This window comes from Lolium perenne, chromosome 4 (assembly GCF_019359855.2).
Source record: "Lolium perenne isolate Kyuss_39 chromosome 4, Kyuss_2.0, whole genome shotgun sequence".
Classification (NCBI taxonomy): Eukaryota; Viridiplantae; Streptophyta; class Magnoliopsida; order Poales; family Poaceae; genus Lolium; species Lolium perenne.
The window spans coordinates 141,392,276-141,464,364 of NC_067247.2; the positions used below are offsets into that span (position 1 = coordinate 141,392,276).

General features: G+C 41.5%; 3 protein-coding genes across 3 annotated transcripts; all 3 read right to left on the minus strand.

The window, feature by feature from the left end:
* Positions 1-34,463: 34,463 nt before the first annotated feature.
* LOC127347247 (putative auxin-responsive protein IAA28) lies at positions 34,464-36,176 on the minus strand. The gene is made up of 4 exons (XM_051373457.2): positions 35,989-36,176; positions 35,092-35,218; positions 34,938-34,993; positions 34,464-34,684 (listed from the first exon to the last, which is right to left on the minus strand). Exons 1-4 carry the CDS (start codon positions 36,161-36,163, stop codon positions 34,464-34,466), a joined length of 579 nt encoding a protein of 192 aa, XP_051229417.2. The 5' UTR covers positions 36,164-36,176.
* A 2,589-nt stretch (positions 36,177-38,765) lies between these two features.
* LOC127294065 (auxin-responsive protein IAA27) lies at positions 38,766-43,511 on the minus strand. Its single transcript, XM_051323813.2, has 5 exons — positions 42,781-43,511; positions 40,438-40,790; positions 39,634-39,751; positions 39,256-39,320; positions 38,766-39,178 (listed from the first exon to the last, which is right to left on the minus strand). The coding sequence occupies exons 1-5, from the start codon at positions 43,242-43,244 to the stop codon at positions 39,135-39,137; spliced, it is 1,044 nt and encodes a 347-aa protein (XP_051179773.1). The 5' UTR covers positions 43,245-43,511; the 3' UTR covers positions 38,766-39,134.
* Positions 43,512-53,264: 9,753 nt separating this feature from the next.
* LOC127348664 (large ribosomal subunit protein uL16z) lies at positions 53,265-56,721 on the minus strand. The gene is made up of 4 exons (XM_051374612.2): positions 56,586-56,721; positions 54,353-54,854; positions 54,161-54,242; positions 53,265-53,673 (listed from the first exon to the last, which is right to left on the minus strand). The coding sequence occupies exons 1-4, from the start codon at positions 56,593-56,595 to the stop codon at positions 53,611-53,613; spliced, it is 657 nt and encodes a 218-aa protein (XP_051230572.1). The 5' UTR covers positions 56,596-56,721; the 3' UTR covers positions 53,265-53,610.
* Positions 56,722-72,089: the final 15,368 nt, after the last annotated feature.

Below are 72,089 nucleotides of genomic sequence, written 5' to 3' on the forward strand. Positions count from 1 at the left end.
CCCATAAGAATTACCATAGCCGTTGCCATTATTATAAGGATATGGCCTATAGTTGTTACTAGAATTGTTCCGATAAGCATTGTTGTTGAAATTATTATTTTTAATGAAGTTTACATCAACATGTTCTTCTTGGGAAACCAATGAAGCTAACGGAACATTATTAGGATCAACATTTGTCCTACCATTCACAAGCATAGACATAATAGCATCAATCTTATCACTCAAGGAGGAGGTTTCTTCGACAGAATTTACCTTCTTACCTTGTGGAGCTCTTTCCGTGTGCCATTCAGAGTAATTAATCATCATATTATCAAGAAACTTTGTTGCGTCGCCTAGAGTGATGGACATAAAGGTACCTCCAGCAGCTGAATCCAATAGGTTCCGTGAAGAGAAATTCAGTCCTGCATAAAAGGCTTGGATGATCATCCAAGTAGTCAGTCCATGGGTTGGGCAATTTTTAACCAAAGATTTCATTCTTTCCCATGCTTGGGCAACATGCTCATTATCCAATTGTTTAAAATTCATTATGCTACTTCTCAAAGATATAATTTTAGCAGGAGGATAATATCTACCAATGAAAGCATCCTTGCATTTAGTTCATGAATCAATACTATTCTTAGGCAGAGATAGCAACCAATCTTTAGCTCTTCTTCTTAATGAGAAAGGAAACAATTTTAATTTTATAATGTCACCATCTACATCCTTATACTTTTGCATTTCACATAATTCAACTAAATTATTGAGATGGGCAGCAACATCATCAGAACTAACACCAGAAAATTGCTCTCTCATAACAAGATTCAGTAAAGCAGGTTTAATTTCAAAGAATTGCGCTGTAGTAGCAGGTGGGGCAATAGGTGTGCATAAGAAATCATTATTATTTGTGGTTGTGAAGTCACACAACTTAGTATTTTCAGGAGTACCCATTTTAGCAACAGTAAATAAAACAAACTAGATAAAGTAAATGCAAGTAACAAATTTTTTTGTGTTTTTAATATGGAGAACAAGATAGTAAATAAAGTAAAACTAGCCACTAATTTTTTTGTGTTTTGTTTTAGAGCAGCAAACAAAGAAGTAAATAAAAGTAAAGCAAGACAAAAACAAAGTAAAGAGATTGGAGGTGGAGACTCCCCTTGCAGCGTGTCTTGATCTCCCCGGCAACGGTGCCAGAAAAAAGTCTTGATACGCGTACAACACGCGACCGTTGGGAACCCCAAGAGGAAGGTGTGATGCGTACAACGGTAAGTTTTCCCTCAGTAAGAAACCAAGGTTTATCAAACCAGTAGGAGCCAAGAAGCACGTTGAAGGTTGATGGCGGCGGAGTGTAGTGCGGCGCAACACCAGGGATTCCGGCGCCAACGTGGAACCTGCACAACACAACCAAAGTACTTTGTCCCAACGTAACAATGAGGTTGTCAATCTCACCGGCTTGCTGTAACAAAGGATTAGATGTATAGTGTGGATGATGATTGTTTGCAGAGAACAATAGAACGAGTATTGCAGTAGATTGTATTCGATGTAAAAGAATGGACCGGGGTCCACAGTTCACTAGAGGTGTCTCTCCGATAAGAATAAGCATGTTGGGTGAACAAATTACAGTTGGTCAATTGATAAATAAAGAGGGCATGACCATGCACATACATGTTATGATGAGTATTGTGAGATTTAATTGGGCATTACGACAAAGTACATAGACCGCTATCCAGCATGCATCTATGCCTAAAAAGTCCACCTTCAGGTTATCATCCGAACCCCCTCCAGTATTAAGTTGCAAACAACAGACAATTGCATTAAGTATGGTGCGTAATGTAATCAATAAATATATCCTTAGACATAGCATTGATGTTTTATCCCTAGTGGCAACAGCACATCCACAACCTTAGAGGTTTCTGTCACTCCCCCAGATTTAATGGAGACATGAACCCACTATCGAGCATAAATACTCCCTATTGGAGTTACAAGCAAAAACTTGGCCAGAGCCTCTACTAGTAACGGAGAGCATGCAAGATCATAAACAACACATAGATGATATTGATAATCAGCATAACATAGCATTCATTATTCATCGGATCCCAACAAACACAACATGTAGCATTACAGATAGATGATCTTGATCATATTAGGCAGCTCACAAGATCCAACAATGATAGCATAATTAGGAGAAGACGACCATCTAGCTACTGCTATGGACCCATAGTCCAGGGGTGAACTACTCACACATCACTCCGGAGGCGACCATGGCGGTGAAGAGTCCTCCGGGAGATGATTCCCCTCTCCGGCAGGGTGCCGGAGGCGATCTCCTGAATCCCCCGAGATGGGATTGGCGGCGGCGGTGTCTCTGTAAGGTTTTCCGTATCGTGGCTCTCGGTACTGGAGTTATTCTCGACGAAGGCTTATGTAGGCGGAAGGGTAGGTCAGGGGGCGCCACGAGGGGCCCACACCATAGGCCGGCGCGGCCAGGGCTTGGGCCGCGCCGCCCTGGTGTGTGGCGGCCTCATCGCCCCACTTCGTTTCCTCTCCGGACTTCTGGAAGCTTCGTGGAAAAATAAGATCCTGGGCGTTGATTTCGTCCAATTTCGAGAATATTTCCTTACTAGGATTTCAGAAACCAAAAACAGCAGAAAACAGCAACTGGCTCTTCGGCATCTCGTTAATAGGTTAGTGCCGGAAAATGCATAAATATGACATAAAGTATGTATAAAACATGTAGGTATCATCAATAAAGTGGCATGGAACATAAGAAATTATCGATACGTTGGAGACGTATCATTGGCCATCTGGGCCGTTGATACGTTTCAAAAGTATCTATAATTTCTTATATTCACTAGTAGGAAAACCCTTATAGGCGGAGCTTATTTCTGTGGCGCACCACTAAAAATGCGCCACAGAATATTATTTTGTGGCGCACCATTCTGGGTGCGCCACAGAAATAGCTTAATTTTGTGGCGCACGCTTGGGTAGTGCGCCACAGAAACTATGTGGGGCCCACATCCTGCCACCACCATTTATTATCAGAGGTATTTCTGTGGCGCACATGTCGTGCTGCGCCACAGAAATAACTCTTTCTGTGGCGCACTGGCTTCAGTGCGCCACAGAAGTAGTTGATTCTGTGGCGCACCTTCTCCGGTGCGCCACAGAATTAAGGGACTTATATCATCTCGCCCGTGCCCTCCCCCGCCTGTTCACCTCTCCCCTCCCGAGCCCCTCCCCTCTCCCCTCTCCCCTCTCCTCCGTGGTCGCCTGGAGGATTCCTCCCCTCTCCCCTCTCCCCTCTCCTCCATGGTCGCCTGGATCCACCGCCGCCGCCTTCCTCCGTGGTCGCCTAGATCCTCCATGGTCGTCGCCGCCGCCGTCGCCGCCGCCTTCCTCCGCGAGGGGCGCATGCCGCCGCGGTCCTCCCATCCCCGCCACCTGCAGCACAAGCTGCCCCTACGGCGAGGAGGGGCCGCCGCGAGGAGGGTCCACCGTCGCGGCAAGGTGGAGGAGCCGCCGCCTCCTCCTCCTCCTCCACCCCTGCCGTCATCTTCAAGCTCGTCCTCCACCCCTGTCATCGGTGCTCTCTCTCCCCTCCCCTCCTCTCCCTCTTAATTCCTCCTCCGCTGCCCCTATGGCTTGTGTTTGCAAGCTCTGGTGATCATTTGATCATCAATTGGTTGATAATTACTTACTGCTTTCTCTATCTATGCATGTTGCTTGATATACTGTGTTGTTGCTTGATTTGTATAGCTTCTCACCATGTACTGGTGGTTGCTTATGCTTTGAAAAGCATATGAATGGATGCATGATGCTTGCCAAGCATCCCTGTTGCCTAGCAGTTGACTAATTCATTTATCTGTGAAACTTTATCTTGTTAATGTAGATAATTGAGATGAACTACTTTGCAGTAATGATTCTATTACTGTATTTACTTAAGCTAGATGGATGCCAACTATTGTTGGGGACCCTAGCTTCATTTTGAATCCTGTTGGGTAATGATAAGTGTATAGGCTTGGTGGTTTGGATGGTTTGGTGGTTGAATTGGCCTTTGCAGTCATGAACTGCTGGCTTGGTAAATCATCTGGGATGGTTTCCTTCCTAGTTCCATTTGGAAGATGCTACTATTCAATTGGTTGGCATAACCATGGTGACTTGAGTTGGTCAAATTCCTGGTCCTTGCCATTTGTACCAGGCTTCACTTGGTCTATGATTAAATGATGACCAAACATTGTTATTCCACCCTATGTGCTTGTGTTTGACATGGCTGTTGCTATGTCTCTGTACATATTTACTTGATGGATTCTTGTGAGCTTATGGTATGCTACTATGCTACTGGTGGGCTTGTATACATACATATTTGTAGTTGCTCTTGGTTGGCCTAAGAATGCTCCCTGGCCAGATGCTTGATGTCTTGGCTCAGCCAATGATGCAAAGGCTGAGCAAAAACTGTAAATGAATGTATACTAAAATAGAGATATCCACAGTAGGGGATCATGTAAATGAATGCCACTGTGGTATCCTTTGAAGAAAATGGGAAGTTTCTGATGGTTTAAAAGACTAGGTGATGCTAGGTTATTAAGTTGGCTGTCAAGGTTGGTTTTATCTGGTTAACTTGGATAGGCTATGTGTTCTTGCTTACTTATGCATATCCATCTCTACTGGATTGACTAGCTCAGCCTTGGCCTCTCTCTTGCCAGCATCACTTGGTTACTACCAAGTGATGAATAATCCCTTATGGTACCCCAGCTTTGTTTTGAACTCAACTGAGTAATGATAAATTTCTATTTCTTGTTGGCTTTGATGAAAATAGAGATATCCACAGTAGGGGATCATGTAAATGAATGCCACTGTGGTATCCTTTGAAGAAAAAGGACTGTTTCTGATGGTTTTAAAAGGCTAGGTGGTGCTAGGTGATTCAGTTGGCTACCAAGACTTGTCTCATCTGGTTAGCTGGGATATGCTATGTGTTGTTGCTTGTTTAGGCATATCTATCACTTACTGGATTTACTGGTTCTTGATTGGCCTCTCTTTTGCCAGCATCACTTGGTCTATATACCAAGTGATGAATAATCCCTTTGGAGCATCTGCTCCATGCATGCTATGTGTGTTTGAGCATCTTGACTTATGTCACCATGGTTGCTGGTTTGTTGGTGTTTTTGTACTTGCCGATGATTAGATGGTTGGTCGATCACTCGTACACTCGGGGGTGGAGCAAGTGAGGCTTGGTGTGATGGCACAAATATCAACTTGTGCATCCTACCTGGCCTCACTTACTCCATCCCTGGATGTTAATATTTGTTTCGACCAACAAAGTATGAGGCATATGATATCTAGTTGAGATACCACTTGGCTCTTTCTTCCATTTTAGTGCCGATGATTAGAATGTTTGGTCACCTATACGCCGCAATATACTTTGTAGACGAGCCCCCTTTCCCTGGCCACCGTTCCGTGAACGAGTCCTTGACGAGACAACAACGCCGACATGCCTCCTCCGGCGCAGCACCACTTTTTCTCTCGCCGTCGATGCGTGAACGAGTCCTTAATGCCAAGACGGTGCCAGCCTCCCTAGCATCATGCCGACCTCGTTGTCGCGCTTTCAGGCCGTGTCGATCACGCGCCGCACTCTTCGCCTTTTTGCCGGTGAACGAATAGACTAATCGTTGGAATAAGGAAGCCGATGACGGCCGATCGCAATTTAATCTTGCGACCGGCTGTCATCGGTTTCCTTATTCCAACGATCAGCCTATTGGTTCACCGGGCAAGAAGGCGAACAGTGCAGGGCGCGGGACACATGGCTTGAAGCGCGGCAACACGGCCCGGCATAATGCTGAGCAGGCCGGCACGGTCTTTGCATCAAGGACTCGTTCACTGGACAGCGAGGGACTGGCGTGGTTCTGCGCCGGAGATGCAGATCGGCGTTGTTGTGTCGTCAAGCACCCGTTGACGGAACGCCGACCGGGGAAAGGGGGCCCTTCTGCAAAGTATACGGCGGTGTATACTGCAACTATGGTTTCTGACCATAGTATTTGTGTTGACCAACAATGTATGAGGCACATATTCTATTTTGTCATTCCATTTGCTTTGAGATTTTCAAAATGCCGATGATTAAAATGTTTGGTCACCGTACACTCGGGGGTGGCGTAAGTGAGCCTGGTAAGATAGCACAAATATCAATCTCTTGTGCATCCTACCTGGCCTCGCTTACACCATCCCTGAATGTTAATATTTGTGTTGACCAACAATGTATGAGGCACTTATTCCATTTTGTCATTCCATTTGCTTTGAGATTTTCAAAATGCCGATGATTAAAATGTTTGGTCACCGTACACTTGGGGGTGGCGTAAGTGAGCCTGGTAAGATAGCACAAATATCAATCTCTTGTGCATCGGACTTGGTCTCACTTACGCCATCCCTGAATGTTAATATTTGTGTTGACCAACAATGTATGAGGCACTTATTCCATTTTGTCATTCCATTTGCTTTGAGATTTTCAAAATGCCGATGATTAAAATGTTTGGTCACCGTACACTCGGGAGCGGCGTAAGTGAGCCTGGTAAGATAGCACAAATATCAATCTCTTGTGCATCGGACTGGTCTCACTTACACCGTCCCTGAATGTTAATATTTGTGTTGACCAACAATGTATGAGGCATTTATTCCATTTCTCTTGTGCATCGGACTTGTTGGTCTCACTTACGCCGCTCCCGATGAAGGACCCCGATGCAAGCGAGCCTGGTGGGTAGAGATGAGGGAGCAAATGAGGAACCGGATGAAGACTACTTTGTAGGATGAAGACTACTTTGTATCTCGAAATTGTGAATTTTGTATGAATTAAGAGTTATATGCAAAACATTTGACACTTGCCACTATATATGTATCTCGATCGGGATCTAAGTAATGTGATGATGATGTCTATGTTATATCTGTGCAATGTACATGATATTTATATTATATCTGAATGTTGCTGTATATAACCTGTATATCTGTATATTGCTGTCTATAAACTGCATATGTACAGGAGGCAGCACAAAATCGTGTATAATACAAGCAAATTCTGTGGCGCACTGCAAACCAATTCTGTGGCGCAGTCTTTTCTGTGGCGCACCTAAGAGCACGTGCGCCACAGATACGTTAACTCTGTGGCGCATGGGCTGGTGCGCCATAGAAAGCTTATTTTTGTGGCGACGTTTCTGTGGCGCACCTCCCATGCGCCATAGAATCCATTTTTGGTGCGCCACTGATGAGGCTTTTCCTACTAGTGATTCCATGCTAGTTTTATGACAATACTCACATGTTTTATATACACTGGTACGTCTCAAACGTATCTATAATTTCTTATGTTCCATGCTACTTTATTGATCATACTCACATGTTTTATACACACTTTATGTCATATTTATGCATTTTCCGGCACTAACCTATTGACAAGATGCCGAAGAGCCAGTTGCTGTTTTCTGCTGTTTTTGGTTTCAGAAATCCTACAAAGGAAATATTCTCGGAATTGGACGAAATCAACGCCCAGGGTCTTATTTTTCCACGAAGCTTCCAGAAGACCGAGGGAGATACGAAGTGGGGCGACGAGGCGCCGCCACACTAGGGCCGCGCGGCCTAGGGGGGCCCGCGCCGCCCTAGTGTGTGGCCCCCTCGTCAGCCCTCCTGACCTACCCTTCCGCCTATAAGAAGCCTTCATCGAGAAAACCCCAGTACCGAGAGCCACGATACGGAAAACCTTCCAGAGACGCCGACGCCGCCAATCCCATCTCGGGGGATTCAGGAGATCGCCTCCGGCACCCTGCCGGAGAGGGGAATCATCTCCCGGAGGACTCTTCATCGCCATGATCGCCTCCGAAGTGATGTGTGAGTAGTTCACCCCTGGACTATGGGTCCATAGCAGTAGCTAGATGGCTATCTTCTCCTCATGTGCTATCATTGTTCGATCTTGTGAGCTGCCTATCATGATCAAGATCATCTATTTGTAATGCTACATGTTGCGTTTGTTGGGATCCGATGAATATGGAATACTATGTTATGTTGATTATCAATCTATCACCTATGTGTTGTTTATGATCTTGCATGCTCTCTGTTGCTAGTAGAGGCTCTGGCGAAGTTGATACTTGTAACTCCAAGAGGGAGTATTTATGCTCGATAGTGGGTTCATGCCTCCATTTAATCTGGGACAGTGACAGAAAGTTCTAAGGTTGTGGATGTGCTGTTGTCACTAGGGATAAAACATCAATGCTATGTCTAAGGATATTTGTGTTGATTACATTACGCACCATACTTAATGCAATTATCTGTCGTTTGCAACTTAATACTGGAAGGGGTGCGGATGCTAACCCGAAGGTGGACTTTTTAGGCATAGATGCATGCTGGATAGCGGTCTATGTACTTTGTCGTAATGCCCAATTGAATTTCACACTACTCATCATAATATGTATGTGCATTGTCATGCCCTCTTTATTTGTCAATTGCCCAACTGTAATTTGTTCACCCAACATGCTATTTCTTATCGGAGAGACACCACTAGTGAACTGTGGACCCCGGTCCATTCTTTTACATCGAATACAATCTACTGCAAACATTGTTCTTACTGTTCTTTGCAAACATCATCTTCCACACTATACATCTAATCCTTTGTTACAGCAAGCCGGTGAGATTGACAACCTCATTGTTAAGTTGGGGCAAAGTATTTTGGTTGTGTTATGCAGGTTCCACGTTGGCGCCGGAATCCCTGGTGTTGCGCCGCACTACACTCCGCCACCATCAACCTTCAACGTGCTTCTTGACTCCTACTGGTTCGATAACCTTGGTTTCTTACTGAGAGAAAACTCGCTGCTGCACGTATCACACCTTCCTCTTGGGGTTCCCAACAGACGAGTGCTTTACCTTCACAAGCATACACTATATATCATTTTTATGCATTTTCCGGCACTAACCTATTAACAAGATGCCGAAGCGCCAGTTCCTGTTTTCTGTTGTTTTTGGTTTCAGAAATCCTACACAGGAAATATTCTCGGAATTGGACAAAACAAAAGCCCACGGTCTTATTTTCCACGGAGCCTTCCAGAATTCCGAAGAGGAGACGAAGAGGGGCGTCGAGGCGGCCCCAGCCCTGGCCGCGCCGCCCTATGGGGTGGTCCCCTCGAGCGTGCCCCGACTCTGCCCCTTCGCCTATATATTCTCTCCGTCGCGGAAACCCTATTACCGAGAGCCACAATACGAGAAAAGTTCCAGAGACGCCGCCGCCGCCAATCCCATCTCGGGGGATTCAGGAGATCGCCTCCGGCACCCTGCCGGAGAGGGGAATCATCACCGAAGGGCTCTACATCACCATGCTCGCCTCCGGACTGATGCGTGAGTAGTTCATCCTTGGACTATGGGTCCACAGCAGTAGCTAGATGGTTGTCTTCTCCTCTTGTGCTATCATGTTTAGATCTTGTGAGCTGCCTATCATGATCAAGATCATCTATTTCTAATGCTACATGTTGTGTTTGTTGGGATCCGATGAATATGGAATACTATGTCAAGTTGATTATTGATCTATCATATATGTGTTGTTTATGATCTTGCATGCTCTCCGTTGCTAGTAGAGGCTCTGGCCAAGTTGATACTTGTGACTCCAAGAGGGAGTATTTATGCTCGATAGTGGGTTCATGCCTCCATTGAATCTGGGACAGTGACAGAAAGTTCTAAGGGTATGGATGTGCTGTTGCCACTAGGGATAAAACAACAATGCTTTGTCTAAGGATATTTGTATTGTTTACATGACGCACAGTACTTAATGCAATTGTCTGTTGTTTGCAACTTAATACTGGAAGGGGTGCGGATGCTAACCCGAAGGTGGACTTTTTAGGCATAGATGCATGCTGGATAGCGGTCTATGTTCTTTGTCGTAATGCCCTAAGTAAATCTCATATTAGTCATCATGATATGTATGTGCATTGCTATGCTCTCTCTATTTGTCAATTCCCAACTGTAATTTGTTCACCCAACATGCTATTTATCTTATTGGAGAGACACCACTAGTGAACTGTGGACCCTGGTCCATTCTTTTACATCTGAAATACAATCTACTGCGATCATTGTTCTCTGCTGTTTTTTGCAAACAAACATCATTCTCCACACCATACGTTTAATCCTTTGTTTACAGCAAGCCGGTGAGATTGACAACCTCACTGTTAAGTTGGGGCAAAGCATTTTGATTGTGTTGTGCAGGTTCCACGTTGGCGCCGGAATCCCTGGTGTTGCGCCGCACTACACTCCTTCACCAACAACCTTCATGTGGCCTTCATCTCCTACTGGTTCAATAACCTTGGTTTCTTACTGTGGGAAAACTTGCTGCTGTACGCATCACACCTTCCTCTTGGGGTTCACAACGGACGTGTGCTTCACACGTTATCAAGATCTTTTTCTGGCGCCGTTGCCGGGGATGTGAAGGAAAATTACACCACAGAGATTTCTAACTCCCACGTCAACTGCACGCCAGCAACTCTTTTTCTGGCGCTGTTGCCGGGGAGATCAAGACGCGCTGCAAGGAGGGTCTCTCACATCCAATCTCTTTACTTTGTTTATTGTCTTGCTTTATTTTATTTTCTGTCTTGTTTGCTTTCTTTATATCAAAAACACAAAAAAATTAGTTACTAGTTTTACTTTACTTAATTTGGTTTTGTTTAGTTTATTTTTATTGCTAAAAATGAGTAATCCTGAAGTTGAAGTTCGTTCATTTAAGCAACAAGGGGGAGAAAGTTTTAAAGATGCTTGGTATAGAATTAGTGATGCTCATCATAGGTGCACTAAGAAACACTCCACTATTATCCTCCTTAGGAACTTTTATGTTGGTATCTCTAGCTGGAATAGGTATGTTCTTGATACTCTTGCGGGAGGTAATTTCCTAGGCACTTCTGCTTTAGAAGCTAGTTGCATTATTGAGAGTCTAGTTGGAATACCACCTGTTAATGAAGCTAAAATTGAAATCTCTCTTGAAGATGTCATGAAAAAGTTGGAGGCCATAGAGAAAAATCTTCCAAGTGTTGAGACTAATTTGGGAATATTACTTGATAACACTGATAAACTTGATAAATCTCTAGGAGGAATTAATGAAAGAATTGTTGTCTTAGAAACTTGTGCTATCCATGATAACCAAACCCATAGGATTGGTGAACTTGAAGAAGCTATGGGAACCTTGGGTTCAACTTTTTCTTCTTTTAAGTTTAAGGAGAAAGCTTATGTGGGTAAGGAGCAAAAGTTCATGTATGTCTCTAAGGTACCTAAGCCAAAGAACTATTATAAGCCTAAAATTGATAAAGCCCTTAGTACCACTATGGGAAATTTAGATAATGGAGCATCTAAGATACCTATTGTGATAAGTTGTGTTTTTAAGGAAAATCATGATGTTAATGCTTCCTCTTTTGATAATACTTGATTTACACTTTCTGCGCCTAGGTGAAAGGCGTTAAAGAAAAGCGCTTATGGGAGACAACCCATTATTTTACTTCTGCAATTTTTGTTTTATATTTGTTTCTTGGAAGTTGTTACTACTGTAGCAACCTCTCCTTATGTTTACTTTATTGCATTGTTGTGCCAAGTAAAGTCTTTGATAGTAAGGTTGATACTAGATTTGGATTTCTGCGCAGAAACAAATTTCTAGCTGTCACGAATTTGAGTAGATCTCTCTGTAGGAAACTCAGAAAAATCATGAGTAATCCTCATATATGTACGCAACTTTCATTCAATTTGAGCTTCTTCATCTGAGCATGTTAAGTGCCTCGAAAAAATTCGTCTTTACGGACTGTTCTGTTTTGACAGATTCTGCCTTTTATTTCACATTGCCTCTTTTACTGTGTTTGAATGGATTTCTTTGCTCCATTAACTTTTAGTAGCTTTGGGTAATGTCCAGAAGTGTTAGGAATGATTGTGTCCTCTCTGAACATGTGAATTCTTGATTATGCACTAACCCTCTAATGAGATTATTTTGAGTTTGGTGTGGAGGAAGTTTTCAAGGGTCAAGAGAGGAGGATGATATAATATGATCAAGAAGAGTGAAAAGTAAGAGAGGAGGATGATATAATATGATCAAGAAGAGTGAAAAGTCTAAGCTTGGGGATGCCCCCGTGGTTCATCCCTGCATATTTCAAGAAGACTCAAGCATCTAAGCTTGGGGATGCCCAAGGCATCCCCTTCTTCATCGACAACTTATCAGGTCACCTCTAGTGAAACTATATTTTTATTCCGTCACATCTTATGTGCTTTACTTGGAGCGTCTGTATGCTTTTATTTTTGTTTGTGTTTGAATAAAATCGTATCCTAGCATTCCTTGTGTGGGAGAGAGACACGCTCTGCTTGTTCATATGAACACTGGTGTTCTTAGCTTTACTTTTAATGTTCATGGCTGATACGTCTCCAACGTATCGATAATTTCTTATGTTCCATGCTACTTTTATGATGATACTCACATGTTTTATACATACTTTATGTCATATTTATGCATTTTCCGGCACTAACCTATTAACGAGATGCCGAAGAGCCATTTGTTGTTTTCTGCTGTTTTTGGTTTCAGAAATCCTAGTAAGGAAATATTCTCGAAATTGGACGAAATCAACGCCCAGGGGCCTATTTTTCCACGAAGCTTCCAGAACACTGAAAGGGAACCGAAGTGGGGCGACGAGGCGCCACCACACTAGGGCGGCGCAGCCCAGGAGGGGCCCGCGCGGCCCTAGCGTGTGGGGCCCCCGTCAGCCCTCCGACTCCGCCCTTCCGCCTACTTAAAGTCTTCGTGGCGAATACCCCAGTACCGAGAGCCACGATACGGAAAACATTCCAGAGACGCCGCCGCCGCCAATCCCATCTCGGGGGATTCAGGAGATCGCCTCCGGCACCCTGCCGGAGAGGGGAATCATCTCCCGGAGGACTCTTCACCGCCATGGTCGCCTCCGGAGTGATGTGTGAGTAGTTCACCCCTGGACTATGGGTCCATAGCAGTAGCTAGATGGTCGTCTTCTCCTAATTGTGCTATCATTGTTGGATCTTGTGAGCTGCCTAACATGATCAAGATCATCTATTTGTAATGCTACATGTTGCGTTTGTTGGGATCCGGTGAATATGGAATACTATGCTATGTTGATTATCAATCTATCTATGTGCTGTTTATGATCTTGCATGCTCTCCGTTGCTAGTAGAGGCTCTGGCCAAGTTGATACTTGTAACTCCAAGAGGGAGTATTTATGCTCTATAGTGGGTTCATGTCTCCATTAAATCTGGGGGAGTGACAGCAACCCCTAAGGTTGTGGATGTGATGTTGCCACTAGGATAAAATATCAATGCTATGTCTAAGGATGTATTTGTTGATTACATTACGCACCATACTTAATGCAATTGTCTGTTGTTTGCAACTTAATACTGGAGGGGGTTCGGATGATAACCTGAAGGTGGACTTTTTAGGCATAGATGCATGCTAGATAGCGGTCTATGTACTTTGTCGTAATGCCCAATTGAATTTCACAATAGTCATCATAACATGTATGTGCATGGTCATGCCCTCTTTATTTGTCAATTGCCCAACTGTAATTTGTTCACCCAACATGCTATTTATCTTATGGGAGAGACACCACTAGTGAACTGTGGACTCCGGTCCATTCTTTTACATCGAATACAATCTACTGCAATACTCGTTCTACTGTTCTCTGCAAACATCATCATCCACACTATACATCTAATCCTTTGTTACAGCAAGCCGGTGAGATTGACAACCTCACTGCAACGTTGGGGCAAAGTAATTTGGTTGTGTTGTGCAGGTTCCACGTTGGTTCCGGAATCCCTGGTGTTGCGCCGCACTACACTCCGCCGCCATCAACCTTCGACGTGCTTCTTGGCTCCTACTGGTTCGATAAACCTTGGTTTCTTACTGAGGGAAACTTACTGTTGTACGCATCACACCTTCCTCTTGGGGTTCCCAACGGACGCGTGTTGAACGGAAAGACATACGTCAACTACGCGCAGCAAGTAAATTTCTGGCGCCGTTGCCGGGGAGATCAAGACACGCTGCAAGGGGAGTCTCCACTTCCAATCTCTTTATTTTGTTTTTGTCTTGCTTTACTTTTATTTACTTCTTTGTTTGCTGCACTAAAACAAAACACACAAAAATTAGTTGCTAGTTTTACTTTATTTACTATCTTGTTTGCCATATTAAAAACACAAAAAAATTAGTTACTTGCATTTACTTTATCTAGTTTGCTTTATTTACTATTGCTAAAATGACTAATCCTGAAGTTGAAGTTCGTTCATTTAAGCAACAAGGGGGAGAATGTTTAAAAGATGCTTGGTATAGAATTAGTGATGCTCATAATAGGTGCACTAAGAAACACTCCACCACTATCCTACTCAGGAATTTTTATGTTGGTATCTCTTGCTGGAATAGGTATGTTCTTGATTGTCTTGCGGGGGGTAATTTCCTAGGCACTCCTACTTTAGAAGCTAGTTGCATTATTGAGAGTCTATTTGTAATACCACCTATTAATAAAGTTAAAATTGAAATCTCTCTTGAAGATGTCATGAAAAAGTTGGAAACCATAGAGCAAAATCTTCCAAGTATTGAGACTAATTTGGGAGCATTACTTGATAGCACTGACAAACTTGATAAATCTCTAGGTGGAATTAATGAGAGAATTGCCATCTTAGAAGCTTGTGCTATTCATGATAATCAAACCCAAAGGATTAGTGAACTTGAAGAGGCTATGGGAACATTGGGTTCAACTTTTTCTTCTATTAAATTTAAGGAGAAAGCTTATGTGGGTAAGGAGCAAAAGTTCATGTATGTCTCTAAGGTGCCTAAACCAAAAAACCATTATAGGCCTAAAATTTACAAAGCTCTTAATACCACTATAGATAATGGAGCATCCAATGCTTCGTCTCTTGATAATACTTGATACACACTTTCTGCGCCTAGCTGAAAGGCGTTAAAGAAAAGCGCTTATGGGAGACAACCCATGATTTTACTACAGCACTTTTATTTTATATTTGAGTCCTGGAAGTTGTTACTACTTTAGCAACCTCTCCTTATCTTAATTTTGTTTCATTGTTGTGCCAAGTAAAGTCTTTGATAGTAAGGTTCATACTAGATTTGGATTGCTGCACAGAAACAGATTTCTTGCTGTCACGAATTTGAGCAATAGTTTCTGTAGGTAACTCAGAAAATTCTTCCAATTTACGTGAGTGATCCTCAGATATGTACGCAACTTTCATTCAATTTGAGCATTTTCATCTGAGCAAGTCTGGTGCACCTATAAAATTCGTCTTTACGGACTGTTCTGTTTTGACAGATTCTGCTTTTTATTTCGCATTGCCTGTTTTGCTATGCTTGATGGATTTCTTTATTCCATTAACTTTCAGTAGCTTTGTGCAATGTCCAGAAGTGTTAATAATGATTATGTCACCTCTGAACATGTGAATTTTGATTATGTACTAACCCTCTAATGAGTTGTTTTGAGTTTGGTGTGGAGGAAGTTTTCAAGGATCAAGAGAGGAGGATGATACAATATGATCAAGGAGAGTGAAAGCTCTAAGCTTGGGGATGCCCCGGTGGTTCATCCCTGCATATTTCAAGAAGACTCAAGCATCTAAGCTTGGGGATGCCCAAGGCATCCCCTTCTTCATCGACAACATTATCAGGTTCCTCTAGTGAAACTATATTTTTATTCCATCACATCTTATGTGCTTTACTTGGAGCGTCTGTATATTTTTATTTTTGTTTTGTTTGAATAAAGTTGGATCCTAGCATTCATTGTGTGGGAGAGAGACACGCTCCGCCGTTGCATATGGACAAATATGTCCTTAGGCTTTACTCATAATATTCATGGCAAAGGTTGAACTGCTTCGTTAAATTGTTATATGGTTGGAAACGGGAAATGCTACATGTGGTAATTGGTATAATATCTTGAATAATGTGCTACTTGGCAATTGTTGTGCTCATGTTTAAGCTCTTGCATCATATACTTTGCACCTATTAGTGAAGAAATACATAGAGCTTGTTAAAATTTGGTTTGCATGATTGGTCTCTCTAAGGTCTAGATATTTTCTAGTAAGGGTTGAACAACAAGGAAGACGGTGTAGAGTCTTATAATGCTTACAATATGTCTTTTATGTGAGTTTTGCTGTACCGGTTCATACTTGTGTTTGCTTTAAACAACCTTGCTAGCCTAAACCTTGTATCGAGAGGGAATACTTCTCATGCATCCAAAATCCTTGAGCCAAACACTATGCCACTTGTGTCCACCATACCTACCTACTACATGGTATTTCTCCGCCATTCCAAAGTAAATTGCGTGAGTGCTACCTTTAAAATTTCTATTCTTCATCTTTGCAATATATAGCTCATGGGACAAATAGCCTAAAAACTATTGTGCTATTGAATATGTACTTATGCATCTTATCTCTTATAAGTTTCTTGTTGAGCGATAACCATGTTCCTGGGGACGCCATCAACTACCCTCTGTTGAATATCATGTGAGTTGCTATGCATGTTCGTCTTGTCTGAAGTAAGGGCGATTTACCATGAGTTGAATGGTTTGAGTATGCATATTGTTAGAGAAGAGCATTGGGCCGCTAACTAAAGCCATGATCCATGGTGGAAGTTTCAGTTTTGGACAACTATCCTCAATCTCTTATGAGAATATTATTTGTTGTTGAATGCTTATGCATTAAAGAGGAGTCCATTATCTGTTGTCTATGTTGTCCCGGTATGGATGTCTAAGTTGAGAATAATCAAAAGCGAGAAATCCAATACGAGCTTTCTCCTTAGACCTTTGTACAGGCGGCATAGAGGTACCCCTTTGCGACACTTGGTTAAAACATATGTATTGCGATGATAATCCAGGTAATCCGAGCTAATTAGGATAAGGTGCGGGCACTATTGGTATACTATGCATGAGGCTTGCAACTTGTAGGATATAATTTACATGATACATATGCTTTATTACTACCGTTGACAAAATTGTTTCTTGTTTTAAAAATAAAAGCTCTAGCACAAATATAGCAATCAATGCTTCCCTCTGCGAAGGGCCTTTCTTCTACTTTTATGTTGAGTCAGTTTACCCATTTCCTTCTATCTCAAGAAGCAAACACTTGTGTTAACTGTGCATTGATTCCTACATACTTGCATATTGCACTTATTATATTACTTTATGTTGACAATATCCATGAGATATACATGTTACAAGTTGAAAGCAACCGCTGAAACTTAATCTTCCTTTGTGTTGCTTCAATGCCTTTACTTTGAATTTATTGCTTTATGAGTTAAATCTTATGCAAGACTTATTGATGCTTGTCTTGAAAGTACTATTCATGAAAAGTCTTTGCTATATGATTCAATTGTTTACTCATTGCATTTACATTGCTTCGAATCGCTGCATTCATTACATGTGCTTACAATAGTATTGATCAAGATTATGATGGCATGTCACTTCAGAAATTATCTTTGTTATCGTTTACCTACTCGGGACGAGTAGGAACTAAGCTTGGGGATGCTGATACGTCTCCAACGTATCGATAATTTCTTATGTTCCATGCTACTTTTATGATGATACTCACATGTTTTATACATACTTAATGTCATATTTATGCATTTTCAGGCACTAACCTATTAACGAGATGCCGAAGAGCCAGTTGCTGTTTTCTGCTGTTTTTGGTTTCAGAAATCCTAGTAAGGAAATATTCTCGGAATTGGACGAAATCAACGCCCAGGGGCCTATTTTTCCACGAATCTTCCAGAACACCGAAAGGGAACCGAAGTGGGGCGACGAGGCGCCGCCACACTAGGGCGGCGCGGCCCAGGAGGGGCCCCCGTCAGCCCTCCGACTCCGCCCTTCCGCCTACTTAAAGTCTTCGTCGCGAATACCCCAGTACCGAGATCCACGATACGGAAAACCTTCCAGAGACGCCGCCGCCGCCAATCCCATCTCGGGGGATTCAGGAGATCGCCTCCGGCACCCTGCCGGAGAGGGGAATCATCTCCCGGAGGACTCTTCGCCGCCATGGTCGCCTCCGGAGTGATGTGTGAGTAGTTCACCCCTGGACTATGGGTCCATAGCAGTAGCTAGATGGTCGTCTTCTCCTAATTGTGCTATTATTGTTGGATCTTGTGAGCTGCCTAACATGATCAAGATCATCTATTTGTAATGCTACATGTTGCGTTTGTTGGGATCCGATGAATATGGAATACTATGCTATGTTGATTATCAATCTATCTATGTGTTGTTTATGATCTTGCATGCTCTCCGTTGCTAGTAGAGGCTCTGGCCAAGTTGATACTTGTAACTCCAAGAGGGAGTATTTATGCTCGATAGTGGGTTCATGTCTCCATTAAATCTGGGGGAGTGACAGCAACCCCTAAGGTTGTGGATGTGCTGTTACCACTAGGGATAAAACATCAATGCTATGTCTAAGGATGTATTTGTTAATTACATTACGCACCATACTTAATGCAATTGTCTGTTGTTTGCAACTTAATACTGGAGGGGGTTCGGATGATAACCTGAAGGTGGACTTTTTAGGCATAGATGCATGCTGGATAGCGGTCTATGTACTTTGTCGTAATGCCCAATTGAATTTCGCAACACTCATCATAACATGTATGTGCATGGTCATGCCCTCTTTATTTGTCAATTGCCCAACTGTAATTTGTTCACCCAACATGCTATTTATCTTATGGGAGAGACACCACTAGTGAACTGTGGACCCCGGTCCATTCTTTTACATCGAATACAATCTACTACAATACTCGTTCTACTGTTCTCTGCAAACATCATCATCCACACTATACATCTAATCCTTTGTTACAGCAAGCCGGTGAGATTCACAACCTCACTGTCACGTTGGGGCAAAGTAATTTGGTTGTGTTGCGCAGGTTCCATGTTGGTGCCGGAATCCCTGTTGTTGCGCCGCACTACACTCCGCCGCCATCAACCTTCGACGTGCTTCTTGGCTCCTACTGGTTCGATAAACCTTGGTTTCTTACTGAGGGAAACTTACTGTTGTAAGCATCACACCTTCCTCTTGGGGTTTCCAACGGACGCGTGTTGAACGGAAAGACATACGTCAACTACGCGCAGCAATGGCGAAGGTTGAAAACCGCTTCGTTCATTGCTATTTGGTTGGAAACAGAAAATGCTTCATGTGGTAATTGGTATATTATCTTGAATAATTTGATACTTGGCAATTGTTTTAAGCTCTCAAATAGATCATGTTTAAGCTCTTGCATCATGTAGTTTGAACCTATTAGTGGAGAATTACTGTAGAGCTTGTTGAAATTTGGTTTGCATGATTGGTCTCTATAAAACTCTAGATATTTTCCGGTAAAAGTGTTTGAACAACAAGGAAGACAGTGTAGAGTCTTATAATGCTTGCAATATGTTCTTATGTAAGTTTTGCTGTACCGGTTCATACTTGTGTTTGCTTCAAACAACCTTGCTAGCCAAAGCCTTGTACTGAGAGGGAATGCTTCTCGTGCATCCAAAACCTTGAGTCAAAACCTATGCCATTTGTGTCCACCATAACTACCTACTATGTGGTATTTCTCTGCCATTCCAAAGTAAATTGCTTGCGTGCTACCTTTAAAATTTTCATTACTTGTCTTTGCAATATATAGCTCATGGGAAAGTAGCTTAAAAACTATTGTGGTAAAGAATATGTCGCTTATGTATCTTATTTCTTATAAGTTTCTTGTTGAGCGGTAACCATGTTTCTGGGGACGCCATCAACTGTTACACTTTTGTTGAATATCATGTGAGTTGCTATGCATGTTCGTCTTGTCTGAAGTAAGGGTGATTTGTCATGATTAAATGGTTTGAGTATGCACCCCGCCAACCAAAGCCATGTATCATGGTGGAATTTTCAGTTTGGACATTAATCCTCAATCTCTTATGAGAATATTATCTGTTGTTGAATGCTTAAACATTAAAGAGGAGTCCATTATCTGTTTTCTATGTTGTCCCGGTATGGATGTCCTCAAGTTGAGATTTATCAAAAACGAGAAATCAAATGCGATCTATCTCCTTGGACCTTTGTACAGGCGGCATAGAGGTACCCCTTTGTGAAACTTGGTTGAAACATATGTAATGCAATGATAATCCATGGAAATCCGATCTAATTAGGACAAGGTGCGAGCACTATTGGTATTCGATGCCTGAGGCTTGCAACTTATAGAATGTTTTATGCATAACACATATGAATTATTACTACCATTGAAAAAATTGTTTCCATGTTTTCAAAATAAAAAGCTCTAGCACATAAGTAATCCCTGCTTCCCTCTGCGAAGGGCCTTTCTTTTATTTTATGTTGAGTCAGTTTACCTACTTCTTTCCATCTTTGAAGCAAACACTTGTGTCAACTGTGTGCATTGATTCCTACATACTTGCTTATTTGCACTCATCATATTACTTTGTGTTGACAATTATCGATGAGATATACATGTTGAAGTTGAAAGCAACTGCTGAAACTTATATCTTTCTTTGTATTGCTTCAAAACCTTCTATTAAGAATTTATCGCTTTATGAGTTAACTCTTATGCAAGACTTGACTGGATCATGGTAAGACCTTAAGTGACACATGTTGAATTACGCCAGTATATATACCGGGGTCGAGTCCTGGGACTTGACCTTGAAGTAGGGTTTTTAGCGGGATTGCCACAAGAGCAGTTAACTCGTACCTGATCCGCCAGATGAACCAGCCCCATTTACCATTATCCGTGCACAATATATAACTGTTCTATGAAAATTATTTAGTGACTCGAAGAAATTGTGTGTTAATTGTAATGATGAATATTTTACTCGTTTCTACGATTCAAGCAAAATATCGGGGGCTACTGACATAGGATCCCCAATGGGCCTGCCGAAGAAGGTACCCTTGTTTTACTAAAAGCCCACGACCTGAAGATCATAAAGCCCGGAAGCCCAATAAGGCGTCGATATGGAAGATAGCGATACATTAGGAATAAAGACTTGTAACTATACGGGACAAACTCAAAGAGTCTCCCGCTGTTTGTAATTTGTATATTACGAAACCCTCGGTTCCGCCTCCTATATAAGGGGGAGTCGAGGGAGAAAGAAATGATCGATTTCATTGTCAACACAACCCTAGTTTTTAGCAGTCGAGCACCTTTTCGGCTGAAACCTTCGAGATCTACTTGCCCTCTACTTGCCACGATACCCTAGTCTACAACTTGTAGGCATTGACAAGTCGATATCTTGTCACCGGGGGCTGGCCCCAAAAGAGGAGCTTCCCGGGAAACCTTCATCCCGAAGAACCACATCTCTGGGGTACTTGAGAAGAAAAACAGAGTGGATTCCTGGGAGCTGCAAGCAGAAGACCCAGGGGGCCGTGCGAGGCACTAGCCTTCCCCCGGTGTTGCGAATCGAAGTGGTGCCCATCCTGGCTGGCAGCACCATCCCCGCTTCCTCCCTCCGCAACGTTCGGTTCAGTCCCGATGACGCGGTCCACAACAGCGAAGAGATCTGTAATCTGCGCTCTCAGGTCACGTCAAGGATCTCTCACTCCAACGACTCCTTGACGCCCGTTAGATCATTCTCCACGCGGCCTTTAACGAAGTCGAGAGATGTGTTGAGATCCTTGAGCTGCTCCGTCGTGTCCTCGACCTAGACCTTGATGACATCCAACATCTCCTTCTTGTAGGAGGCAAACTTGGCCTCGTGGATCTCGGTCGTCTTTGACTTGAGCATGTCGTAGAGGAGCTTGCTTCAGGCGAGAGTGACTTCATTGCCTCTGCTATCTTCCACACATCAAATCTCGTGGAGTGGAGATGGATTGGAAACTCGAGATCGCGAGGACCGATGCTCTAATACCAGATGTAAGCTACTTGGGTAGAATTCGCGGAGGCGGAGGATGAACCAAAACGACACATGAATTTGAATTCTCTAGCTCGTTCCTCCCCTCCACCCCCAAGTTAGTTCAATATCATACGACAATGCGGTCTGGCTCATCCTCATCCAAGCCAGGTTCTAATTGAAACTATCCTCGCATATTTGTTTTTTGAGAATAACTATCCTCGCATGTACATAGGATTGACTCTGCAAGTGTTACAAGGCCTAACGGGCCCATTCATGGCCCGTAAGCCGAGCCGGAAGTCGAGTTCTCCTCTTCGGCCACGGCTCGGGGTTCTGGACGCTTGCCTCCTATTCGGCCTTGTCAGCATTGGGGTCGTGGACGCTGACATTTTCGCAATCGTCAAACGGTGGATTATAAAGGTAAAACAAAACTATCATGGGTGCAAACGAACATGGTTACAACGAGATTACGAGACAAACAGGTGGTTAAAAAGTGGCCGCCCCGTTCCATGACACGAATGGATCCATTGAAATGACCAAGCAGCAGCGACGTGGTTTGACCGGAGGTGACGACGACGCCGCCATCGCCGTCGCCGTCGCTCTCTACCTGGTGCTCTAACTAACGCGGCAACTACTAGCTTGGATCATATGACTCGAGTCGTACGAATATTGCGTGGACGGGATGATCATGGTAGTAGTAGCTCCACCTGCTCCGCTCCACGCGCGCATCATCGGCCAATCATCGCCGCCTGCTGATGCCGACGGGTCGTCGGTCGCCGGCCGGCCGCCGTCGCCTTTTCTCCCGTAGGCGTGATCGGATGAACATCTGGTCATGGACGCGTCCGCTTGTCTCGTTGCCGCACGATCGGACGGGAGGGGAACATTCTTCACCGGCCTCCGGAAGGCCATTCCCCCGGATCGGACAAAAATGGTTGCGTGAGCAGAGAACATTCGCCATCCAGCGTGTTAAGCTTTTTCTTTTTATACGTACAGCCCGGTGGATGCGAATCGATTTAAATATATGCTGCGTCCTTTTTGAATGTTCTTCTGCCTTTCTTTACGTATCCAAAGGCTTCTTTCGTTATACCAGTGGAGGAGTGTCCGGTCTTAGTCACTTGGGTTTTGTATTGTACCTTTGGTGATGTTCCCTTTCTAGCATGGCTTGTTTTGTAGAAAATTTCCAACTTTGCCTACCGTGGTTTTGCGAGATTCGTGGCTAGTGCGGAGCGTGTGCCATGGAAAATTAAATGTTGACCAACAGCGAGGGATCCCTTGACTATATGTTGTTAATTAGGTACTATCTCCGTTCTAAAATATAGTATGTTTTTTAAAGAAAAAAAGATAAGTTAGCTAGAAATTACACTCTCTATCTCTGGTGATTCACACGTGGATAGCAACACGTTTAGTCGTCCGAACGATTTACATGCGATTTGAACCCGGGTGGACAACAAGCTCATAACCGTGAGCTCAAACCATCAAGCCGAGTGATTGCTTCTCTCTTCTCTATTCTATCAAAATTTACCGGTCCCATAAGTTAATTTGAAATGCAATGATCTAGTGAAAATGAACAAACACCTCGATCGGTGTAGCTCACATTTCAACCGTGATCACACCATCCCTCTTTTGATCACATGTGTAAGCTAACCGATTTCATATCGCATTATTTCCCCACCATGTTCCTTTACATATTTGCCTCATGTTATGTGTGCTCGGCTAGCTGCAATACCTACCTTCCGCTAATTATATTGATGTGTGACTATAAATCCACTCCTACGCATAATGGGCACACACTACCACACAACACTGTCGGAGAGAAGGGGTGCACGCCGAGAGCCACATTCTCTTTCTCCTGGTCAAGAAAGAGGTGATCCACTCCAAAGTCGCACTTCTGGCGCCATAGAATGGGGTGCCTCATCCTAGGTCACCGGCGCAGAAGATAGTGGCGTACGCGTCACTTCACACGGCTACAATTCCCAAATCTATGTTTTTTCATAGCAAATTCAAAGTTGAATGCGGCTAAAAGTTGCTAGAGTTTGAATATTGTTCCATTTTTTGGTAGAGAACTTCAAGCTTTTATCGTGGAAGTTGAAACCTCTCTATTATTGATGTGCATGATTGCTAAACATATGATTTTTTAATTGTGATTCATTTTCACTAGATCTTTTATAAAATTCTAGATAGCTTGCTAAACATATATATTTTTTCAAAAAATAGTGATTCATTTGCACTAGAACTTTATAGGATTCATTTGCATCAGATCTGGTAGGAAAATTTCCTCCATTCCATTGGAAAGAATCCTTTTCAATCCTATAGTATGACATGGTATGATCGTCGATAAACGGAGACCGAGCTATATTTTAAAATTCCAAAATTATATTTAGAATTTTTGAAAAGAAGGTAAAAATATGCTTCACTGTACTCAACGATATATCCTACAATCTTGTGAAATCACAATGTGAAATTTCTTATATTCTAGGCTACACGAACATAAACAAAATGTAGGGATTCGTTGCATAGAAAACAAAAATTTTCCTACCGCGAGAACGCAATCCAAACCAAGATGCAATCTAGAAGACGGTAGCAACGAGGGGGTATCGAGTCTCACCCTTGAAGAGATTCCAAAGCCTACAAGATGAGGCTCTTGTTGCTGCGGTAGACGTTCACTTGCCGCTTGCAAAAGCGCGTAGAAGATCTTGATCACGATCTCTTCCGGCGCCACGAACGGGCAGCACCTCCGTACTCGGTCACACGTTCGGTGTTGATGAAGACGACGTCCTTCTCCCCGTTCCAGCGGGCAGCGGAAGTAGTAGATCCTCCTTGGAATCCCGACAGCACGACGGCGTGGTGGCGGTGTTGATGGAGATCTCCGGCGGAGATTCGCTAAGCATATGCGGGAGAGGTGGTGGAGGAGACGTAGCTAGGGTTTGGGGAGAGGGGGCTTGGGCGCCGACCCTCAAAGGGGTGCGGCCAAGGCTGAGCCAAGAGTGGCCTGCCACCCTCCCCTTGCCCCTCATTATATAGGTGGAAGCCCCAAGAGTTGTGGTCCAAGTCTTCGAATAAGACCCCAACACCAAAACTTCCCAAAGGTGGGAAACCTACTCAAGGGGGGAGTCCTACCCAAGGTGGGACTCCCACCTTTCCTTGAGGTGGGGCTGGCCGGCCACCAAGGTGGAGCCCACCTGGGACTCCTCCCCCTTAGGGTTTGGCCGGCCATGCTAGTGGAGTCCCTCCGGGACTCCACCTTCCATAGTGTCGTTCTTCTGGACTTTTCTAGAACCTTCTAGAACCTGCCATAAATGCACCGGATCATTTCCAAACTTGGAATATGACTTCCTATATATGAATCTTATTCTCCGGACCATTCCGGACCTCCTCGTGATATCCTGGATCCCATCCGAGACTCCGAACAAAACTTCGAACTCCATTCCATATTCCATATCTACTTAAACGACATCAAACCTTAAGTGTGTCACCCTACGGTTCGTGAACTATGTAGACATGGTTGAGACTTCTCTCCGACCAATAACCAATAGCGGGATCTGGAGATCCATAATGGCTCCCACATATTCAACGGTGACTTAGTGATCGAATGAACCATTCACATACGATACCAATTCCCTTTGTCACGCGATATTTTACTTGTCTGAGGTTTGATCATCGGTATCTCTATACCTCGTTCAACCTTGTCTCATGACAAGTACTCTTTACTCGTACCGTGGTATGTGGTCTCTTATGAACCATTCATATGCTTGCAAGCTATTAGACGACATTCCACCGAGAGGGCCCAGAGTATATCTATCCGTCATCGGGATGGACAAATCCCACTGTTGATCCATATGCCTCAACTCATACTTTCCGGATACTTAATCCCATCTTTATAACCACCCATTTACGCAGTGGCGTTTGATGTAATCAAAGTACCTTTCCGGTATAAATGATTTATATGATCTCATGGTCATAAGGACTAGGTAACTATGTATCGAAAGCTTATAGCAAATAACTTAATGACGTGATCTTATGCTACGCTTAATTGGGTGTGTCCATTATATCATTCACATAATGACACAACCTTGTTATTAATAACATCCAATGTTCATGATCATGAAACGATGATCATCTATTAATCAACAAGCTAGTTATACAAGAGGCTTACTAGGGACTCCTTGTTGTTCACATAACACACATGTATCAATGTTTCGGTTAATACAATTATAGCATGGTATGTAAACATTATCATAAACTCAAAGATATTATATTAACCATTTTATTATTGCCTCTTGGGCATATCTCCAACAGTCTCCCACTTGCACTAGAGTCAATAATCTAGTTTAAATTTGTAAAGATATAACACCTTGGCCTTCCGGTGCTTTATCATGTTTTGCTCACGGGAGAGATTTTAGTCAACGGATCTGACATGCTCAGAACCGTATGTATTTTAGTCAGCATTAAATATGTTTGGTCTTCTGGTGGAACCTTAATTCCGCGGTCTGAAATATGTCACTAATATTGTCACACACAATATAGCTTCAAAGTTCTGACTCTGTCGGAACTACACCAAGCTCTCAAAGAACCTATTGACTTAACATTCTTTGCCATTGTCAAAACAATGACATACTCTGCCTTCTTTTGTAGAATCCGTCACAATATTTAGAACTCTTCTAAATCTAGCATAGACAACTTCTAGCTCATTGTGCTACCTTTTAAACAACACTTAGTCTAATTTGAGATTGAAATTTTATTTTCATATGTGACAAAACAAATATCGGTGCAACACCTTACAGCAATTTCTTTGGCATTTCTCCATACAAAACTATATATATATATCCTTGGTTCTTCTTAAGTACTCAAGAATATTCTTACTGTTTTTCAATGATCATCACATGAATCATTCTGGTACATGCTCATAACACTTTTAGAGCACAGGACATCTGATTGTGTACATATTATCCGTGATCTATAATCACTCATGTGTTTTTACTCATTGAGTGTCAGATACACTCAAGTCTTGTTAAAACTTCACATGACAAGAACATTTTCTTAATATTTCTATATTGAACTATTTCAATATCCATTCTATGTACTTTGACTTAAACTTATTTTGTGTTTCAATCTATCTTCATAGATCTTGACACTAGATATGTTTCAGTCCATATCCTTTCATTGAAGTTAATTTCTCAATGAAACCTTTTTAATCAAGTATATAATTACATCATTTATAACCAACTATATGTCATCTACATAAGTATTATAAATATGTCTCAGCGCTCCCACTTAATTTCTTGCAAATGCAAGCCTCTTCATCATCTCTAATGAAATCAAAAACTCTTTGACTATTTCATCCGGTGAAGATTCCAACTCCGTAGTACTCACTTCATCCAATTGAAGTTCGTATATCTATCTAGTATTCCACGGACTAGCAAAACAATTTTTTGTATCTTGTATACACCTTTAATACACACTTCTGTTAAGTAGTGTATTTTGCCATCCTACTAGCATATTTCATAAAAGAAATATATAGTGATTACTAGAATAATCCACATAGACTATAAGCATTGCTACAGAAGATCTAATCTTATTGTAGTCAACTCTTTGAATTTTGTCGTAAACAACTTTTCGACAAGTTGAGCTTCTTCAAGGATATTTCATCCAAGTCCATAGATCCATTTACTTTCAAGAAAGTATTCATCTATGTTGGATTTCATGGCGTACTGCCATTTTAATGGAGTCAGGGCCCATCATAACTTCTTTGTTTGTAGTTGGTTTATCATTGTTCAAAAACAATCATTTGTCCATAAATCATTTATTTGATCACAAAGTAAACCATACCTACAAGGTTCAATATGTACTTCGATCTCCATGGCTAAAACACTTTGTATTCATGGGAGCCATGATCGTCGTGGCCGCTTCCGGAACCAATTCCGATGCTGCGCTACTCTGATCATTATGCTCAGGTTCATAAACCTTATCAAGTTCTATTGTCCTCCCACTCAAATACTTCGCTAGAAACAATTTCTTGGAAATAAGAAACATTGACAAACACTTTTGTCTTTGTCTACATAGTGGGAAGAATTCCCAATCAATTCTCTGGAATAACCAACAAAGACATTCATCTGATTTTGGTTGTAAACTTATTTACTTATGCTATGCATACCAAAATTTTAAGAAAAGACTATTAGGATTCATACCCATGCCATAACTCGTATGGTGTCATTTCAACGGATCATGATGATGCTCTATTAAGTGTAAAAGCGGTAGTCACTAAAGCATAATCCACAAAAAAATATAATGGCATCAATATTTTATCTCATCATTGATCCAACAAGGTTTGGATACGTCTTTTGGATACTTCATCATCACTATGATACTCCAAGAAACGTGAGTTGTAGAACAACTTCATAACTCTCTTAGATGTTCGCTAAAACTCGTAATTCAAATATTTCCACCATGATCCAATCATAGATATTTGACTTTTCTATTACGATGATTTCCACTTCATGCTGAAATTTATTTGAATCTATTCAAATGTTTCAAACTTCTTCCTTATCGAATATATCCACATATATATATTCAATTCATTGTTTGAAGTTTTCATGAAGTAGAAGAATCTCCCGCACACAACTATGTCCAGTGAACCACATACATCATCATGTATGTTTTCACTAAGTTAGTTGCCCGTTCAACTCTTGGCCTATAAACGGTATTTTAGTCATTCTCTTTAGAAAAGATTTGCAAGCGCCAAATGATTCAAAAATCAAATGACTCCAAAAATCCATTTGCATGGAGTTCCTTCATGCGTTCCTTTCTAACATGACCTAAATGGTGGTTCCACAAATAAGTGGAATTCAAATCATTTTCCTTATGGCATTTTAGCGTCAGTGTTATGTATGTGTGTTTCACCATTAAGATTTATAATAACTTATCCATCGTACATGGAGTAATGTCATAATTTAAACAACTCATTGTTTTCATTTGACCAGAGCAAAATAACAATTATTAAGTTCTTTATTATAAATTCTAAGGGCTAGATAGAATGTTAACGACGAACATAATAACACTTTATTTTGTTCCAGACGTGCATTCCTATCAAATTCCTTGTCAGTCACTTAGGCCATTGTATTCTTGTATTGCGTTGTTTTGTATGACACTTCATACCAACCAATATAGTACTAATACCCAAGAATTTCATAGTGTGACTTAACTAGGAATACAACCATAACATGTATATCATTTATATACACCTGAGCTAGACTTTCTAGTCTTTTCTTTTCTTTTTGCCAAAATATCTTTTGCAGTTTCTCTTTTAGCTTTCCTCAACATTATTAACTTCTAGGTTTGTTGGTCAAATACCAATAACCTTGAGGTTCTTACTTTAAGTTGATCATCATATGACAAGTGTTTCAGATTTCACTATTAGTAACTTTGTAATATGATGAACAATTTCACTCATAATTTTATCCATTATATCATGACGACTTTCCGAGACCATGTCTGTACATGCTAGGCTCGTAAAGTTTTAACCTTGGTATTCGCATGTGCAAATCTGGCTTGCACCCGTTGTATGCACACGTAGAATCTATCACACCCGATCATCACGTGATGCTTCGAAACGACGAGTCTTAGTAACGGTGCATACTAAGGATGATAACTTCATGGATATGCGAATATTATTAGTGCCCCAATAGTTGGAGGATTGTGACGCCTGGCGTCTTCAACCTACATACATTCCCATAAAACTTATGAGTTTATTTAGTCTCACCAAATTTATATTCTATCATCTTGCAATAAGGTCTTAGATATCACATATATCTCATACCTTGATTATTTCTAAAAACTAAATTTTCAGCTCCTTACTTTTCAAACAGATTTGAACTTCAAGTTTCACGGAGACAAGATAACTTTAGGTACTAATTGAAACCATAGCTCTTTGAATCAACAATGCGAGGTTTACTAAAAATTTGCTATAGGACTTAATCACTTCTTGATTCTTTAACAATACGGTACCAGTCCGTAAAGTTTCTTGTCAGATTTTAACAGTATTTCTATCTCAATTACAAGACTAGCGCATAGTAGTAAACGGATGCCAATACTACAAAATTAATTCAAAATACTACTCAGACTAAGTTCATGATAATTAGTTCATGTTTTAATCTAATTACTAATGAACTCCCACTTAATACAACATCCCTCATAGTTGTTAAGTGGTACACGATCCACATCCACTACACCAAAATCGATCATCACGTGAGATGATGTAGCTTCAATGGTGAACATCAACATGTTGATCATATCATCCATATGACTCGTGTTCAACCTTTCGGTTTCCGTTGTCCCGAGACCATGTCTGTACATGCTAGGCTCGTCAAGCAAACCCAAGTATTCCACGCGTGCAACATGGCTTACACCCGTTGTATGTGAACGTTGAGTCTATCACATCCGATCATCACGAGATGCTTCGAAACGACGAACTGTACAACGGTGCATACGAGGGGAGAACACTTTATTATCTTGATATTAATGTGAGAGATCATCTTATAATGCTACCGTCGCGATCTAAGCAAAATAAGATGCATAAAGGATTAACATCACATGCAATTCATATGTGATATGATATGGCCCTTTTGTCTTTGCGCCTTTGATCTTCATCTCCAAAGCACGGACATGATCTCCATCATCAACGGGCATGATCTCCATCATCGTCGGCGTAGCGTCAAGGTCCATGGTGCCGTCTTCATGGTTGTTCACCTCATGTAGCAACTATTACAACTACTTTGAAATACTACTCAACATGAAAATTAAAGACAACCATAAGGCTCCTGTCGGTTGCCACAATACAATAATGATCATCTCATACATATTCATCATCACATTATGGCCATATCACATCACCAAACCCTGCAAAAACAAGTTAGACGTCTCTAATTTGGTTTGCATATTTTACGTGGTTTAGGGTTTTCGAGAGAGATCTAATCTACCTATGAACATGAACCACAACGGTGATACTAATGTTGTCAATAGAAGAGTAAATTGAATCTTCACTATAGTAGGAGAGACAGACACCCGCAAAGCCTCTTATGCAATACAAGTTGCATGTCGAACGAGGAACAAGTCTCATGAACGCGGTCATGTAAAGTTAGTCCGGACCGCTTCATCCCACTATGCCACAAAGATGCAAAGTACTCAAACTAAAGATAACAAGAGCATCAACGCCCACAAAACCATTGTGTTCTACTCGTGCAACCATCTATGCATAGACACGGCTCTGATACCACTGTAGGGATTCGTTGCATAGAAAACAAAATTTTCCTACCGCGAGAACGCAATCCAAGCCAAGATGCAATCTAGAAGACGGTAGCAACGAGGGGGTATCGAGTCTCACCCTTGAAGAGATTCCAAAGCCTACAAGATGAGGCTCTTGTTGCTGCGGTAGACGTTCACTTGCCGCTTGCAAAAGCGCGTAGAAGATCTTGATCACGATCTCTTCCGGCGCCACGAACGGGCAGCACCTCCGTACTCGGTCACACGTTCGGTGTTGATGAAGACGACGGCCTTCTCCCCGTTCCAGCGGGCAGCGGAAGTAGTAGATCCTCCTTGGAATCCCGACAGCACGACGGCGTGGTGGCAGTGTTGATGGAGATCTCCGGCGGAGCTTCGCTAAGCATATGCGGGAGAGGTGGTGGAGGAGAGGTAGCTAGGGTTTGGGGAGAGGGGGCTTGGGCGCCGACCCTCAAAGGGGTGTGGCCAAGGCTGATCCAAGAGTGGCCTGCCACCCTCCCCTTGCCCCTCATTATATAGGTGGAAGCCCCAAGAGTTGTGGTCCAAGTCTTCGAATAAGACCCCAACACCAAAACTTCCCAAAGGTGGGAAACCTACTCAAGGGGGGAGTCCTACCCAAGGTGGGACTCCCACCTTTCCTTGAGGTGGGGCTGGCCGGCCACCAAGGTGGAGCCCACCTGGGACTCCTCCCCCTTAGGGTTTGGCCGGCCATGCTAGTGGAGTCCCTCCGGGACTCCACCTTCCATAGTGCCGTTCTTCTGGACTTTTCTAGAACCTTAACCTGCCATAAATGCACCGGATCATTTCCAAACTTGGAATATGACTTCCTATATATGAATCTTATTCTCCGGACCATTCCGGACCTCCTCGTGATATCCTGGATCCCATCCGAGACTCCGAACAAAACTTCGAACTCCATTCCATATTCCATATCTACTTAAACGACATCAAACCTTAAGTGTGTCACCCTACGGTTCGTGAACTATGTAGACATGGTTGAGACTTCTCTCCGACCAATAACCAATAGCGGGATCTGGAGATCCATAATGGCTCCCACATATTCAACGATGACTTAGTGATCGAATGAACCATTCACATACGATACCAATTCCCTTTGTCACGCGATATTTTACTTGTACGAGGTTTGATCATCGGTATCTCTATACCTCGTTCAACCTCGTCTCATGACAAGTACTCTTTACTCGTACCGTGGTATGTGGTCTCTTATGAACCATTCATATGCTTGCAAGCTATTAGACGACATTCCACCGAGAGGGCCCAGAGTATATCTATCCGTCATCGGGATGGACAAATCCCACTGTTGATCCATATGCCTCAACTCATACTTTCCGGATACTTAATCCCATCTTTATAACCACCCATTTATGCAGTGGTGTTTGATGTAATCAAAGTACCTTTCCGGTATAAATGATTTATATGATCTCATGGTCATAAGGACTAGGTAACTATGTATCGAAAGCTTATAGCAAATAACTTAATGACGTGATCTTATGCTACGCTTAATTGGGTGTGTCCATTATATCATTCACATAATGACACAACCTTGTTATTAATAACATCCAATGTTCATGATCATGAAACGATGATCATCTATTAATCAACAAGCTAGTTATACAAGAGGCTTACTAGGGACTCCTTGTTGTTCACATAACACACATGTATCAATGTTTCGGTTAATACAATTATAGCATGGTATGTAAACATTATCATAAACTCAAAGATATTATAATAACCATTTTATTATTGCCTCTTGGGCATATCTCCAACACAAAATCTAACAAATTTAATAGTTTTAAAATGTGATCTCACTTGGACCAGATTGGGCCACCTTGACCTTTCTTCTAGGTTTGAGTTTCCCTCCTTGAGACGATCGTTTCTTCCCGCCTGATAATCACCTTCCTTGTCATCGCCTGGACCTAGTGATATAGTCCTGGCAGAAGGGCTCATGACATAGTGCCCATCACAACTACCCGGAGATCAATCATTCTAAAAAAGAGGGCACTCTAAAATCGATCGCAGTGGTGCAGGCACGACTGCGAGGTTCCGTCAGATCTGTTAGCTAGTAAATGAAATTAGCTCCACAAAATACTACAGCTTACTGTCGAGCGGCCTGCTTCATGAGCAACCACAACCGACAATACTCAAAAATGGCTACAACCGACAATACTCAAAAATGGCTACGAAGAGTTTCTAGAAAAAGAATATCGTATTCAGCCATCATATATAATGTTTCAGTTCCTCAAGACAAGTAGGAAATGAGGTTGTGACCCAATCGATCGATTCCTAACCACTACACAGATATGGGTGGAAACGGATCGGATGTGGATCAGATAGTGCCCTTTTCATATCCATCTTCATATTTAAAAAACGAATACGAAAGCGGATACATATGTTGCCGAATAGGAATTTGAAGCAGATGCTACTCGAATAGGAACACGGATCTGATGTTTTCTTAATTCGAAGCGGATACAAATATAAGAAAATAGACTCATGTCTTATAATGACCCAACTATAGAATAGAGAGATAAGTATACTGATATAATGCATAGTAGTTTCAAGTTCAATCACATAAAATAACATTTGACAGATTTGTTAGTTTCTCTTGGTTAGGTAATTGGCATATTAGGGTTGAATTACTATTGGCTAAAATAATATTATCCGGATACGAATATATCTATTTTCATGTCCATATTTGGTTCAAAATTCAATATCGCATTTATATTTGTTCTTGTAAAATGGATCTGGATATTTAACATATCCATTTTCACGGACATCCAGGTTCAGATATTACCACTTTTATTTGGATAATACGGATTATCCACTACCAGTTTCCAACCTATGCACAACACAGTCACCATGCAGGCCGGTTTTGGATGGGCTGCGATTAAAAGAAAATGCTCTCAAGTTCCTCACTGCAGGCTTCTTCTGGGCTGAGTAATGCCCTGCAAAGATGTAGTCACAACTTTTAGCTCTGTGGAAGGAAAACCAAAGGAGAAACAAAAGCAATGGAGACCAGTTTTTATTTGAAACGTGGAATATACGAGCAAGATGCTGGAGGATTGCAAATGAGGTCAGCAAACCAAGCGCCTTTGTACCGGATCTAACCATACATAACATGCTCACAAGCCTATAAGGATAAGAATGTATTAATACACCTGAAGAGAAATGAGGGAATACGTTTTTCTTAGATTCATATATCAGCCAGATAATTGAACATAAGACACACGCTAGGTTCATACTAGGTTCATACGATGCATATAGAAAGGCATACTAGCTAGCTAGAAAAGTAACATGTAACTGCAACCATGCATGCCTACGAGGTAAGCTCATGCATGTCACTCTTAGTATTTCTCGGCTTCTCAATTACTCCTCGGAACTGTCGTTTCCATCCTCTGCAACATCATCATCTTCATCCTCACCAACAGCTACATCTTCATCGTCACAAGCACCATCTCCATCGCCATCCTCAGTGACAGCAGCAACATCGGCTTCATCTTCACCAGCGGCATCTTCATCTCCATCAGCGGCAGCAGCATTGACATCACCATTATATCCATCTCCATCTTCCAGATAGTCTGCATTATCTGCATGAGGTCGCATATACGTTACTATTCATTTTGAAAAAAAAAACATATACGTTACTATATCCCTCACATACTTGTATCTTTTTTGGGGAAACTGTTAGGTTTATTAGACTTTTGTATGCTGCAATTTTTTGTTATTTAAACACACGGCTGAATTGTTTTAACATGTCTATATTCCAATATTAACCAGTTATAATTGGGGGATTCTTATTTTCTTATTTATAGCAAGTGCTTCATATTTAATTGCACGCACCATCTTCTTTTTCTCCTGGAAGAATGTAGATCTTCTTGACAGAAATGGTGAACTCCCTGTAAAATTAAACTATTAGTATTTCATTATTATGAACAAACTATAAACTTATATGTGCGGTAAAAAAAATGACATATATTAAGATACAAGAACTCACTCCCACGGGACTTCACCAAGAAAGAAACGTTCACCATCCGCATTATCATACAAGAGAACGAAGTTGTTCTCATCTAACGCACCATCTTCTTCACTGATTTCCAAGTCACTAAGTTCAAACTGTGAAACTAAGCAACAAAATGAAAAGAATTTAAATAAAAATATAATTAAATAAATTATAAGTAATTTATTTATTTAATCAAAAAAGGAAAGATCTCATTTGTTCCTTGCCCACGACCCACATATAATTCAAATGATAAAGATCAGTAGCCGGTTGGATTAGGGCATAAAAATTCCACATTGGTACGTAAAACATCCCCTGTATATTCATTGGATATTGTAGATGTTAATATTTTCTATAAACTTGATGAAACTTAAACAGGTTTGACTGAGCAAGTGACATTGTATATATATACAGTGTAGTTCCTAGAGTGTTAGAAGACAACCGATCTAGCTTTGGAAATTGAGTGGGCAACTCTGCTATCGTAGATAGATGAAGATCTAGGAAAACGCTCAAATAAAGAAAGTTGTGTGCATCAATAGATGCAGAGGTTTTCTCCCCATTTCGAAAAAATGAGATCTAGATCCTTTACAGGTCCTAAGAAAATTTGTGTGTGTTAATCCAAGACAAGATGGATTAGAAATAATAAAATTAACCTAGGTGAAGTAAAACAAAAGGGAAACGAGGCGAAAGATCTCTCTTGTAATGTTTAATTTCTATTATTTCCTTGCGCTCCTGTTAGATTTTCCTATTCCAATCACAGTTAAGATTCAGATGTTCCATTTCCGTTATACGATAAAGGCTAGCTACATATCTATGTAAATTTATGTATGAATAATAAAAAATCGTGCATATCTTACAACTACAACATACACGTGTATTTAAAAAGATACTTACGTGAATAGTTGTTGCCCAGCCTTTTCAAGGTGAATGACAATGAGTCATAACTATTGTGGACAGACAAATTTATCTTCCTTCCGAAGGGCTCCCCATGCAAGAAAACCTTCACAAGCCTTCTTGGTGAAAACCTTGCCTTTCCCCCGGACACAAGAGAAGCATCCATTGGCGACATATCCTACGATATCTGGACGCTAAACAAGATGATATTATCAAATAAGCAAGTTTGATCGAGACAAACTTGTAGTTACAATATTCTGATAGAAATAGAAAAGATAACAGTGAGAAACGAATTTCAAAGAGCGGAATATATAGCTGCATCTGGAATGCTACTTACACTGGCAGATGTTGTTCAAAATATAAGAACCTTGGTCACAATACAGGCATATAGTGGGATGCACCATGGAGTGTTGGGCCCTGGTATTTATACTGTTTTGAGTAATCGTAGAATTAATGATAGATATGGGATATAGATTTTGCAGTTTCGTCCTTGTAATTATAAAATTTCTTGAGATGAAGTTCACAACACGCTATTTTTTCTTGAAATATTTGCAAGTTTAAAAGGAAAATTGCACTTGAATATACTTTGTTAACAAGATGAATATTTTCATGTTACTATTTGGTCATGGACATATCGTTCTAAATCCTGTCTTTACTAATTTACTAGCATTTGTCGGAAATAATTTTCAACAAACATCAGTTAGACAAGATAATTTTTCATCATATACCTATAACTTCTTAAAGTTCAATTTATTTTTCAATTTTCTTCTAGGGATTGATAGGTACTACATTAGGAATTTATGTTATGTAACTTGGCTAAAAAAATTAGAAAAACATAAGGACATGACGGGAAATAATTTGGCCATGCACATATATTATGGTATGCAAATATATCTCCAATAAATGTCCTATGAATAGATATGTATCTTGGTATATATGATGTTCCATATAGTACATTGATTGCTAAAGATAACGTCTCACTTGGATATCTATAGTGACAGGATACGTTGCCATTTTGAGGAATAAATCCTTTAGATATTCACATGTCAGCTCGCTAGAATTCTTCCCTACCAAAAAAAGTGAGTTAAAATCTTTATAAATGCTAGTCCTTGACTTTTTCCTTGATAAAATGATAGTTTTACCTTCATATGACAACACATGGTAAGGGGGGGGGGGGGGGGGGGGGGTAATTAATTGTAGAACAATATACAGAAATATTGCATTTATGATATGATTAAATTGAGTACAATGTGGCATTTAGACACTAAATCCTCATACTGGATTTGATATATCCACAATCATTATTAGTTTTTTGGTATTACCTCAGGGCATGTTCAATGGTAGGGGAGATATGTCTTCTCTTACGATAAATATTAGGGGTATAACACATTATCTCTTATTGTAAGCTCTTACAATAAATGAGAATTAATTATTTTTAGTAGTAAATTATATGGCTAAGGAAAGACAAGTCGTACAATGGGGAAAATAGTTTTCTCTTATTTCATAAGAGATCATCCCTTAGTTAAGGGAAGATAACTTTCTATTTCTTCTTTCTCTCTCCTCTAACTAAGCAGAAGTCATACGTGGCAAGCATAAGGGAAGGCTGATGTCACCCCATTGTACATGCCCTCATAGTGCAAACGTTCAAAACTAAAAAAAATCATTGCTACACAAAAAACTACTCCCTCCGGTCTGATAACATTGACGCGAGCGTGTATACCAATTAGCCTATGTACGCACAAACGTTGCGTCGATTAAATATGATCAGAGGTAGCACTATTTAAAAAATCCAAATATATTGTATGTTATGTACAGTAAAAACATATTCTTAGGTATAAATTATATTAGATTATAGATAATTTTATAAAAAAACGTTATTTACATAATGACATATGGGCAGTGGAGGACACATTATGTTACCGCCCCTTTCCTACTTCAACGAACAAATAGAATTATATTTCTGATGGTGATTTATTTCAAGATAGCAGTAGGTCATACCGAGAAAAGGAGACGGGTATGTATGCATCCGTTGATGTGGAGGACGGAAGATATCGAAATGAAAGAGAATTTTAATGGAATACGTTTTACAATTGGTACTTGAGAAAGGAGACAAGCCTAACAAATAACTTAATTCGGAGTAGCAAACTAACATATTTATTTCCTGCAAGTCAAGAAGAAAGAGTCATTGTCAGCAAAGTGGAGGAAACCATAACCTCATAGTGGAGCCTTGACGCTACTAATGCTGGTTAAACTTCACCAGGATCATCTTACCACAATATTTTCTCAACAATTCCCAGAGAGAGAAAGATCTATTCAATGATCACCGTTTTCTCTCAGCAGATTTTAATCCACCACCGGCAAAACCATACTCAAGAAATGGAGCATCAAGCATTACTATGTGGTCTCTTGAAACAAACCATGTGGTGTGACAACATTAAGGGGATTGCTAGAAGCTAAAGATGTTGTTCATAGCGGACATGCCGAAGATCAAGAGAGTTAATTAACACATGATGCACTTGGGTTATATGATATTTTTAGGATTAGAAGGAGACCTGCAAGATTATTGATGCTGTTGTTACGACATGAATTGAAATTATTGGCGCAAATTAGAAATATCTTCATTCTGACATGTATATATTAGACTCAAATGGAGGAGAAAGAATATAACCATCTCGACAAATGGATGAGAAGATAACAGACGTTGTTTAGGCACGAATTTGAGCTACTGTCCATAATGTAAATATCTCACACGATAATGTTAAGGCAATAAGCTAAAATGTGGTTAAACAAGTGGCATTGAGTCGATGACTTGAAGTACAATCTCTAGCAGAATTATTCATCACCTTGATTTCAAAATTAATCCTTTCCTAAGGTCCCAAAACTATATGCACATAATAACCATCATAAAGATTCTAACATAGATGAACCAAGCGAACTCTTCTGGTCTAGCTAGTTTAGTAGCACCAGAAGAGCGATACAAGTTCTATACAGTTCCAGGTCAAGAAAAGTGCATATATAATGTGCACATATATGTCGTCGATCAAGTATGATGTTTCCATTTCGGATGAATAGGTCGGGTGAGTTCTCTCTTTCATTATCCAAAAAAAAGGCATGTGATCAAGTTGCTTCTAAGGACCTTCAGTTATTTATAGCTTCTCACTTGCATCAAGTTTAGTTGCTTTGTCATGACCTGAAACGGATGTAGCAAATCTCATTGGCATGCTCTTAGTGAACTTTTCAACCAGAGGAAACCATTTTTAAAGTTACCTTTGGTATCTCCTGATGTTGGATGATGGGAAATGTATAACTTTTTAGCTGACGCAAGAAACAACCTGAATAAAAGAAAAATACACAATTGTTTTGGATCATTTTCATCCCACTTTTATAGTTGTTGCATATTCAGGAAACTTTGCAAAATGAGTATCTTCAGATTTTACCACCGACTTCTGTACTAATTCACCACAAAACGAGGAATGATACCCAACAAACATTCAGTAAAACCTCTAAAGTAATTTTTAATTTGAGAACATTTTTGCACTATTAGATATCTACAACTTGATGATGGCTGTTTTGCTTTTGACAAAATATTATTATGATATAAGTTGATGCGGCACACGGATATATATATATGAAAAAAAAACTTACTCCCATGGGACATCTCCAAGAAGCATTCGGTCTCCTTCAAAATCTTCATACAGAAATATGAAATCATCACTATTTGCACGTTCTTGTTTCCCGGAATCTGAGCAAGGATAATCTGCGGCTGCATTTATGAAATCCAAGTCCAAGTATTTAATATAGTTAGCAAGCATGAAATCCAGTGCATGTATAACAAATACCCACTCAGTTAAAGAACATATGGACATGAAGACGGTATCGAACGTGCATATGTGTTTGACAACCACCCATAAGAATTCACGTGCACAAAACTGTAAATGAATTATCGAACATTATTCATGGAAAATGTGATGATGACCATTTCACCTTACAAATGTAAAATAGTGGTGAGAGTTTGAATATTTTGCTGCGCAGTTTCACAAGCCATTTATTTTCGAACGGAGTAGTACGAAATGCTTTTTCAGTTCGAAACCAGTTAAATGCCATCGCTGAAATCATGCTAAATTGTAACTTCGTGTGTTGCTACTGGAGGAGTCGTTGGGCTAGCCCACGATACATCACAGCTAAAGAACTTGTGTGTTCCACTGGTGGCCCAGCTAAGCTGAATTGCCATAAACCCAGAAAGCTCAGCCGCACACATTTGCTTATGCTCAGCATGTTACCTTCATTCGAAAAGTTTTTTTTTTAGGTAAGGAACCAACGGTGTGAAGCTCATTTCTGTGAAATCAATTAGAAAATCTAGAGTTTGTTTTGTGATTAGCTAAACAAGTTTATATATAAATGGAGAGCAGTAGGGTGCCAGAAAAAAAAAAAGTAGAGCAGTGCACTTACGGCAGAAGAAGTTTCTTGTCATCTTGGTGAGCGCCCGAGAGAGGGAGTCGTAGCTGCGGTGGGCTCTCAGGTTGATCTTCCGGGCGATGAGGCAGCCATCCATGTGCACCTTGGCGAACATGTTGGCCGACTGTCGCGGCGGTTCGACGGTGACCATAGAGCTCCTCGGCGCCCCCTTCACATCTTCATCATCCGCAGTGGTGGCGGCCATCTTTGCGTCCTTCGGCCCGTCAGGCTGCTCCATGTCGGCGTCAGGTTTAGGTGTGTTCGTGGCCGTGACGATGTGGCGCCGGTTGGTGTGCACCGGCGGCCAGCCCACGGCCGCCGATGGCAGTGAGATGACACTAGCATCGCTGATCACAAGAATTGCATACAAGCGTTAGGGGTGCATCTGTGGCCCTGAATACTTGAGCAGATCATGTGCAACTCTGTGTTCAGAGTGGTTTGTAATGCATATATTGCAATTTAGCTGCTCCCTGGTCATTCATTTAGTGAACAGTGCATACTTTAAAAAATATATTTCTGCAAAGATCTCTCACAAGTGAACGTTGTAAAGCTAAAAAAGGAGGTCTGGATTTACCAGAGATTAATTTCCTGATAACCATAGAGATGTGTTAGCCACAAAGGCACGGCAATCCTCAGTGACTTTACCTCGAAAGTTGTCATCTAAACAAACCAAGTTAATTACTCTTGCTTGAAAAGATGGTTCGTCTGATGCCCTTTGTTATCAAAAGACTATCTCAGAGCCTAGCCAAAACAAAAGTTTTCTCTCTTTGAACACCCCAATGTTTTTGATCTATCTCCATATGGAGTACTTTTCTCGGGGAACCTTTATGTCCCATATCTCAATGGTCAATGCAGCACGAGATGAAGCTAGATGAATGAACGGCATGGTTATGAGCAGCTGGGTAATGGAGCACTAGCATCTTGTTACTGCAAGTGGGCCATGCTAGGTGCCACTGACGCTGTGTTGTCCCACCGTCCAGCCTCTATCTCTCCAAGCAAAAAAAAAAACATTTTTAAAAGAAAAAAAGAGTGCATGCATCATCTGGCCACATGGCCACAGTTAGCACGAACAGCTGTCCAATTATTGGAAGCAACACAGCCATTCACTATTTCACTGCACAGCACTAGACGGCCAGCGTTGAATCAAGCCCAGCAAAGCCCGATGCTATATCATTGCTGCTCCTCTGGCTGTCCTGCGCTGAATATTCCCTCTTAATTCCTTGCAGGAGATCTTCTCTGCGTACCTCCTCACTAACGGTCCCAAAAGATTGTATTCTGAAAATCCACTGACATGCATGCACTTAAAAGTTTACAAGCTAGTGCCCAGAGTACTAATGTATTACACTCAGGTTTCAGCATTGTATCATGTATGCACTAAACCTTGTAAAATTTTGAAGATTCATTTGATTTTGACTGCGCGAGTGATTTTCCATATTTGCGCTCATTTGGAGCGCAAACTGAATTCCAAGAGTAACTTATGATAAGGACAAGCTTTAGCTAGTTTGGAATCATTGAAGAGGTGGCGCCACTACTTTCTTGGTTCCCAATCTTGAGATCAACAGAGCCAAGGGCATTGGAGTTCATATCTTTGGTTGCTTCAGTATATATAGAGATCTCTACCACAAGAACATTTTTATGTGTGCACTTGAAGCATTGGATTTTTTCGGACAGAAAATATTTTCATGACTTGTTATCTTTTTTCTTTCATCGTGTTAATGTATATAATTTAAGTTAACTGGCCGGAAATCTAGCATTGTAGACGACTAGAAACCAAAATTGGATAATGTAGAAAAGAAAATTCGGATCTGATGAAATGACAAAGTTTATGGTCTAAATATTCATATCTTCTCATATATCGGTTGGATTTTGTGATTTTTTTAAAAGATTCAGGATTCCATTTCTGTACATACGTGTAGAAGAATCTATTCACATTTCGCAATCATTTCTAAATGCAGCTATAAGCACACGAGGACCTGCAAAGTACTAATGGATGAGCTAGTGGAGTATAGTAGGGGGTTCAAAAATGTTCATGATTGCAATCATTTGTACGTACGTAGAGCATTTTGATTCGCCACTTTTTCCTCATATATATTTATTTAACTCATGGTTACCAGCACATGTACGTAGCTAGCGTTTTCGCAAATGAAACGTAGAAACATATGCACACCACATTAAACAGCAACAAAACCATATATAGACTCCATTTCTTTTAGCTAGCTAGCTCGGGCCTTTGCAGTGATAAATTTTCTGCAAAGGGGAATTTTGCGGTGATAATGAAACTTGCAGGAATAGTAATGACTGCTCTTTACATACGGAGTAACATTTTAACTAGCTCACCTTGTCACATAAGTTGTGGCCGCCGGCATAAGGCTCCGGTCCTGCTCGGCGGCTGCCTTCTGCTGTCGGGCGGCTAGGCTCCAGGGGTGCATGAAGCCGGTTGGGCTCGGCATGAACGCCGCCGTCCAGCTGCTGCTGGTGCTACTCACAATGCCATGAAGATTACCACCATGCCCTGCGCTAAGCGTGTTTGCAATGGTGGTACTAGCTATCATGCCACTGCTTTGCACGCGACCAACATCACCAACACCTCGACGACCATTGTAGCTCGCCATGGAGGCGCCGCCGCAACCGCAGCCACCGCCCGGAGACAAGGAGATGCCGAGGCTAAGGTCTAGATGGCTGCCGTGGAAGCATGTGCCGCTAGTACTCGCTTCCTTTGCCAGCTTGAAGGTGGCTGCAGTAGCAGCGGTGCTCTCTTGCCTACCAAGGGGAGGAGGCGTCTCAAACGATATTAGATTCATCTTAGCGATGGATTAACCAAGAAGTCTTGATAGCAGCTGAAGGAAATGGCACAGGCTGATGTTGGTGATATTGAGGGTTGAAGTAGAAGGGATGAGGAGACGAGTGAGCTGAGTTGGTGAGCTAGCAGGAAGATGCTGCAGCTGGTGGAGAAGAGAATTAATATGTCGGAAGAATGTAAGAGATGGTGCACTAGTGGTTGATGCATAGAGCTAGCGATATGGGTGTACATATATGTACATAGATATAGAGATGTACAAGCTACAGAGAAAAGCTAGGGAGGAGGGGCAATGATTCCACACAAGATTTTGTAGAAAGATGGGAGTATCATGCTCATGTGCAAGAGATGATCAATGCCATATCTGTGTACCCATGCTAGTGTAGTAGTTTCATCATGTTGTTTTGTGTACCTATATGTATAGCCATCACATGCAATTCTCGGGAGAGCGGACTTTGTGCACCTGAGAAGGCGAGTGATTTGAAAAAAACGAAAAAAAGAACGTGACACATGTGAGATCAAAAACATTTAGAAGTCGTTTGGAAGCCAAGTTTTCATTTCATTTGTAGCATTTTGAAATGAATACATGTATTCATTTCATTTACATTGTAATTCCAGAAATAGACACTTGTTTGGTTGCCAGAGGAATTGTAAATGACAGTAGAATTCAATATTGAATTTGTTTGGTTGCCACAGGAATTGTGAATGACAGGTTTCAGTTCGGAATTGTGATTACACATGGCATCATTTTGCTGGATTTCCTAAATGAAATGATGGCCCAATTCTGTGGCAACCAAACAGCCCACCTATGGAATTTTAAAATGAATTCCAGGATTCCAGGCTCAAATGATGGATACCAAACGACCTCTTAGAACAATTGTAGATAGACAATGTTAGATATTATGTGAACCAATAAAATTGTAGATTTGCATTGTGATAAGTTTTACGGCTGCTTTGATTAATAGGATTTGTATAGGAATTGTGCAGGATTTGGATCCTATGCAATTTTTTTTCTATACTAGTTGTTTAATTCATAGGGGTGAGTGTATGCACATGTATGTAAGTGTCTACGTTTGTGCTATGTTTCTAAATTTTTTTTGTAGGAACATATCCTATAGGAATTGTGTAGTGCAAATCCTATAGGAAAAAACATGAGGTCATCCCTCATGGAAAAAATCTTTTGGCACAATCAAAGAGAACTCATCTTCCTATAGAAATCAATTAGGCATGACATCATAATACTATGTATTTCCTATTCACATGCTTTCCTATCATGAGAATCAAAGGAGCCCTTAGATTCACAATATATGTTATGTTATAGTCCTGCCATTCCATAATTTTTGTTGTTGTGGAACGATAAAGAGGGAGAGAGATTGGTAGAATATGATAGATGTATTATTGAGCCTCATAGGCGAGTATAAATATCATCTTGGAGTGCAAGACAAGACACGAGATCTATCGCTATCCTAGACTACCTAAACCGTACATATACTCTAACACTCCCCCGCAGTCGTAGCGTGAGCATCGTGAACAATATGAACGACGTGGATGGTCAGACTTGAGATAAACTAAAGTGGACCCCAGAAGGCTGACACTCCCCCGTAGTCGTAGCGGGAGGGTCGTGGACGGTGTCGCGTTGCGGATACTTGGACTATAGAAGAAGCCGATGTGCTCATGCGAGGTGATAGCCCTTTGTGCCAATGTCGAGGTAGCTGAGAGCGTGTGGGTGCTGCAACTTTGGTTGGTGTAGCCGCGCGAGGGGATGCCGTGGTCGGGTGCCGGTGTCGAGGTAGCCGCACATGAAGCCGCAAGAGCATAGTGCACGAGGAGAGTGACGGAGACGCGTCGGACAGTCGTCGAAGAGGGGTGTCGATGCCGAGTCGATGCAGTCCGAACCATCGAGGACGAGGTGCTTCCCTAGTTTTGCCAGAACTAGGCGCACGTCGCGGACGAAGGCATACTCCGGTTTTGCCAGAACCTCTACGCAAAGACGAAGTCGGTGACGCGGTCGAGGCAGTTGTAGAAGAGTCGATGCCGGGGAAGACATTGTCGAAGCCGATGAGGACGAGGCATCGATCCGAGCTTGCTAGGCCCGGGAACACATCGGGCACGAAGGAACGTACCAGTGTTGCCAATACCGGGCATGCGAGGCAGTGACCATCATGGACCATGCGCCAGTGTCAGGGGGACCAGTAGAGGAGGCCTCCCGAGCGGTGGCGAGACGCATAACAACGTAGAGGGAGAGGTGTCGATTCAGTCCGCAGTTGTCAGAGTAGACGAAGTAGTCGGGGTCGAGACGATGACGCTGGTGACGAGGTAGTGGTGTAGGGAGACATAGAAGGCGTCGAAACCAGCGGTGGCCAGGAGTGGCCATGCTGGATGCCTAGAATGTAGAAGTGGTCGGTGAGGCCTGCGATGACCAGAAGTGGTCATGCATGTTACCTGTGGAGGTGCGGTGGCGGTACTCGAAGTAGGCGAGGCAGAACCCGGCGGCTTGACGTAGACCTTGCGCTGACGGTGGTGTAGCGCGCCAAGGGAGGCGGCGCGGGGTTTGCCTGGGACATCAGTACGCAGGTACGACGAAGTAGACTGCGTGCGGCGACGTCTCGGCCCGAGGGTCCGGCGTAGCTGCAAGACTCGAGTCGGTGCAGCGGCGGGAGACCACCAGCGATGTACACGCCTCGTAAGGCGCATCGGAGGCCGGTAGCGTGGACCAAAGGCGGCGGCGCTGCGGCCCGAAGGGGTGACGCAGCGGCAACCCGATGCTCAATCGGTGGTAGGTGCGTGCTTGGGGATGTGCTTGGCGGAGACGTGCGTGGGGTCGGTTGAACAGACCGACGGCGGCGCTACACGTGCCATGGCGTGGACTACGCGCTGCGCGGTTGATGAAGATGGCCAGTGCAGTCGATGCCGAGGTTGGAGTAGAGGCGCAGGTGGACGATAGCGATTGGCAACTCAATCCGATCTATGATCGGTAAAACCAAAAAAAAAAGCGACCGACGGACAAAAAGAAAACCGATCTACATATCGGAAAAAAGAGACGAGAGGGCAGCCGATCAACCGATCGGCGGGCGAACCCTCATACGGGTTGCACGGCCCACGGAGTAGATCATGGAGATCGATCTCCCCGGGGGCGGCGCGGTGCGTAAGTGCAGCGGCGGCTAGGTCAAGATCGGCGCCGCTCTAATACCATGTAGAATGATAGAGAGGGAGAGAGATTGATAGAATATGATGGATGTATTATTAAGCCTCATGGGCGAGTATATATAGGCGTATATGGATCATCTTGGAGTGTAAGACAAGACAAGAGATCTATCTCTATCCTAGATTACCTAAACCGTACATATACTCTAACACTCTAACATTTGTGGTTTTAGTTCAAATTAAAATTAAAACCACAACAAGAATTATGGAACGGAACGTAGGATTAACTTTTACCATTTCGAAACAAATGAGAAATGTATTCTTGTCATTGATTCAGAGTTTGACATGGGCATTGATGCATATGCATGTATATATGCCCTCAGAGGCATGCAACTCATATTTGCATGGTCTCACCTTGTAATTTTCTTGTTTGGCATGAATGTGCGGCTGGCTGGTGCGTATGGTGGGGATGAGACCATCATCTTCTCCACCATGCACGGTGCAGTACTTGCTGTCCGTTCCCTTTAATTATTGCTTGCAACCCTACTTTGCATGCACCGGGAAATTCCAAGAGGAACACACACGCGCACACACATACACACACGCACTTGCTAGCTAGCCACATCAAGTTCAAATCACCACGTACCAAGATTCCCGTATCATTTACCGAAAAGAGCTACTCTTTTATAAGGAAAGATATATAGTAACTATGTAGTTGGATGATGGTTTCTCGAATGCTGAACCAATATGCATGCATGCAAGTTTGTCTTGTCATGCATAATCTTGTGCGTGTAATCTGATTGTGATCTTGTAGGAAACATATATTTTTCTAGGTTATCAAAGATGAATTGTCCTTTGTGATCCTTGGTTTGGATACGGTGCGGTGATTATCGCGCACGTGTTCCTTGATTATACAATTCTTCAGACGAGATTTGATGAGAATGAGATCTCTTGGCCTCCAAAGTCCAAACATGGCCGGACTTTATCTGCCTAAATTAGTCTTTAACTTGTGGAAAAAAAAATCGTGGGCAAGAATAATCAGGATCTAGAGGATATATGTAGTGATCGAAAGTGTTGCAAATCGTTCTAAAAAAGTGTTGCCCCAGAAAAGTGTTGCAAAAGGATGTACTTTACATACTGCATCACTAAGGATATCATGTTAATTAGTTGGATTGTGTTGTCACTTGCAACTGGAGAACTGTAAGGCAAGCATATCTATATTTTATTCATTCACAAAAAAATTATCTACATTATTTTTTCTAGGATATATACAGACTAACATATCTACATACCACAGTAGCATACACTTTTTCTTTCTAATAATCATTTGCATAGCAATTTGCAATATGTGTAATTAGTATCATCTTAGTATTAATATATCCTCATTATTCAAAATTGTGCATACAGATTTTAAACCATAACTACGAAACCATAACAGCACAGGTACGATCATAGATTTACCCCTACGGAAAGGGAATTTTGGGTCAGTAGCTAGTCGACCTCACTTCATGAACCAATGATGCATGCACGTACAAGCACACGTTTCGATCGGAGGCCCTGTGCACTATTATGGATGGACGCGACGATACCATTAAAAAGGAGTCGGGCATGCAATCACTTAGATATATTCCAGACGGTCGTGTCGAAATGATGCAATTTGAGGGGTGTGCTAGGCTGATAAGCCTAAGCTACCTAGAAAGACATAAACATGCACTTACATACGTGTGTACTCCCCACTGCTTCCAACAAGCCCTGATGACCGTTCATCATTTACTAGCACACAGCAAAAAAGAAAAAAAAACTCAATGCACTTTGAAACAAGAAACCCAGTAAAACATTTTCTATTAAGACAAAAACAATTGATACTAGGTTGCTCGAACCATTCCGTAGGTGTTGTAACGTCTCAAATAAATCTTTTTTGAATATTCAATAAAAATTATTATAAAAACGTTATTGATTTTGATTGACTTGTTCAAAATTTTCCAGAAGAAACATGGAATTTTTCCATTTGTGTCTTAATATTTTTTTGCTTACTTTCCTAGGAATTTAATAAACTCTAATTCATATGTAGATATTATTTAAAGGCCTAGAAAATTTTAAAACTAATATTCATATAAAAATTAGAATTGGATAGATAAAACTTTTTCTGAGAACCAAACCCACACAGGAGGTCAAGCGCCTGTCTCTAGAGACCTTTTGTGTGGTAGTGTTAGGTCATTTAGCATGTGTGCATCTCTCGGTGCATACACCATCCGAGAGACTGATGTGTGAATTACTTTGTTATTATACCTATCATATTATAGCATAATACTGATGCACAAAACTCCCACTAGGTCATGGATGTTGAGCAGCAAGCTGTGGAGCCCTGCCCCAGCTGGCGCAATTAACAGTGGACTAGGCACACATCGGTTCAGTCCACCAGTGACGTCTATCAAAATTTCACTGCACTGAACGGTATTCAACTAAGTAGTATTTCGTTACTCGGTTAAAAAATAACATCGTCATAATCATACTACCTCTGTTCCTAAAACCAAGGCGTATTTTGTTTCATTAACACAAGTCTTTGACTAACGACCACTCAATAAATACAAGGTTATATGACATGAATTTTGTGTCACTGGATTCGTTTACAATTTTGTATCACATAATTTGCATATTAAAAGAGGAATTGTGGTCAAAGATGTCTTAACGATATAAAGATACGCCTTAATCATCAGGACCAAGGGCATACAATCTAGCTTTGCTGCTCATTTGGAATAGCAATTTTGGTCCACAAATGTGTTGTGTTCTCCTAAGAAATTCAGTTTTGGTAAAGAAACTATTTCTCAACAGGCGGTGTGCAGGTATATGCATGAACCTAATTAACTAATTATGAGCATCCACTAATTACAACTTGGAACTCTAATCTGTCCTGATAATGATGATCATACAAAATCTTTGTGCTATCATGAAACACATCAGAATTCGTTGAAGCTTGGAGACATGCATGTGAGGTACCATGACCAAATTTAAAATGAACTTCCTATTAATTATATATGTAACCACCTGATAACTTTTCTTTGTACTCCCAAACATATAGTATGGATATATATTGATACATTTACCCGAGTAACTTGATGAAACCATTTCTCAAGACGCCCAGAGAATGGTGCACGTAAATGCATGAACCATGTTAACTAATTATGAACATGCAGTGATTACAGCTCAGAACTCTAAACTCTTACTAACTACGATGATTATCTGAAATCTTTGTGCTATCATGAAAGACACACATCAGGCTTCGTTAAAGCTTGGAGACATCCATGAGGTACCATGAGCAATTGTGAAATGAACTTCTATTACAGGTATCCAATTTCATAGAATATATGATTATATGTAGATACTCTCACCCCAGAAATTTCATGCCCCGTTCTAAGCTAATTAAGCTAGATAAGAGATGAAGATTATGATGAGTGTGGCAATTAACGAGGCGACATGCGTACAAGACCATGATGATGATCCACTTTGTTTCCTTTTCTCACCACCTTTTGTGGCCCCCTTTTTCTCCTTTGTTTTGTTCCTTTTATCGTCTTTCTTGCCTGCCTTGCTTTCTTAATGTTGCCGATCCAAAGGACAAAAGCTGGGCCATTAGGGCATGCATTAGGGTTTGGACAAAGGGTTAAAGCCGGAATTAGACCAAAAGGCGGCATAAAGGCTAGCTAGCTTTTCTGTATAAATGTGGTATTTGTATTATTTGCACATGTTTATCGCTGCTAATTAATAAGTTTGTGTAGGATTTAGCCCATGCTAATACATGATGCTGAATGTCCTCGTAACTGATTATGTGGACATTTTTCTACAATCAAACATGTCTGTAAAATGGTACAACCTCCTATAAAACAAGGCAAGGCCACCGATAGAAATACAGAGAGTAGTAAATTGCACCGTGCATTAGGTAACTATATACATGATGCTGAATGTCCTCTGTTACTAATTATAAGACGTTTTGGGCTTCAATTTAAACTTCCAAAACGTTCTATATTTAAGAACAAACTAATAATAATTTCGAAAAAAAAATGGAGAGGAGAGCCCGGACAGAGTTCATTTTGACATGACATTGGCATAAAGGCGGCCTCACACTCATCGATCGAAACATGCATGTTTACCAAAAGCTACCCATGTAAACATCCAATGTATTAAGCCCTATATCCAAAACACAACAACAAAACCCTGCTAGCTAGAAACTTGCCAAAAGGTGATACGGAAACTCCACTACCACTACCAGCGCCTTGTCCTGCAGGAAGTAATACATCCAGGCAGCTACACACTGCGAGGAGCATGGATACGCATACACAGAGCCGAAGATAGTGAGACACGGAGGTGTGGAGCAGCAGCTAGGCCATATTCCAAGCCTCCAGCCCCAGCAGACACAAACGCACAATGGGAAAGGGAAAGGTGAAAGGCAGGTTTGGCATCATTGCGTTGTTTAGATCCGGAAGAGACGCTAGTCGGGTCGGCATTACTTTTCTTTTTGCCACGGAGGCAGTATAACTTTTCCACCCTATTCATTGTACGTTTTGGATCCAATCTAGTGGCGCCATATACGAGTACGTACGCTTCAAATTTCTGGTGTATATATTTCCAAGTTTAAGAGCATGCTATGCACAAAAGTCATGAAAAGGCAACCCTTATCCCTTATATATCTTGTACATCAGACATACTAATTTAGTACAAATGTACAGTTCTACTTGGTTTTTTCTTAGTTTTCCTAAGACATCTCTTGTTTTTAGATAAAATGCAGATTTGTGCCTTTATAGAGAGACAAATACAAAAAATACAAATACCAAAAAGAATGATTACTAATCCATGGAGATGACTGAACAAAAAATAGGGAGATAGAGGGAAAAACCCCCGGTAATTTGCACCGATTAATTGTTGCACATGCCCATCCACTATTATAGTGTTAATAGTCTCAAAAATCAGTAAATAATAAAGATTACAACAAAAGCGCTAAAACAAGCTCAATAATGACCACATTTTACATTTATGCAACAATAATTGTATTAGTACGTTGATGGCTATACTGGTTGCACATAGCCCATTCGACCATCTCCGTATGGTTGCACCATGAGTAGATAGTATTCTGCTCCTCTGCTTGATGAAGCAAGGATCACATATGGATCTAATAGGTAGCCGATGTGGATAAGCTGCATTATAAACTTGATTGTTGTTGAAAACAATATTCTTTCGGTGATTCCAAATAGCCAACAAATAAAAAGCCTGACATGAAGCACACACCTTCACGATGTGTACCTTAAGTTCTTTTGCTAGTACCAGCCACTATTTCTGATCATATTCGTAGTTCAAGATGGAAGAATATATACAATGAACACTGTGCCCCATAGTCGTGCAAAAGGACAGTTAAATGACAAACGTTGTATCGTTTCATCCTCATCTCGAAAGCAACGCTTCCTACTCCTGAACTAACGCTGAGCTAGATTGTTCTTAGCAGTAAGAGTCACTCCTTGTAGAGGAACAACGCAAGAAAAATATTTTCACTGAACAAAAAAAATTACTGAACACTTGAAACGAATATGGATCGGAGGGATACCACATAGCGAGGCCCTACTTAACGACCGGACAGGACGCACGGCATTCCTGGTCACCACCAACAGCAGCATCACACAAAACCCAAAACCCTCCCCCATGGATCCCCTCCAACTTGCCACCACCCACCAGAAAAGAAGCGGCGAGGAGGAGGAGGCCTTTTGCCCCGTGTTGTGCATCTTTCCCTCCACCTCACAGCTCGCAATTCCCTGTCAAATCTCGATCGTTTCCGGTCCTGATCATGGCCGTCTTGACTGCCCTACCGCCTCCCACCAATGCATATATATGGGTCCTTCAAATTCCAGTTTCGTGGCAGCTTTTCTTCTTTAGCATGCAGGGTGAAAAGGCCCATGGTACATCCATCAGATTCAGACCAGAGATCTGTGGGTGTCTCTGATGAGAACGAGAAGAATGTTACAAGCACCCGGCAGACACCCAGGCACAAGCCAAGGACGCCATGATTCCAGGAAACATGGGGTCAATGCACGCGGCCGCGGGCACTCCGTTCATGTGTGATCCGAAGAGCCAGTCCCCTACACGAAGAATTTTCTGACAGCTGAAAATCGTGCAGAACCCTGCTGTGAAAATGGTATCCATCAGGAATTTAAGCAGAGAATTAAGAAAGCGATGGTGTAGGTACTGTGACATTCATAATTCTTCATAGAATTCTGAACCTGCTGGTGCTGGGTAAGCATGCGGCTGAGTACGTCCTGCCTCCACTGCAAGTCCCAGTTCAATCATTGGAAATACTGGACCTTGCTGCTAGACTGAAGAATGATACTGTACCAAGTGATGGTTCTCCTTTACAGTAGACTGAATATAATAGAACTGAAGTGGGGAACTTATTTCGGTTTCTGCGATTTCTACTGATATGATGCTAAACTGAAGATAATCGAGAAATATCAATGGGATATAATGGGATATCAATGGGCGCTAACCGATCATTTTAACTACAGAAAAGCAGCCAGCAAAAAAAAACAAGCAGCAAACGGACGTACGCATCACTTACCATCACTCAGGCTTAAGACACTGATCATGTGGTGCAATGGCTTTTGAATACAAAACGCACGAACATCACAACATGTTATTGAAAGATTAGATTGAACTGACCAAGACATCCAGGACGGACACAAATGAAGAACAACTATAACAAAACATCAAAGCTACAGATCAAATCGACAGCAATTCTCAGAAGCCAACAAGATAACTTCAATTCCGCATCAAGTATAACTAAGCAAGCAATGAGTTTCAACGCAAAAAAATTACTAGATTTATCACAAAAACACATGCACATTGGTGTCACATCAGGACATGGGAACACTTGGCACATAAAATCCACAGTAGTACACGATGAGCATAAGTGCGTGATACAACATTACTGCATGATTCAGAGCTGTTAATCCACAATTCTCTAGCACTTGCGGATATGGATCAGCATAAAGGGTTGAAACAACACAAAACCGTAGATATGTAAACCACCACCACCAAAAACGGGCTACAGAGAGAGCTACTAGGGAGCAGATCACGTCGCAGCCAACAGCCAACTTTACTTAACAATCGTTCTAGCATGGATAATTAGACTACCGCAAAAAAAAAAGGTCTCGAGTTCCATTTAGCGACGGAAATGATCTGTGTACACTTCAACAAGCCAGGATGCCCTGCCCAGGGGCACGCTTAGCAATAGGGCCATGGACACCAAGAAGCTGCACAAGAGACAGAAGAAGAAACAGTATGAGATTGTGTAGTACTTACACGTATATCAGCTAACAATACAAATAAAAAGTTCAATCAGCAAGCAGATTGAATGTGACATAACATCAGCCAACATATAAAGATTATAATGTTCAGAATACATTGTATAACAGAACTATTATAATAAGCAGTAATCAGGGAAAACACGCCTATACCAGCATAAGAGAATAAAACTTTAAAAAAAAAATCTTACAGTCAACTAAAATATCAGCATCAATATATCAAGTGTGGAACAAATCGTAACACCTTACAATTTAAATCATCATATATCATGTTAAGTATGCAGCAATAAAAAGAAGCACATAGCTAAATTAAAACAAATCAGCACCGACGAAAATGCAACTAAGCAAACAGCATAAGATCATTTTATTGTACAATCTAGTAGAAGAATAGAACTGAAGGAAACATGAGGACTTCAGAATGGAACAAATTTATCACCTTAGCAGTGATACCATCTGGAACGATTCTTCCCTCACTCTTGTACTTGATATAATCTTCAGTGTTGTACTTTGTAAAGCCCCTGAACAATAAAGTACATTAGCAACGTCACAACCAAGACATCTCACGGCCCTTCAGTAACAGAGTGAACAACACTGAGTTGAAAAGGCGAACAGCATATTTCACACGTACCACTTCCTGCTGCGGATGATCTTCTGACGGCCAGGGAACTTGAACTTGGCACGGCGGAGGGATTCTTCAGCGTGAACAACATTGCTCTCCTTGCAGCGCACCGAAAGGAGGACTTGGCCAATGTCCACACGAGCACAGGTACCTTGAGGCTTCCCAAAAGCACCCCTCATTCCAGTCTGGAGCCTATCAGCCCCGGCACATGAAAGCATCTTGTTGATGCGAAGGACATGGTATGGATGGACCCTGACCCTCAGGTGGAACGCTTCCTTGCCAGCATGTTTGGTCATGTACTTGTTGCAAGCAATACGGGCAGCCTCAAGAGCCTCACTGGAGACGTTCTCTTTTTCCCAGCTGACCAGGTGGACGCAGGAGGGAAACTCGTCCACTCCCTTCTTCTTCATCCCAACGTCGAAGATCTTGATCTTCGGGTCAGGGACACCACGGCAGTACCTCGACTTGGGGTATGGCTTGTTCTTGATCTGGCGGTAGCACCTAGCAGGCCCTGGTGAGGAAAAAGGCCCATAATTTTGAGAAATCAAATACAATACAAATGCAGGTCACACAATTCTGAGCATTAAATCAGAAGAACGTTTCTGTATAACCAAATAGGAAAATCTCACAGATCAATGAGCCAAATAAGTCAGGTATGATAAGATAGAAACCAGTCAAATTCTGACACTGCAGAGAGAAAATCTTTCTCTAATCAAATTTCTATTTAAGCATAAACAGTTTATAGTTAACACTACCCGAAGGTGGACGGCAGCTGACAACAAAATTAAACACTAACATTGTAGTCATTGCACTGCATAAACAGCAGCACAAGTAGAAACACCTTAATAAATCTCACAAATTTCAAGCATGTACAAATTCTCTACAATTTACAAGATCCTTCAGGCTACAGCTTTGACCCAAAAATGTGTACAAAAGGATGTTATAAACATAACCGCGCAGACAGAAAACTACATCTTTTTTCTCCAACAAGACAATTGCTGTTAATGATACTTTTTACACTAGACATATATCTAACTTCGGCCAGATCATCTTACAGGTATGATACCCATAATACAAGACCATGAATATGATCGTTGGTAGATAATAGTGTATACTGCATGCATGACAGCATGGGTTGTGAATGGACAATCATAATATAAAACTTATAAACAGTACCAGAAGGGAAGCTGACAACATAATTAAACACTAGCAATGTACTAGACAGTAGCACAAGTATAAATCACTTTAATACATCTCGTAAATTTCTACCGTTTGCATATTCTGTACAAATTACAATTTACAAGGATCCAACAAGCTATATCCTTAACAAATGAAACGTATACAACAGGCAATGGTTAATACTTCGTACCTAAGTTAACACAAAAACAATAACCATTAAATTACGTGATGAAGATAACAGCAGAGGAAGAAAACCAGCATCATCTTCCACAGAATAGATGATGTATAGTTAAGAATTTTCACTTGACGAAACAACTGAAGCATATATCACACTTGAAACCTCATAGCATAGATAATCTAACTTTTGCCAAATCATCTCACAGGTATGGTTCACATAATAATTGACACATGAATCAAAAAAATAATCAGAGGTAGTACAGTGTAGACTGCATCCATGTCAGCATGGGTTTCAAATCAACAAACATAATATACACACATCAAGCAGAGTTGCAGAAATGACAGCAAGATCAAAATCCCCCAGAAAAAATGACAGCTCTAGACTAATCCCTTTTCAGAGTACACGTTTACAGAAGTTTGCAAAAGATTGAGGCCAAAACTAACAACATATTAACAAGGACGATGCACATGTTTTTCTACACAAACACAGTTGATCAAAATCAAATAACCTAAAGCACACAGCACGGAAAAAAAAAACATTCTGTAATAACCGTAGTAGCACGTTACAGACGAGGTGTCTACTGAAAATATAACCCAGATTTGACAAGTTTGACGGAATGATCATGGCAACCGTAACATTTTAACCGAACCATACACGCACAGAAAGCACAGGGAACTCATCATCGGTAGGCGATAAGTAAATCCCTAACTAGGTCGCAAGCCATCGGACCTCGCCTCGCGTCGACATTGCACGGAGGGGGCGAAATCAGGCAAGACGTAGGCACGGAGACAAAACCCTACCGCGCGGCCGCAGCCAGTCATCGCTCGAATCGAAACCGCGAGCAAGCAAGGAGAGGGGAAGGAAGGGATGTGGACGGGATCTTACGTCTCCCCATGGCGACGGCGGTGGCGAGGCGCCGGAGGAGGGAGAGGAGGAGGCGAACACGGACGCGAAGGCGACGGCGACGGCGGCGGCGTGAGGAAACACCGGAGCAGTGTAGGGCTCAAGGGGAGGTTTTGAAGACGGGTTGGAAGAGGAGTGGAGTGGCGTGACGCCTGCGTTACCTCGGCGGTGGAATTGGGGCCCCGCGGCCGGCGCCTCGTTTGGCTGGGCCGGGTAAAATAAGACCAGTTTACGGGCCCAGGTACATGTCCAAATATTAAAATTGGGGATAGCGGATAATTTTTTTTTAAAGACAATATGCTAAGTTGAATATCAAGTGATCTTTGTTTTGACAATGAATATCACTGATCTTAGTGCTGCCTCTTAACGGTGGATGGGCACAAAAATATATGGGAAAAATTGCTACTACAAGACATAGTAGTTGTCCAAAATACAACGCATGCATGCTTGATTCTTTGCTGCTACCATTACGATTTGGCAGCATATTTGCCCGCATGATCCAAAGACAAAGTTTGGTACATTATCTTCAAAACCGGTTGGTCACCCCGGCCAAACAGGTCAAACTTTTCGGGTTTTTGCCGTGTTTCCACTATGTGGTTGTTCCCAAGCCTGAAAGATTTTCCTAGCGGCGTGGAAAAGATCATTTGATGCTTGCTGGATGAATGGACATGCTCTCATGTGCTGTTCTAGTACATGTCCTATCACAATGTATTCCTGATGCCTCCTACTTCTATCATCGTGGCTTAAATGCCTAGAAAATATAGTAGGCTAGCCGGCTCTTCGTCGCTCACTTGGTTAGTCATACTCTGCAATCACATATGCTTTGTTCAGTACAGAACATCCACATTTCCCCACTCTTTAGTCTAGATGGAAAATTGATTTTCAGCGGGCGTATATATAGACAAGGCACCAATAAAGTGGGCCATCATCCATGAGCATTAAACATCTCACAATCTCAACATTAACTAGTGATGCATCGCCTAGTAGGGTAACTCTGTGTTGTATATTACCAGCACCTTTTGATGAATTGAATGTTGTTTAATGTACTCTTATACAATCAGCACTTGATGAGTAACATCACCACACCAATGAAAGATAATACCATAGCAGGCTCATGTGTGCAAGTAAACAAGAGGTGCATTGCACCAACAACTAACCAAACAATGAGGGCAGTGTTCCCTCTCTTGTCTCGGCGAGCAACCAAATGAAGCGGAAAAAATGGCATGTTGCTCGTTTTCAACGGGTTAAGACCCACGGAGTATGCCCATACAGTTCAAAATGACCCAGGCTACCAAACAGACCCATAGTTATCAACGGCAAGGTTGCACAAGCATTTGCCATTACATGACAAGTCGATTTCCTCGTAGGTGCTCAGAAGTAGTTCACCAACACACGAGGAACGCGAAAATGTAATGTCCGGACATATCAGCAAACTAGATGTCAGGAGCTTAACAATCACAACGCTCCAGGGGAAGAATAGTTGCACAAAGGCATACCAGATTCAGAACCCTAACTACTTCCTAATGGTTAGTGACTTCGCGGAGACTTCTTGCCACAACCATTCTGAATTTGAGAAATTCCAAGTACATTTAGCAGAAGGAAGCCTAGTGCTACATTTACTACTACTTGCTAGCTGTTGCTGAGATAGCTCTTTCTAGACGGCTGGAATCTGCTTCATCTTCGACCGAAGCCCCTATGGCAGCGGACCGTATCTAAGACCCGAGGCTCCTGAGAGACTCCTCCTCGCCACAAGGCATTATGCTATGCCAGCGGTGGTGACGGACAAGCACATGTGTGAGGAGTAGCCGCTGTCGGTTAAGCGACCCCCGATACACCTGCAGATGTAGACAATGCAGAACGTGGATCTTGTGGCTCTGTTTCGGATGACTCAGGAATTGAGTTGTCGGGACGAGCTGTTCTATCACAATGTAGATGTTCTGTCTTCCTGATATCTCCTACTTCTATCACCATGGTTCTAAAAGATTCAACAGGCTAGCTTGTTTATCATTGCTCACTTGGTCGCTCATAACAGGCTTGTTCGCTTCAATCACATACATCTAGTTCAGTACAAAAGCCTTCACACATTTCCCATGTTTAGTTATATATGAAGAAGTTGCCTCAAAAGGGCGTATATATATACAACTCCTTGTTGGGATACGTTGCATAGAAAACAAAAATTTTCCTACCGCGAGAACGCAATCCAAGCCAAGATGCAATCTAGAAGATGGGAGCAACGAGGGGATGAACGAGACTAACCCTTGAAGATTTCCAAAGCCTATAAGAGTAGGCTCTTATTGCTGCGGTAGACGATCAGTTGCCGCTTGCAAAAGCGCGTAGAAGATCTTGATCACGGTGCCACGATCGGGCAGCACCTCCGTACTCGGTCACACGTTCGGTGTTGATGACGACGTCCTTCTCCCCGTTCCAGCGGGCAGCGGAAGTAGTAGATCCTCCTCGGAATCCCGGCAGCACGATGGCGTGGTGGCGGTGTCGATGGAGATCTCCGGCGGAGCTTCGCTAAGCATATGCGGGAGAAGTAGTGGAGGAGGGGTGCTAGGGTTTGGGGAGACGGGGTGCCATGGGCGCCGGCCTCAAGGGGGCAGGGGTGGTGCGGCCAAGCCATGGGCTGCCCCCTCCCTCTCCTCCTCATTATATAGGTGGAACCCCAAGGGTTTGCCCAAAGTCTTCGAATAAGACCCCAACAGAAAAACTGCCTTATGGGCGAAACCTAGAGGGACAGGGACTCTCCCCTTCCCCCTTTTCTTAGCCGGCCAAGGAGGTGGAGTCCACCATGGACTCCACCCTCCCACTTGGTTGGCTGGTTAGGGTTTGTGGAGTCCCTCCGGGACTCCTCCTTCCATAGTAATTTATTTCCGGATAATTCTAGAAACCACCTTCCATAAATTCACCGGATCATTTCCAAACTTGGAAAGTGACTTCCTATATATGAATCTTATTCTCCGGACCATTCCGGAACTCCTCATGATGTCCTGGATCCCATCCGAGACTCCGAACAAAACTTCGAACTCCATTCCATATTCCATATCTACTTAAACGACATCAAACCTTAAGTGTGTCACCCTACGGTTCGCGAACTATGTAGACATGGTTGAGACTTCTCTCCGACCAATAACCAATAGCGGGATCTGGAGATCCATAATGGCTCCCACATATTCAACGATGACTTTAGTGATCGAATGAACCATTCACATACGATACCAATTCCCTTTGTCACGTGATATTTTACTTGTCCGAGGTTTGATCATCGGTATCACTCTATACCTTGTTCAACCTCGTCTCCTGACAAGTACTCTTTACTCGTACCGTGGTATTTGGTCTCTTATGAACTTATTCATATGCTTGCAAGACATTAGACGACATTCCACCAAGAGGGCCCAGAGTATATCTATCCGTCATCGGGATGGACAAATCCCACTGTTGATCCATATGCCTCAACTCATACTTTCCGGATACTTAATCACACTTTTATAACCACCCATTTACGCAGTGGCGTTTGATGTAATCAAAGTACCTTTCCGGTATAAGTGATTTATATGATCTCATGGTCATAAGGACTAGGTAACTATGTATCAAAAGCTTATAGCAAATAACTTAATGACGTAATCTTATGCTATGCTTAATTGGGTGTGTCCATTATATCATTCACATAATGACATAACCTTGTTATTAATAACATCCAATGTTCATGATCATGAAACGATGATCATCTATTAATCAACAAGCTAGTTATACAAGAGGCTTACTAGGGACTCCTTGTTGTTCACATAACACACATGTATCAATGTTTCGGTTAATACAATTATAGCATGGTATGTAAATATTATCATAAACTCAAAGATATTATAATAACCATTTTATTATTGCCTCTTGGGCATATCTCCAACAGTCTCCCACTTGCACTAGAGTCAATAATCTAGTTTACATTTGTAAAGATGTAACACCTTGGCCTTCCGGTGCTTTATCATGTTTTGCTCACGGGAGAGGTTTTAGTCAACAGATCTGACATGCTCAGAACCGTATGTATTTTGTAATTCATTTGCGTCTCAACGCATCACTCATTTCCAAATGAGTCAGCATTAAATATGTTTGGTCTTCTGGTGGAACCTTAATTCCGCGGTCTGAAATATGTCACTAATATTGTCACACACAATATAGCTTCAAAGTTCTGACTCTGTTGGAACTACACCAAGTTCTAAAAGAACCTCTTGACTTAACATCCTTTGTCATTGTCAAAACAATGACATACTCTGCCTTCTTTTGTAGAATCCGTCACAATATTTAGAACTCTTCTAAATCTAGCATAGACAACTTCTAGCTCATTGTGCTACCTTTTAAACAACACTTAGTCTAATTTGAAATTGAAATTTTATTTTCATATGTGACAAAACAAATATCGTTGCAACACTTTACAGTGATTTGTTTGTCATTTCTTCATATAAAAACTATATATATATATATTCTTGGTTCTTCTTAAGTACTCAAGAATATTCTTACTGTTTTTCAATGATCATCACATGAATCATTCTGGTATATGCTCCTAACTTTTTAGAGCACAAGATATCTGATTATGTACATATTATTCATGATCTAAAATCACTCATGTGTTTTTACTCATCGAGTGTCAGATACACTCAAGTCTTGTTAAACCTTTACATGACAAGAACATTTTCTTAATATTTCTATATTGAACTACTTCAATATCCATTCTATGTACTTTGATTTAAACTTATTATGTGTTTCAATCTATCTTCATAGATCTTGACACTAAATTTGTTTCAGTCCATATCCTTTCATTGAAGTTAATTTCTCAATGAAACCTTTTTAATCAAGTATATAATTACATCATTTATAACCAACTATATGTTATCTACATAAAGTATTATAAATATGTCTCAGCGCTCCCACTTAATTTCTTGCAAATGCAAGCCTCTTCATCGTTTCTGATGAAATCAAAAACTCTTTGACTATTTCATCTGGTGAAGATTCCAACTCCGTGATACTCACTTCATCCAATTGAAGTTTGTATACCTATCTAGTATTCCACGGACTAGCAAAACAATTGGTTGTATCTTGTATACACCTTTAATACACACGTCTGATAAGTAATGTATTTTGCCATCCTACTAGCATATCTCATAAAAGAAATATGTAGTGATTACTAGAATAATCCACATAGACTATAAGCATTGCTACGGAAGATCTAATCTTATCGTAGTCAACTCTTTGAACTTTGTCGTAAACAACTTTTCGACAAGTTGAGCTTCTTCAAGGATATTTCATCCAAGTCCATCAATTTTATAGATCTATTTACTTTCAAAAAGTATTTATCTATCTTGGATTTCATGGCGTATAGCCATTTTAACGGAGTCAGGGCCCATCATAACTTCTTTGTTTGTAGTTGGTTTATCATTGTTCAAAATCAATCCTTTGTTCACAAATCATTTATTTGATCACAAAGTAAACCATACCTACAAGGTTCAATATGTACTTCGATCTCCATGGCTAAAACACTTTGTAGTCATGGGAGCCGTGATCGTCGTGGCCGCTTCCGGAACCAATTCCGATGCTGCGCTACTCTGATCATTATGCTCAGGTTCAGAAACTTTATCAAGTTCTATTGTCCTCCCACTCAAAAATTTCGCTAGAAACAATTTCTTGGAAATAAGAAACATTGACAAACACTTTTGTCTTTGTCTCCATAGTGGGAAGAATTCCCAATCAATTCTCTGGGATAACCAACAAAGACATTCATCCGATTTTGGTTGTAAACTTATTTACTTATGCTATGCATACCAAAATTTAAGAAAGGACTTTTAGGGTTCATACCCATGCCATAACTCGTATGGTGTCATTTCTACGGATCATGATGATGCTCTATTCAGTGTAAAAGCGGTAGTCACTAAAGCATAATCCACAAAAATATAATGGCGTCATAATATTTTATCTCATCATTAATCCAACAAGGTTTGGATACATCTCTCGGATACTATATCATCATTATGATACTCCAAGAAATGTGAGTAGTAGAACAATTTCATGACTCTCTTAGATGTTTGCTAAAACTCGTAATTCAAATATTTTCACCATGATCCAATCATAGATATTTGACTTTTCTATTACGATGATTTCCACTTCATGCTGAAATTTATTTGAATCCATTCAAATGTTTCAAACTTCTTCCTTATTGAATATATCCACATATATACTCAATTCATTGTTGAAAGTTTTCATGAAGTAGAAGAATCTCCCGCACACAACTATGCCCAGTGAACCACATATATCATTATGTATGTTTTCACTAAATTAGTTGCCCGTTCAACTCTTGGCCTATGAACGGTATTTCAGTCATTACTTTTTAGGAAAGATTTTGCAAGCGCCAAACGATTCAACAAATCAAATGACTCCAAAAATCCATTTGCATGGAGTTCCTTCATGCGTTTCTTTCTAATATGACATAAATGGCGGTTCCACAAATAAGTGGATTTCAAATCATTTGCCTTATGGCATTTTAGCGTCAGTATTATGTATGTGTATTTCACCATTAAGATTTATAATAACTTATCCATCGTATATGGAGTAATGTCATAATTTGAACAACTCATTGTTTTCATTTGACTAGAGCAAAATAACAATTATTAAGTTCTTTATTATAAATTCTAAGGGCTAGATATAATGCCAACGACGAACATAATAACACTTTATTTTTGTTCCAGACGTGCATTCCTATCATATTCCTTGTCAGTCACTTAGGCCATTGTATTCTTGTATTGCGTTGTTTTGTATGTCACTTCATACCAACCAATATGGTACAAATACCCAAGAATTTCATTGTGAGACCTAACTAGGAATACAACCATAACATGTATATCATTTATATACACCTGAGCTAGACATTCTAGTCTTTTCTTTCTTTCTGCCAATAATCTTTTGTAGTTTCTCTTTTAGCTTTCCTCATTATTCAGAAAAACACATCAACTTCAATAACTTCTTGGTTTGTTGGTCAAATACCAATAACCTTGAGGTTCTTACTTTGAAGTTGATCATCATATGTCAAGTGTTCCGGATTTCACTATTAGTAACCTTGTAATATGATGAACAATTTCACTCATAATTTTATCCATTGTATCATGATGACTTTCTGAGACCATGTCTGTACATGCTAGGCTCGTAAAGTTTTAACCTTAGTATTCGCATATGCAAATCTGGCTTGCACCCGTTGTATGCACACGTAGAATCTATAACACCCGATCATCACGTGATGCTTCGATACGACGAGTCTTAGAAACGGTGCATACTAAGGATGATAACTTCATGGATATGCGAATATTGTTAGTGCCCCAATAGTTGGAGGATTGGGACGCCTTGCGTCTTCAACCTTCGTACATTCCCATAAAACTTATGAGTTTATGTAGTCTCACCAAATTATATTCTATCATCTTGCAATAAGGTCTTAGATATCATATATATCTCATACCTTGATTATTTCTGAAAACTAAATTTTCAGCTCCTTACTTTACAAACAGATTTGAACTTCGAGTTTCACGGAGACAAGATAACTTTATGTACTAATTGAAACCATAGCTCTTTGAATCAACAATGTGAGGTTTACTAAAAGTTTTCTATAGGACTTAATCACTTCTTGATTCTTTAACAATACGGTACCAGTCCGTAAAGTTTCTTGTCAGATTTTAACAGTATTTCTATCTCAATAACAAGACTAGCGCATGGTAGAAAAACGGATGCCAATACTACACAATTAATTCAAAATACTACTCAGACTATGTTTATGATAATTAGTTCATGTTTTAATCTAATTACTAATGAACACCCACTTAATACAACATCCCTCATAGTTGTTAAGTGGTACACGATCCAAATCCACTACACCAAAACCGATCATCACGTGAGATGATGTAGCTTCAATGGTGAACATCAACATGTTGATAATATCATCCATATGACTCGTGTTCAACCTTTCGGTTTCTGTTGTCCCGAGGCCATGTCTGTACATGCTAGACTCGTCAAGCAAACCCAAGTATTCCGCGTGTGCAACATGGCTTACACCCGTTGTATATGAACGTTGAATCTATCACATCCGATCATCACGAGATGCTTTGAAACGACGAACTTTGGCAACGGTGCATACGAGGGGAGAACACTTTATTATCTTGATATTAATGTGAGGGATCATCTTATAATGCTGCCGTTGCGTTCTAAGCAAAATAAGATGCATAAAGGATTAACATCACATGCAATTCATATGTGATATGATATGGCCCTTTTGTCTTTGCGCCTTTGATCTTCATCTCCAAAGCACGGACATGATCTCCATCATCAACGGGCATGATCTCCATCATCGTCGGCGTAGCGTCAAGGTTCATGGCGCCGTCTTCATGGTTGTTCACCTCATGTAGCAACTATTACAACTACTTTGAAATACTACTCAACATGAAAATTAAAGACAACCATAAGGCTCCTGCCGGTTGCCACAATACAATAATGATCATCTCATACATATTCATCATCACATTATGGCCATATCACATCACCAAACCCTGCAAAAACTGATGGGGTTCGTAGCATAGAAAACAAAAATTTTCTACCGCAAGAACGAATAAAACCAAGATCCAATCTATGGAAAAACACCAAGATCTAATCTACTAGATTGAAGCAACGAGAAAGGTTGGATCCACATACCCTTGTAGATCGCTAAGCGGAAACGAGATCGGATCTCGTGGGTGATGTAGTCGTACACTTGCCGATCTCAAGATCGCGATGATGATCCCTCCGGCGCTGCAAACGGGCAGCACCTCCGTACTCGGTCACACGTACAGCTCGATGAAGACACCTCCTCCTTGTTCTAGCAAGCGGGGAGATGTGGTAGATGGGATCTAGTCCAGCAGCACGACGGCGTGGTGGTGGTGGAGAGTTTCCGCGGACAGGGCTTCGCCTGTACGCGTTGGGTAGAAGAAACTAGGCAAAAGGTGGAGCAAACGGAGCAAACCGGAGCAGCCAAAATCTAATTTTTGCCTGCGTCCCGTGACCTCCTTTTATAGGCGCGTCCACGGCGGCTAATGCCGTACGAGCCAAGCAAACTTTGCTTGCCGATTTTCCAAGTAATGGATCCGATCGGATCGATCGGCCGGCCAGCCGTACAGGCAACAAATTGCCTTGGCCCGTGCTTGCCCCGTACGTGGACGGCGCAAGGCTTGCCCAGCGTGGCTGAGGCCTTGGCCTGGCTAGCTCGTGAGAGCACTGGCCGGCCCGGCCACTTGTTCTCTTTTTTACTTTTACCTCTTTCCTTTGATAGTTTGCTAATATGGGTTTCTCAGTTGGCCCATTAACAAAATATCTCATGGACTACTATTAGCCCCATATTTATTTCTATTAAATAAATCAATATTAATATTTATTAAGTCAATTAATTAATAAATCATTAATCATCTTCCCGGAACAATTCCGTAACTCTCCAAAACTATTTCTTTAATCCCGAAACTACCCCTAGCAACATCGCAACCTTAAGTGTGTCACCCTACGGTTCGAGAATGTGCAGACATGACCGAGACGCCTCTCCGATCAATAATCATCAGCGGGACCTGGAGATCCGTAATGACTCCTACATATTCAACGATGAACTTAGTGATCGATTGAACCATTTACATACGATACCGATTCCCTTTGTCACGCGATACTTTACTTGTCCGAGGTTTGATCGTCGGTATCTCCATACCCAGTTCAACCTCGTTTCCGACAAGTACTCTTTACTCGTACTGTGGCATGTCATCTCTTGTGAACTAGTCACATGCTTGCAAGCTAATCAGACGACATTCCACCGAGAGGGCCCAGAGTATATCTATCCGTCATTGGGATGGACAAATCCCACTCTTGATCCATATGCCTCAACTCACACTTTCCGAATACTTAATCCCATCTTTATAACCACCCATTTACGCAGTGGCGTTTGATGTAATCAAAGTACCCTTCCGGTATAAGTGATTTACATGATCTCATGGTCGAAGGACTAGGTAACTATGTATCGGAAGCTTATAGCAAATTGAACTTAATGACTTGATCTTATGCTACGCTCATTTGGGTGTGTGTCCATTATATCATTCAACTAATGACATAACCTTGTTATTAATAACATCCAATGTTCATGATCACGAAACCATGATCATCCATTAATCAACAAGCTAGTTATACAAGAGGCTTACTAGGGACTCCTTGTTGTTTACATAACACACATGTATCAATGTTTCGGTTAATACAATTATAGCATGGTATGCAAACATTTATCATAAACACAAAGATATTATAATAACCACTTTATTATTGCCTCTTGGGCATATCTCCAACAGTCTCCCACTTGCAATAGAGTCAATAATCTAGATTACATTGTAAGGTACCTAACACCCATAGCATTCTGGTGTTGGTCATGCTTTGCCCTGGGGAGAGCTTTAGTCAATGGATCTGCAACATTCAGATCTGTGTGTACTTTGCAAATCTCTACTTCACCATCTTCGATGTACTCGCGAATCGAATGAAAACGCAGCTTGATATGCTTCAGCTTCTTGTGTGACCTTGGTTCCTTTGCATTGGCGATGGCACCCGTGTTGTCACAATAAATGACTAACGGGTCCAATGCACTAGGAACCACACCAAGCTCAACAATGAACCTCTTCATCCATACCGCTTCCGATGAAGCCTCTGAAGCCGCTATATATTCAGATTCTGTTGAAGATTTCACCACCGTGCACTGCTTGGAACTGCTCCAGCTTACTGCCGCACCATTCAATATAAACACGTACCCAGACTGAGACTTAGAGTCATCAGGATCGGTGTTCCAACTTGCATCGGTGTAACTAGTTACAACGAGCTCTTGGTCACCGCCATAACAAAGAAACATATCCTTAGTCCTTTTCAAGTACTTCAGGATATTCTTGATCACTGTCCAGTGATCCATTCCCTGGATCACTTTGATATCTCGCTGGTCAAACTAACAGCATGTGCGATATCCGGTCTAGTACACAGCATGGCATACATGAGAGAGCCTACTGCCGAAGCATAGGGGATCTTGCTCATCCTCTCTCTTTCTTCTGCTGTAGCTGGACCTTGAGTCTTACTCAAGACCTTACCTGGCAACATAGGCAAGAATCCTTTCTTGCTTTCATCCATTCTAAACTTCTTTAGAATCTTGTCCAAGTATGTACTCTGTGAAAGACCTATTAGGCGTCTTGATCTATCTCTATAAATCTTGATGCCTAAAATGTATGCTGCTTCACCAAGGTCTTTCATTGAAAAATATTTATTCAAATAACCTTTAACACTGCTTAATAGTTCTATATCATTCCCAATCAATAATATGTCATCTACATATAATATCAGGAACGCTACAGAGCTCCCACTCACTTTCTTGTAAATACAGGCCTCACCATGAGTCCGTATAAAACCGAAGTCTTTGATCACTCTATCAAAGCGTAGATTCCAACTCCGGGATGCTTGCTTCAGTCCATAAATGGAACGCTGAAGTTTGCATACCTTGTCAGCATTTTCAGGATCGACAAAACCTTTGGGTTGTACCATATACAACTCTTCCTCAATATCACCATTAAGGAACGCCGTTTTGACATCCATCTCGCGCATTTCATAATCGAAAAATGCAGCTATTGCTAACAAAATCCTCACAGACTTTAGCTTCGCTACAGGTGAGAAAGTCTCATCATAGTCAACTCCTTGAATTTGTCGGAAACCCTTTGCGACAAGTCGAGCTTTATAGACGATAATATTACCATCGCATCTGTTTTTCTCTTAAAGATCCATTTATTCTCGACAGCCTTGCGGCTATCGTAAGTCTACCAAAGTCCATACTTTGTTATCATACATGGATCCCATTTCGGATTTCATGGCTTCTTGCCATTTGTTGGAATCTGGGCTCATCATTGCTTCTTCATACGTCGCAGGGTCCTCATCATTGTTGTCCACAATCATGACATTCAGACAGGGATCATACCAATCAGGAGTGGTACGTTCCCTCGTCGATCTGCGAGGTTCATGAGCTTCCTCGTTCGAAGTTTCATGATCATCATCATTCGCTTCCTCTCCTATCGGTGCAGGCTGTGCAGGAATTTCTTCCAAGATCAAGGCTACTCGACCTATGAGAGAAGGTTCATTAACCTCGTCGAGTTCTACTTTCCTTCCAGTCACTTCTTTAGTGAGAAACTCCTTCTCAAGAAAGGATCCGTTCTTGGCAACAAAGATTTTGCCTTCGGATCTGTGATAGAAAGTGTACCCAATTGTTTCTTTAGGGTATCCTATGAAGACGCATTTCTCCGCTTTGGGTTCTAGCTTGTCGTCAGTAACTTCTTTACATAAGCTTCGCAACCCCAAACTTTAAGGAACGACAGCTTAGGTTTCTTTCCAAACCATAGTTCATACGGTGTCGTTTCAACGGATTTAGATGGTGCCCTATTTAAAGTGAATGCGGCTGTCTCTAATGCATAACCCCAAAACGATAACGGCAAATCGGTAAGAGACATCATAGACCGAACCATATCTAACAGAGTTCGATTACGACGTTCGGACACACCATTACGCTGTGGTGTTCCCGGCGGTGTCAACTGTGAAAGTATTCCGCATTTCTTTAAATGCATGCCAAACTCATAACTCAGATATTCGCCTCCGCGATCAGAACGCAGAAACTTAATCTTCTTGTTACGTTGATTTTCTACTTCACTTTGGAATTCCTTGAACTTCTCAAAAGTCTCGGACTTATGTTTCATAAAGTAAATATATCCATATCTACTCAGATCATCCGTGAAGGTTAGAACATAACGATAACCACCGCGCGATGCTACACTCATTGGTCCGCACACATCGGTATGTATGATTTCCAATAAGTCTGTAGCTCGCTCCATTGTACCAGAAAATGGAGTCTTAGTCATTTTTTCCATTAGACATGCTTCGCATCTGTCAAGTGACTCAAAGTCAAGTGACTCAAGAAGTCCATCGGAATGGAGTTTCTTCATGCGCTTCACTCCAATATGACCAAGACGACAGTGCCACATATAAGTACAATTATCATTCAATTTCATTCGCTTAGCATTAATGTTATGAACATGTGTATTACTACTATCGAGATTTAACAAGAATAAACCATTCATCTCAGGTGCATGGCCATAAAAGACATTACTCATATAAATCGAACAACCATTATTCTCAGACTTAAACGAATAACCGTCTTGCATTAAACAAGATCCAGATATAATGTTCATGCTCAACGCAGGTACCAAATAACAATTATTAAGGTTTAAAACTAATCCCGAAGGTAGATGTAGAGGGAGCGTGCCGACAGCGATCACATCGACTTTGGATCCATTTCCAACGCGCATTGTCACCTCGTCTCTTGCCAGGCTTCGTCTATTCCGCAGTTCCTGTTTCGAGTTACAAATGTGAGCAACCGAACCAGTATCAAATACCCAGGCACTACTACGAGAACCAGTAAGATAGACATCAATAACATGTATATCAAATATACCTTTCTTTTTGACGTGGCCGCTCTTCAGATCGGCCAAGTATTTGGGGCAATTGCGCTTCCAGTGCCCCTTCCCCTGGCAGTAATAGCACACAGTCTCAGGTTTAGGACCAGTCTTAGGCTTCTCAGGATGCGGTGCAACTTTCTTGCCGCCCTTCTTGAAGTTACCCTTGTTAGGCTTGCCTTGCTTTTTGAAACTGGTGGTCTTGTTGACCATCAACACTTGGTTCTCCTTCTTAATCTCTACTTCAGCAGTATTTCTCAAAGATGGAAAAGATTTCAGGTAAATCTTTATTCATGTTCTGCATGTTGTAGTTCATCACGAAGTTCTTGTAACTTGGTGGCAGTGATTGAAGGACACGATGAATACCCAGCTGGTTAGGGATCATCATCCCCAAGTCACTGAGCTTCTTCGCATGCCCGGACATGACGAGCATGTGCTCACTAACGGAGCTGCCTTCTTCCATCATGCAGGTAAAGAACTGCTTCGAGGCCTCATAGCTCTCCACAGCCGCATGAGTCTCAAAGATAAGTTTGAGCTCACGCATCATCTCACAGGGGTCGTGGTGCTCAAAACGCTTTTGGAGCTCTGCCTCTAAGCTGCACAAGATGGCACACTGAACTTCGGAGTACCGAGTTGCCCGAGTCTCATAAACATTCTTTATGTCCTCGGACACTGCAGGAGGTGGTGGGGAACCTAGCGGTGCTTCGAGCACAAATTGCAGGTTTCCACCAGTGAGGAAAATCCTCACATGACGGAACCAGTCAGTGAAGTTGCTACCATTGCCCTTAAGCTTTTCTTTCTCTAGGAACTGGTTAAAATTGATGGAGGGGGGCGCCATGATCTACAACATATTTGCAAAGAGTTTAGACTAAGTTTATGATAAATTGAGTTCAATTTAATTCTGAAATTAACTAGGTGAACTCCCACTTAAAACAACATCCCTCGCATTGTTTTAGTGATTACACGAACCAAATCCACTACACCAAGTCCGATCTTCACGAGAAAAGATGTAGCTTCAAAGGCGAACACTCAAAGTGTTCATCATATCATTCATATGACTCATGCTCTACCTTTCGGTATCCCGTGTTCCGAGACCATGTCTGTACATGCTAGGCTCGTCAAGGCAACCTTGGTATCCGCGTGTGCAAATCTAGCTTGCACCCGTTGTATGCACATGTAGAGTCTATCACACCCGATCATCACGAGATGCTTCGAAACGACAAGTCTTAGCAACGGTGCATACTAAGGATGAACACTTTATTATCTTGATATTTAGTGAGAGGGATCATCTTATAATGCTACCGTCGCGATCTAAGCAAAATAAGATGCATAAAAGGATTAACATCACATGCAATTCATAATGTGTGATATGATATGGCCTTTCATCTTTGTGCTTTTGATCTCCATCTCCAAAGCACGGACATGATCTCCATCATCACCAGCATGGCGTCAAGGTCAGTGGCGCCGCTTCATGGTTGTCCATCACTTATAGCTACTATAACAACTACTTGAGATAAAGCTATTACATGATGAATAGACACGCAGGTCTTTAACAAAATTAAAGACAACCATTAGGCTCCTGCCGGTTGCCATAATACAATAATGAACATCTCATACATCAAATATAATCATCATCACATCATGGCCATATCACATCACCAAACCCTGCAAAAACAAGTTAGACGCCTCTAATTTGGTTTGCATATTTTACGTGGTTTAGGGTTTTCGAGTAAGATCCAATCTACCTACGAACATGAACCACAACGGTGATACTAGTGTTGACAATAGAAGTGTAAATTACAATCTTCACTATGGTGGGAGAGACAGACACCCGCAAAGCCACTTATGCAATACTAGTTGCATGTCGAGCGTGGAGCAAGTCTCATGAGACGCGGTCATGTAAGGTTAGCCCGGGCCGCTTCATCCCACC

Coding starts and splice junctions, on each gene's coding strand:
- LOC127347247 (XM_051373457.2), bottom strand. CDS start 36,163: ATGTCGCCAATGGATGCTTCTCTTGTGTCCGGGGGAAAGGCAAGGTTT. Junction 35,219..35,988: donor GCTGGGCAACAACTATTCAC/GTAAGTATCTTT, acceptor TTTGTTGCTTAG/TTTCACAGTTTGAACTTAGT. Junction 34,685..34,937: donor TCCAGGAGAAAAAGAAGATG/GTGCGTGCAATT, acceptor GACCTCATGCAG/ATAATGCAGACTATCTGGAA.
- LOC127348664 (XM_051374612.2), bottom strand. Junction 54,243..54,352: donor ATCATCCGCAGCAGGAAGTG/GTACGTGTGAAA, acceptor TTTATTGTTCAG/GGGCTTTACAAAGTACAACA. Junction 53,674..54,160: donor CAGATGGTATCACTGCTAAG/GTGATAAATTTG, acceptor TCTCTTGTGCAG/CTTCTTGGTGTCCATGGCCC.
- LOC127294065 (XM_051323813.2), bottom strand. CDS start 43,244: ATGAATCTAATATCGTTTGAGACGCCTCCTCCCCTTGGTAGGCAAGAG. Junction 39,752..40,437: donor GACAAGAAACTTCTTCTGCC/GTAAGTGCACTG, acceptor TCATAAATGCAG/CCGCAGATTATCCTTGCTCA. Junction 39,179..39,255: donor AACATCAGGAGATACCAAAG/GTAACTTTAAAA, acceptor CATCCGTTTCAG/GTCATGACAAAGCAACTAAA.